General features: G+C 33.9%; 1 protein-coding gene and 2 pseudogenes across 1 annotated transcript; 1 reads left to right on the forward strand and 2 right to left on the reverse strand.

Annotated features, from left to right (window-relative positions):
• Window positions 1-41373: 41373 nt before the first annotated feature.
• Window positions 41374-42681, reverse strand: LOC149181954 (uncharacterized). Its single transcript, XM_089414396.1, has 2 exons — window positions 42025-42681; window positions 41374-41505 (listed from the first exon to the last, which is right to left on the reverse strand). Exons 1-2 carry the CDS (start codon window positions 42679-42681, stop codon window positions 41374-41376), a joined length of 789 nt encoding a protein of 262 aa, XP_089270522.1.
• Window positions 42682-66050: 23369 nt separating this feature from the next.
• LOC149181955 (chlorophyll a-b binding protein 8, chloroplastic pseudogene) lies at window positions 66051-66653 on the reverse strand (annotated as a pseudogene).
• Window positions 66654-68650: 1997 nt separating this feature from the next.
• On the forward strand, window positions 68651-69838 carry LOC149181956 (shaggy-related protein kinase epsilon pseudogene; annotated as a pseudogene).
• Window positions 69839-72089: the final 2251 nt, after the last annotated feature.

A 72089-nucleotide genomic window follows, 5' to 3' on the forward strand; every position in this document is an offset into this window, starting at 1 on the left:
TATATATTTAAATTTTAATACTACTTAATTTAATTTTATATATTAATATTATTAGATTAAATTATATATATATAACTTATTTGTTTATATAATTAAAATTTTAAGTCTATTTTATTATTATGATTATCATATATCACCTAACAATCTTTTTTTTTATTTCTAATTCTATCTCAAATAGATAAATTAAAATTTATTCCAAAATAATTTTGTATTTTTTTCTTTAAATTAATATAATATAATACTATATAATAACATCACTTTATATTTAATTGTCTATACTCTTGTCAAACTAAAATCATCTTAAAAAATTAAATATCTATTTACATTAAAAAATTTAAAATAACATGAAAATAATAAATTTCTCACTATATGAAGCTGAAGAACACGTTGAAGAAAACCTATTAAAAGATATGTTTGCTTCATAATCTAAAAGGGTTATAAATTCTCCAGAACTTGAATATTTTGAGAGTCAACCTGCACCTAAGTGGTGTTTTCCCAGTATCTCCTCATCAGAAGTATATGTTGACCTATCTATGTTTCACCTTAAAGTTGTAACTAGAATCTTTATTAAAGAAAGTATTAGCCAAATACAAGAGAACTTTGATTCTATACAAACAATTTCTCTTCTTGATACTAAGAAACTTCAGGCTGAAGCCAAAAGACTAGGAACCAAATATTTGCATCTGGGATGCATAAGGATAGGGATCAATCCCTTAGTCCACAGACGACTGAATACTTTTGTTCTTGCCACAGTCAGAGATTTGACACATAACAAGTATTCAGATTCATTGATAGGAGGGATGGTTTCTCCATTATCAAATGGACCTGTATATTTTGATTTCTATCCAAACTTTTTTGTATATACATTTGATGAGCACATCAAAGATATCATGCAACTACAGATTCAAACAACAGGGTTTGATATGAAGAAAAAGAGAAATAATATTGCAATTCAAACTCGTGGTTGTTTCAGACACACGAATACCCTCTATCCTTCAGTTCTCCATGCTCCCAACAAAGAATCCAAATCTAGTGTGGTTGTTCTAACAGATACCCAGAATCAAAAGTTAGAACATCAAATTATTACATGTGAACACTTAAGTTTCCCAGAACATTGGGTTGTTGATAACCCAAAACCTCCAACAATGCAAAAGATTACTTCTGTTGATATACAAGAAGGACCATCATCTGTTGTAGTGTCCTTTCCTAGAAGATCTACAATGGATCTCAGAAGAATCAATTTAGCTTGCAAATTATCTCTGCAAGTCATTTGCCCATGCTACAATCAAAAGGTAAATCTCAACAGCCTTTTTGATTCTGTCATACATTAGAACCACCATCCAAGGATAGGATAATCTCCTCCTACAGCTTATGTCACTCTGTGTCCAAATCCTAAGTGTTCTGAAATACCATTCCCTCATGATATTGATCATGTATTAATGATTCATGAGCTTCCATCTTTGGAAAATTAAGATCCTCGTCTGAAAGACATGTTTAGCAAAATGCATCATGCTCATATGCCACGCTATGGTCTAGGGTATCTGGAACAACTTGATGAAATAATCTCTCAATAAAGATTTAACAACTTTGTGCCTTATGATTGTAAGAAGCCTTCAAAACTAGAAATGCACAAGTTATTTTTAGTTATGGAAGGATGTAAGAAGGATACAATTGATCATCAATGGATGAAAAACATGCTTAATTGGGATTTATACACTCATCCTGAGGTTGAAAGTTTTGATCTTAGAATTGCATACCCAAAAGAAATTAGATTATCCCATGAATGGAAAGCATACATGCAAAAGAATAACATTTGGTTGTCTTTTCATGAATGGAAGAAGAATCAAGAAAATATAGATGTACAAATACCAAATGTTGAATCATTTTCAGCAAAACATTCTTGGACTACCACAGATGGAAATAAAATTGAAACTTCTACCACCTTCTCTCCTTACAAAGGCATTGTATTAAGATAAGCACAGAACAATGCTAAAGCCATTCCTTTGGCCTTAAAGGATGATGGTGCCCTTCGCATTGATGGTAGAATACAGAAAGCCAGTGAACAAATAAACTGGACAAATACAACAGTTAAAGGGCTAGAAATGAGTTGTGCAAAGTCTATGGAAGTTAAAGAAGGTTTTGACGGTATACAAGTCTCTGTAGATAATATTAACAAAACTCTAAATGATGTAAATTATTCCACTACGGTACTAAAAGGATTTTTTAAAGAATCCTTAATAAGGATAGAAGATGTTGAAAGAAAAGTAGATCTGGGAAAACAATCTACTCAGGAATCTATTGAAGAACTGTCTGAAAATTTTGATAAACTGCATATAGCTCCCAAAGACAAACCGATTCCTATTTCTTCTCTATTCAAGAGATCTATAAATATTAAACATCATGTTAAGCCTATTGATAGATTTCCTTCTCTCTTTCCTAAAGAAATGGTCGAAGAAAAATCTGAGCCAATGACTATCTCCTCACTGTTTAAAGAAGCAGAGAAACCTGAAAGCTTAGAACCACATATGTTCCCTATCTATGAGCCTCTCCAAAGCCAATATACTAGGTATCCAACACCTGATCTCAATGGAAAAGGGAAACTTCTAGAAACACATAACTTCCATCCTGAATCACACAGAGAATGGAATATTGACAATCTGAGTGTTGCTCAGATTCGGCAAATGATAGATCTTATGTTTATAGAGTACAAGCTTATGTGCCTAAGAGGAAAAAATGAAATAGAAGCTTGTAAATCCATAGTTCAGTGTTTCACTGGAACTTTGTTGAGATGGTGGGAAACAGAGTCATCACCAGCATTAGTGATAAAAATGGAAAATGAGATCCTGAAGGACGAAGCGGGAGATATCATTCATAATTCTAATGGAGCTCCACAAAGCAATATGATTGGCGCACTAACTTAATTTATTTTAGAACATTAGTGTGGAGGATAACTTGAACTTTCCAATAAGCATGAGATAATTCTCATGAATATTAAATGCAATAAAATGTGCCATTATGAAGATTTTCATAGGGACTGGATTCAAATAATATATGAGGTTAAAGATAGAAAACATCTATTGTGGAAGCAAATCTACTTAGCAACATTGCCTTCAAAATTCGTAGATTATCTAAGACAACAAGATGCTTTTCAGTTGCCTTTTGAATCCTTTACTTGGGGGGGAGGGGGGGGGATTTATAGCATCATAACAAAAGTTCTAGTAAATTTATTCACTAGTATGAAAGTTAATAAATCTCTGCAGAAAATGTCAAGACTACCAGACGACAAATCCATCTGTAGCAAGTATGGCCTCGCTATAGATGACCCCATAGTAAAAAGAAGAAAAGCTAAAAAGAAGGCCAAGAAAAAAAGAACAAGAGTACAGAGAATATCAACAGAGGAAAAGAAAAGGGGCCAAGAAATGATACTATAAATATGTGCCAAAAACACATTACTATGAATGCAAGAATATTCATCTTAAGACACAGAAGAAAGATCAGTGGAATAAATTGATTTGTTGGTTCTGTGGACAACCTGGACATACCTCCAATCATTGTCCTTTAGCAGAAGAATCTAAGAGAAACAAAGGAAAGAAATCCTTTGAAGCTGCAAAGAAGAAAAGAACAGTAAAAACAGAAGGTATGGTGTCAATTCTGTGCTATAAATGTGGTTCTAAAAATCACAAATCTGAAAATTGTCCAAACATCTCATTTAAAGAACAGATACACCAACGACAACTCTATTCAACATCCGAACCATCTGAAATTTCTTCTTCAGAATGCTCTGATGAAGAATTAAACATGCACATGAATGAATGTGACTGTACTGATTCAGACAACTGCCAGTGTGAATCAAGCACTAAATCAGAAATCTCATCTGATGAAGACTTTGTTTCTCAGCCAAAGGAGAAAATTCTCATGGCACAAACCATGGACGATGCAGAAACAAAGCTACTGGCCCAGATTAGAACATTAGGAGAAGGGGAGATGAAAGAAAAGTTATTAGAAACTTTCCTAAGCACCATGCACAAAAATCAGGGAAGCAGTAGCAAGACTGCCTCTAAAACTGAACCAAAGGCATTATTCATTGATGCCTCATTTGAAAGAAATACAAGATATTTCCAGAGAAGCCAACAACAATCTAAGACCAGAGCCCTCACATTAGGAGAAGTCAACCAAGAGATTCATCATCTCAAAAAAGAAATTGTCTCCCTAAAAGCACAGGTCTCTGAGTTAGAAAAAGGGAAGAAACCTGAGGATGCATATGATGAATACTTCACTAACCTAAATATTGAAATATTTGAAGGAAAAAAGGATGATACTATAGGTTTCACCGACATGAGAGTAATGGCTATCTAGTATCAGCAACATCATGTTATGCTAGATATCTGTATAAATGGTGAAATGTTTTCCCTAAGAACACTTATTGATTCCAGAGCAGATGTCAATATTCTGAATTCAAAAATAATACCTGCAAAGTACTAGGTAAAATCCTTTAGATAAGTGATTGGGTTAGGAAACAAATATCTACTGTATGAAGTCCCTTAGGCTTCTATTTTCTTTAAAGAACACTGTATCAAATTAAAATTCGTTGTTGCAGACATTCTTATTGACTGCATTTTGGGGAATGTATTTTTAGCTGTTGTAGAGCCACATGGATCAGCTAGATTGAAAAATGGCAACGTTGGTTATTTCATATATGTACAAAGCTCAGATGGGAAATTACAAACAATCAAGTTACCATTTGTCTCTACTCCCAGAGTGTCTACCATGGTACAAGCAATGCAAAATATCGAAAAAGCCAAAAATAAAATTGAAGAGCTCAAAGAGCTAAAGACCACCATAAAGATAGGAGATTATCTACATACTCCTATAATTAAACAAAGGATCTCAAGTCTGAGATCACAGATAGAGAAAGAATGATGTGCTGAAGAACCAAATGTGTTTTGGCATAGAAAACAGCACTTTGTAGAATTTCCCTACAAAGATGAGTATGAAGGGAAACCCTGCAAGAGTATAGCAACCCCTATGAACAAAGGATATATAGATCTTTGTCAAAAAGAGATAGAAATCCTCCTGGAAAGGAGATTGATTAGAGAATCTAGTAGTCCTTGGAACTATTATGGTTTTTATGTTAATAAACATTCAGAATAGTTAAGAGGGATCCCAAGATTGGTCATAAACTATAAACCTCTGAATATTGTCCTCTCAGACGATACTTACCCCATTCCTCATAAAGGAAATCTTCTAGCAAGAATAGCAGGGGCTAAAGTATTTTCTAAATTTGATATGAAATCAGGATTTTGGCAAGTGGCAATCAATGAAGATGACAAATTTAAGACAACTTTCAGTGTCCCAACAGGACACTATGAATGGAACGTCATGCCTTTCAGACTAAAGCATGCCCCCTCCAAATTCCAGAAGGTTATGGATAATATTTTCAAGCCATATTTTGATTGGTTACTAGTATACATTGATGATATACTTATATTTTCTAAAAATGTCCATGATCACTTTAAGCATATCCAGAAATTTGTACAACTTTTCAAAACCAATGGATTGGTTCTTAGCAAGAAAGATATTGAGTTATTTCACACAAGTATCAAGTTTCTTGGCTATACAATTAAAGATGGAAAAATCACTCTGCAAAAACATGCTCTGGAATTTGCTAGTAAATCTCCAGATATTATCACTAACAAAACTCAATTGTAGAGATTCTTGGGATGTTTAAACTATGTGAGAAACTTTTACAAATACTGCACCAAATATAGATCATTACTCAACAGAAGACTGCAAAAACATCCAGAACCCTGGTCTGAGGCCACACCGAAGCTGTTAAAAGAATTAAAATAAAGGTAAAACTCTCCCTATTCTTTATATCGCTGATGAATATTGTTTCAAAATTGTTGAAACAGATGCCAAAAACAAAGGGTGGGGAGGAATCCTGAAGAAAAATAAATAAGGAGAAGAACAAATAGTTTAGTTTGCTTGTGAGAATAATTTCGGCAAAATCTCATAAAAAATCATTTGTCGACGCGTTTCGAACCAACCAGTGTGGTTCATCGTCAGGACAAGTTGAAGATCAAATCTGAGCGATAAGTTAAATAGGGAACGCGGGTCATTCCAACAGCTATATTTGAGAGGGAAACACATAAAAAATACTTCTAACAGCTAGATTTGACCAAGGCCCAGGGGGAGGGGTTAAGGTTGTTAAAAAATATTTTAAATAAATTATTGAAATAAATTTATATTATTAATAATATTATTAATTTAAATTAATATTATTATTCTTATAATATTAACATGTTATGGATCACAGAAGTCTCAACTCTATAATAGTTCAGTTTGTCTCAGGGACTTGTAGCCCACCTGAGAAAAATTATTCTATTATAGAAAAAGAGGTCAAAACAGCATGGAACTGCATTGATAAATTTGATATCCACCTGATACACAAAAAGTTTCTCTTAAGAACTGATGCCTCTGCACTAAAGAGAGTCCTTAGTAAAGCTATAAAGAAAGCTGGAGAAGATAAGTTCGCAAAGTGGCAGGATCTATTTATCAATTTCGACTTTGAAGTCGAACACATCAGAGGTGAAAAGAATTATCTTCCTGACTTCCTAAGCAGAGATATTTAAGTTAGAAAGACATTGCCATGGTGATAGTAACAGAATGGGAACCTTCCCAACATACAGAGACTCTGAGAAATATTTTTGAAACACAGAACTGGGAAGAATTTTGTTCCAAATGGAAACCAACATGGAAGCTAAGAAACACAAAAGTGCTTGATACAAACTTACAACCTCATTCATATATTCAGCACTTTGTACCTGAAAGGAAAGTCTATCCCAAATGGAGCAAATAGATACATGACATGGTGTATCAAACAATTATGTTGGCCGCACATTTGGCTGAAGAATCCCTAAGAAAAGATTTTAGAGATATCAATATGATCTCGACAGAAGGAAGCAACCAGAGGAGAATCTTCAACAAATATATTGCCATAAATCGAACCAGATGGTCGGGATGATACGACATGATAGAAATGTGACCACATGGTGATCCAAGAATTATCTTCCTGAACACCATTTACAACTTTTCAAACTACAAAAAACTGTGGTGGGACATCATGAATGTAGATGGACAAAACGAAACTCACTACACAAGAGTAAAATTCAGGGCCACATGGATCACAAAAAGACAACGACAATGTGAATGGCTTCAACAATGGTGGAACGATTTCGGCATCAATAAGACTGCTATGGACCGTCTCTTCTTCCAGCATGACTTCCAACTAGAATGCAACACTTGTGGATTCCTAATTTAATGTTGGCATTCTTCATGTAAAACTGTTGGAGATATCAATAATTATCGAGACAGTCAAATTCTTGGTTATTTTATGAAAAGACACCGTGAGTGGTTAGTCATGACCAAGATTAAACACCAAATTGTCCTAAGAAAGCCTATGATTGTACGAAGAATTTATACAAAGGCTTGGGATTCTTGTAGATATTCTCAGATAAGATTTCCAGGGGCCACACCCTTGGGGAACTAATGGTTCTCATGGGTTTGTTCTTAAAAGCTTCCACAGTGTAATAATGATGTCTAGTCATAAGATTGAATGTGACCAGTTTTCTAGTGGGCTTTTCTGGTTAAATGTATCCACTATGTAAAAATTAGTTATAGTACAAAAATTTTCCATGGGATTTGTTCAAATCATCCATAGTGTAATCTAGTACGAAAATTCTTCAGTCACTAGACTAGGAACACTTCCCCGACTTTTGGCGAGCTTTGAGCCACATCTCTTCGACTAAGGACAGATAGTACTAAGTCTGTAGGTCCGACTGTCAGATGATTGTCCGCTCATTTTCCTATATATGGAAGGAGTAAGGCTCATTCAGGGCATTCAGAGTGTGCGTGTTATTTTGGTTATGTTTTTTAAGTTTTTGAGTTCGAGAAAGAAGTTATATACAAAAGTACATCTATTTGACATTAAATTTATTAACTCTAAATGTATTAAACATGGAGAGAAATGACATAGATATACTCCATCTATCATAATATAATAAAGAAAAAAATAAAATAGAGTTCTCTATGAGGAAAACACAATGAGTGTGACATCCTTGGATAGGATCTGTTTGAAAATAAAGAAAAAATCCAAGTAGAGCTCTCTTTGAGGAAAATACAATGAGTGTGGCATCCTTGGATAGGATATGTTGCGTTGGTGATTTAGAAATTTTCTTCAAACAATGTTATAATAGGATGGAGAATTGGAGTGTTTGAAGACGAGTAGCAATATAGAAACATTGCGTGGAGGAGTGAAGGAGAGAATGCCCTAAATAGTCTCTGGCAACCCCTACAAAATTGTGTCTAATGCTCGTACCTATGACCTTCTAACAAATGTTTGGTACTCATGTTTAGGGCTCAATCACTGCATCATGGCCCTGACCCAGAACATGAGCACTACACAAATTTGTGGGAGTCACAACTTAAGCTTAGGCACGAGCGTGAAATAAATTTGTTGGAGTTGCCAAAAGACCATGTATCTGCCATTGTCTCACTTACTACATCACACGATGTTTATATATTTTCAATCGTCTCGAAACACTTTTGCAGTCTATGCCAACACTGATTGCAGCAAATTCCTTTCTCAACAATGCCAGCATATCCTACACAAGAATATCACACCCATTGCATTTTGCTCAAAAAGAGAACTCTCATTCATCTCTATGAATCTTCCCACATTTTTTTTTTTCTTAAAGAAGTGGAAGGGACATATTGAAGAAATAATCTCCTCATTGATGATGGTGCGAGCATGGAACACAAAGATTTATTCTGTGCATGAATAGAAATAAGCTAATTTACTGAGTGAAAGATTTTAGACATGTTGTTTAGAAAATTCACAAAGAATATAAAGAACGTTAAATCTCAAAGTTTTATCAGTCTTGCTTGCCTGTAGTCTGGCAATTCATGACGAACACAAAGAACATTTAAAACAAATACTCTTGCCCAATGCCTACCTATATTCTGAACGCAGTTTAATCGATAAAGTAATGAGGCAAAAATATATTACTGAAGTGTCTTAAAATGATTAAAATAAATATATTTCAAGATGTTTAACTTGATTATGCATTAAGCCATTAAGCAGATTTTGTAAACAATCAAGCAAACTTTAAGAATATCATAAAATGTCTGAGCAATTTCATTACAAAATGGGAGCTCCATGCATTTAATTTATCCAAATTGGTTTCATAGCCGTCAATGCTAACTGATTGGCCTACAATTCTTGTCTGCTTGTACATAGTAGCTATTAATATTGAACAATCATATATTATTACCATGCATGAGAATCTGGATTTGCATACCCTCCAGCACAGAAAATTACATAAAACAATATTACTTCGTCACTCCTATCATTTCCTTAAGTCCCCACATACCTCCAGTGTGGAAGGAGGTCACTTATACAACACAAGATGTTAACCATGGGGCGATTTAGCTCAAATCGAGTTATATGCGAAGTTATTCGACCTGAAATCTAGTATCGATACTCAACAATGTTAGTAATCTTAAACTCCAACGATGGTTAGTTAGTAATGTTCAGCCCAAGTCATGTAATCTTAAACTTTGACGATGATTAGCTAGTAATGTTCAACCCAAGTCATATGAAGAAGGATACCTATCATCTTTCAAGATCACATCTAACATCTAACTATATCAAGAATTAATTATTATTTTTTAATTTTGATTTTATTTTTAATAATTTAACATAACATTAGATGATATTTCACATAAATGCAATAAAATATTCTTTTATTTATATATATATTTATATTTTGGACTAATCTAAGGGAGATCTATGATCAACCCTAATACCAAGAGTATATGCAAGTCAAATATACCGAATTCTTATGATTTAGCAAGAGTAGAGACTTAGACGGATCACGGGAGTCTACTCCTTGAGCCAAGGTCATAGCAAGACACTATACTAAATGAGATTTGAATTGCGGTCTATGAACTTCACCAAACAAAACTTACAACTAAACCACACAACACTATATAAATATTTTTTTAAATATTACTCGATAATAATAATTGTGTTAAGAGACATGCCAATTAAGTCAAAAGGCATTCACAATTGAGTAAAAGATAGATGTAATATGTTTAACTTAAAAGAAATGAGATATTTACTTTTAATTTTTTTAAAATATATACCAATTTAAAATAAATAATGTAATAGGTTTGTATTGAAAAATAAGAAATAAATATTTTCTTTTAAGAATATATATAAATTTATTGTAAATCTCAATTTATACTTTTGAAATCAAATTTAAAAACATTATCTATTTTTCCATATCGAAATAATAATAACAAAATTATATTTGAAAATAACATAAAGGATCCACTTTAATAATAGAAACATATAAATTGAATTTTACATAAATTGAATTACAAATAAAAATAAAAAGGTTATTAAAATATGTTAACATAAATTAAATTAAAATAAAAATAAATGGTTGTTAAAAAGGTTATTAAAACACACAAATTAAATTAAAAATAAAAATAAATGGTTGTTAATGATAAGGTAAGAGTGTCTATTTTAAAATAGAGTTTTGAAATCTAAAATTAATCAACCATGATTATTAGGTGGATTAAAGAAATTTGAGCTACATAAACTATTGTAAAATAATTCTAGTAGTATTTGTATTTCAAAGGTTTAGAGTTATTTTAAATGTAATTATGTGTTTTTTCCTTTTTAATTATATTGGGTAATTAAAAAAATATATGAATATGAGTTGCCTTTTGTGATGTTTTTATCAGAAATGTGATGAAGTTGAGTAATGAACACTAATAGCAATATGGTATATAGGACCTTAAGAAGGCAAGAAAATAATTGAAAATCTTTAAAATATTATTTCCATACTTGAAGCGAAATCAACGAAGTGTTCTTAGATCACCATAGTTTTGTCACATTAGTAAATCATGAAGGTTGGTAATGTGACATATATTTTGAAAATTAGGATGGATTTCACTAAAAGTGATGCAATATAAGATACAATTATTTTCATCTTCAAATCCTTTCTTCCTATGGCATTTTGGGGCTAGACCATGGTCAAGTTTCACTATGAAGCTAAAGATATTTTTTCTTATATAGGTAATGTTCATTTTCTTGTTAACACTTGTCAAGACACATAAATAATTACAACTTTCAAGATTGAGATTGATAACCTCCTTGATATCTTAGTTTTTGTTTTCCAGTCTAATTCTTTGGAAGTGAATCTCCATGACCAAAAAACTTGTTATATTTTTTTAAATGTATTTATGTTTAACTCAAATATGAGATATTTTTATTTAATAATAATAATAAAGAAGCAGCTATAATTTAATTATATTTTATGAATTTTCTTAATATTCACAAGTTGAAATATGAGATGAATCAAGTAAGTGTTTTGATGCCTATTTTTATTTCATAACCATTTAATTTATATGGCCATGAAAATTTTATATGTCAATAGTAATAATAAAAATAAAAATTTACTTTTCTTTATGAGTTAATCCTTGAAATAGAAAAAAAATGTCTATTTCATTCATTTATAATACAAAGTAATAAAATTAAAAAATTAATTATTTTTACTCATTAAAAACGAGATTAGATATTACATTTTATTCAAATTCATATGCATCTACAAATACTCTATAACTAAGTATAAATACTAATGTACATATTTATATGATTTTTTTTAATTAAAACATATATATATATACTTACTTCTACCAATAAATTATTATTTCTTAGAAATTAGAGAGATGGGAGAGGGATTGTGCACACAACAAATCACACACTATGTTATTATTGAACACATAACAGATTATATATATAGTTGTAGTCACCAACTTCTATATGATAACATCTCAAGAGAGTGGATCTATGACTCAGACAAATGATACAAATAGGGAAATAACTACTTCTAGAATCACACTAAATGACTCACAATGAAAATTCAAAACAACCTAAAATACATGGAAGCATTACTTCCAAGACACTCATTTAATGATTACATGTAACAAATATAGAAAACAAACATTACAACAATAAATGGATCTCTCTCGTATTTGTCTAATATGGTCATCACTAACACTCATCAATTCTGAAATCTCATGGTTTCTGCTTTTTTCTTTGCCACACTTTTAAGCTTCCCACATGATCCATTTAAGACATAACTACTTCAAACCATCATTGACGTACTTTATAGAATTCAAGCTTCTCAACCTCTTGAAGAACGATGGGTCGGTCTCAATACCGAACCATCCTGTGGAACTGCCACCATTTGTTGAATATATGGGCTTCCGCTATATTCACCATCTATCTAGGATAAAATTATAGGTATATAATATCTTCAACAAATAATTATACAAATTGACCTTGCATAAAAAATTTGTACTAATGCTCTTGGAGCATGACGGGTCACACCAGGTTGACCTTATTAATAAATACCTATGAGAAATTCTCCTGGAGCATGACGGGTCACATTAGTCTGTTAATTAGTTGATCTATTCTTTGTGGTTCTGCATCAATCTTTTTTCATATATGAAAACACAAAGTTGCATTCTATCCCTTTTATCACATATAACAACAAAGATGTAGACATGTGCTTTAACCCACTTTAGAAAATTGGACATTAAACAACAAAACAATCCCATAGCGACTACATATATGCATCTCCATTGTCTTACTATTATTATAATAAATAATTTCAGCCTAAGATTATACACATGTCCATATACTAACAATAATATAGTGTAATATATCTATGGAGAATCTCATTCTAGTCCAACCAACATAGTATTGTTTACATAATATGTATCATACCCAAGAAATTCCTCATGCAACCAAGGTTGCATATTTTTCATCTCCTTAGGGAACAATGTAGGCTCCACATTTGTAACCCACGGGTCTAATCGGGAAGGGAAAGAGTGATGGCTAGATCGATCTTCACTATTTTGGAGAGCAGGATGGAGTAGAGGCGGGTGGGATATGTGTTTTTCATCTCCTTAGGGAACAATGTAGGCTCCTCATTTGTAACCCACGGGTCTAATCGGGAAGGGAAAGAGTGATGGCTAGATCGATCTTCACTATTTTGGAGAGCAGGATGGAGTAGAGGTGGGCAGGATATGTGGATAACTTGTAGAAAATGTTGCAGCAATCGCTTGAGACAAAATATTTTGTGTTCGAAATGACCTTCATGCATAGCGCCAGCGTTAACACCTCCTCATGATCATGAACCCATGCACAATAACCAAACAAATATATTCTGAAAAAAAAAGGTGATAGATACAGAACGTCTCACTTGACATAACATGTGGAGGGAAGTTTTTTGTAAGCATTCAAATGAGTAGACCGAGGCAGTAGTTATACCCTTGGTGCCTCAAATATTTAGCAGACCTTCCAGATCTAGCAGATCATGTTGGATCATTTTCCCTTGGCTAATTTGATCCACACTAAAATAAAATTCTCTCCTGAACTTTGTCAAAAAACAACTAGAACGATTACCTTTGTGGAACTCCTCACCCAAACATTTATGTGCCAAGAAATGAACTTGTTGGCGTATTTTAATAGTAATGAAGAAAATCAGAGCACTCTGCCCCGATTACTGTATTCCTTTGCCAAAAACATGTGGATAATCCTCTTGGACAATGATTTAACACTTCAGTTTCTTCTCACAATCACTACCATTGATTTTGCTTAGACTCCATATCTACACATGAATAAATCTACACACAAAAAATAAATCTACATAGAAAAACACTGAAATCAAACAATCAACTAATCTATTTACATAGGATCTATAAACTCAAGACTATCTCAAATCTTCCTAGACCTACCTTTAAGTAACGAGGCCAAAACTTGGCTCTGATACCATGTTAGAAATTAGAAAGATATCATATTATGATTGTGTACACAAAAAATCACACACTATGTTATTATTGAGCACATAACAAATTACATATATAGTTGTATATCACCAATTTCTAGATGATAATATTCGAAGAAGGTGGATCTATGACTCATTGACAATTCATACACAGAAAAATAACTACTTCTAAAATCACACTCAGGAACTCACAATAACAACTCACAACAACCTAAAGCAAATGGAATAATTACTTCTAACATTTTATATATATATATATATATATATATATATATATATAAAACAAGAATATATAAAAAAAATAGAAAATAGAAAATTATAATTTATTCCCTTATTGAAATGCATTATACTTTTATTTTTATCAATATAATATTTTTTCAAAAAAAATATCTAATTTTATAAATAAATAACCCAACATTTTAGCTTTTGTAAATAAATTTTTGCTAATGTAATTTATTTTTTAATATATGTGGATGTCGATGAGATAACACTAAAATGTAATAATATTATTTACAAATAAATTATATTTTAATAAAATAAAATTTAAGAATTTTAAAAATATTATGGAGTATTGGAAATATGATAATAATAATAATATTATGGAGTATTGGAAATATGATAATAATCGCACATAATAATAATACACATAAATCATATATACTATGATTTAATTTGGAAAAACTGAATTGGTAGAACACAATATTATGGCCTTAAAAGTAGGGGTTATGAATAGTTGGCGTTGTTAAAACCACGAGCCAGGTTAGGGAGCCATCACTTCGAGGTGTGACCTAACAATTATAACTCATTTCATTTAAGGGTTACCAATACCAAGTGTTTAAAACCACCACATTGGAACTCAATTTTGATTCATTTTTTTATAGAAAATTGAGAGAGATTAGAGACCAATTGATTGCACAGAACAAATCAAATTTGATACTCTTATTGATCACCACAGGTACAAATATATAGGGCATAACACACTAACTTCCACACATGACTCCAACTCATTACATAGAAATAAACAACTTTAGACTAATGCCTAGGGACTCACAATTACACCTACACATGACATAGAAGCATCACTTCCAACACCCTCCCTTAATGCTTAAATGGAAAACATTAAAGACATATTATAACAAAAATATGATATTTATCTAATTGGGCTTCATCAACACTCACATCCACTCTGGAATCTCGCAAACACCACCCTTTCTTCATCACCACATCTTCGAGTTGTCACTTGACCTCCATTTAAAACATAATCGCTTCAAACCATTTTTCACGTTCTTTGTAGAATTGACGCTTCTGAACCTTCTGAAGCACTACGAGTCAGTGTCAATATTGAACCATCCTATGGACACTCTTCCACTTTTTGAACACATGGTATTCCGTTGTATTCCTTTGTTATCTAGGAAGGTTGTCTGAGTACTGAATGTATTCAGAAGTCAATTATACAAGGTGACCTCTTAAGCACATAATCAAATTAACCAATAAACTGATGTTCCTAGCTCCACACAATGCCACCAACTTTTAACGGATTATACATAGTCAAATTAATGATATGTTCTTGTGTCACCGTATGCATCAAGAACCAACAATTTTAAAATATATTAATTTGTTCTATAATTGGTTTTTCATTTTATTACACTTGAACAATAACACATTAAAGAACACTTCAACTCACACCACAAACTCAAAAACACTCTCACAACTTTCACCACACAATAATTCTACACCGGGTGAAATTAGAACACCAAAAAACACATAAAAACCAACAAAAACTCACACGCTCTTTTCTCAACAAACGCTGCTATCAAGCGCAACTGCTGAACTGTTTAAAGATTCACTATGTGGCTTATAAAATAGTGAAACTGAGCACTCTGCAATAGGAAGTTTTACCTCTTGCATGTGCATAATATGGTCACATTTGAGACGTTTTACCCATCATGGCACATCATTAATGTGAATAAGAAACATGTGGCAGGCCCCTCCAAGTCCTTGTAGATTATGTACAATGCAACAGCTGGAGAAAGTGTGGAAATTTAATTATACTAAATATTTCGTAGGTCCCTTGCATTCAACAAGAAATTATTGAACCACTCTGTGCAGTTCTTCAAGTGCAAGCTTAAGAATGATATCAGTCTAAATGTCAGGTGGATTTGGAGGCTCGTGATGGCCTTCAAGATGGACAGGATACCTCTATCTTCCACTGCCCAGACCTTGACAGGGATTCATGACAAAAGCAACGGGAAAATCAAGAAAGAAACAAAGAAAAATGATCAACTAAGTCACGACTAGCGATGGCACCAAAGGAAGTCAAATAAGTTCATAGTTAATGGGTGAATCCCGAGCCTCTTCCTCTCTCTCATAGATCCACAATCCACAATCATCTCCGCATACATCATTCTAGATCTTTCTCCCATGACAACAATGACAATGCCGCAACCCTCTAATTCCATTCTAAACAAATGCATAAATATTTATTCATGTAACTCACACAAATATCCACACAAACACATTATATGAAGAAAGAAAAAAATTGCAAATTGATTGATCCAACGTGTTCTCAAATGAAGTTAATGTTTAGCCTCTCTCCTTTAGAAAATCAACTAGATGACTGCAGTGGCTAAATCATAGCGGCGAATCCTCCTTTGATAGTTTGCGGGCAACTTCACTTACGCAGCGGATAAGTAAGAGCTCACAGAAGGAGGTGTAAAAGTGAGGGAATCTCATAAAAATAAATTCCATGATGGCCCAGGATTTGATCACCACTTTGCAAGCACTGTCCAAATCTTGAAATATTTCTGCAAATTTATGATTCACTTATGAAAATTTCCGATTTGCAGTGTTTAGTACAACTGGAAGCGATGATGTTGGCATGCGCATTTGGTGCTTCTTCCCTCACAATAACTTATTTCCAGAATTCACACGGAAAATTTCCAATCTTCTCACAGATCTAATTGATCTCAGCCACCAAGGCACAACGACATTCAATAATAAACCAGGACTGATGAAAACATATGGAACAATCTTGAAGATGCATTACACACAGGAAAACTAAATTCACACACTAAACTAATTTATGTACAAAAACAATAACACTCAAAGATCTCTCATTTTCCTGGCCTTCCCATAAAGGAATCAAGCTAGAATAGGCTCTGATACCATGATAGAAAACTGTGAGAGATCAGAGAGCAATTGATTGCACACAACAAATCAAACTTGATACTCTTATTGATCACCACAGGTACAAATATATAAAACATAACACACTGACTTCGGCACATGACTCCAACTCATTACATAGGAATCAATACCTTTAGACTAACGGCTAGAGACTCATAACATCTACAAATGACATAGAAGCATTACTTCCAACAACTTTATTGATTCAAATTTACTTAACAATAACCCATATCACCTATGTCTATGTCTCTAGGCCCCTAAGTCACAAATATAACGAACAAAGTTGAACCAATATAGAATCATTTTACCCTAAATCTATGTGTGCATGCCTAACTAAATCTTCACATGTATACAAATTTCCACCTTCATTAAGTTCTTTTTATTTCCACATGTTTCTACTTTTCCCTATTGCATTACCTCATATTATTCCATGAAATAAATGTCCTTTATTCACTTTTGAACACCACCATTGGTTCAAACATCTTTGCCCTAGCTCCATGCTTGCATGCGAACTCTACAAGACCACACGTTGTTTCTCTTCCATCATCCACTTACCTTGGCCTTCATAGCCCTAAGAACCACATTGGCATGTTCTTCTCCATGTGTTTTTATCTATGTTACATCTATTACCTTTTCCACAAGAATCTTTGGTCCAAAATCCCTAGCCACCACACATTTGTCGACATTAAACATATCAATGCACCATATTTAATTTCCTCGCACCATCTTTAATTTCCTCTCACGTAAAGTACTTAGTGAATTCCACACTAAGGTGAGCTTTCACATTACTTTGTAGTCATTGTCACCCAACCTTGCACTCCCCTTCATTTACCAACGTGAAGGAGCTCCATAATATTTCCCACACATCATCACAATTGTGGGAATTTATCTATACGGCTTTGATGCACACCCTCCAACGTCTTCTCTACGCAAGTGTTCTATGTGAAAAGCTTGTTCACACCATATCATATGTACATCAATTTTACCCTTGATGATTTGTCATAGTTTCAATTAGTGGTTTTGAGACTTTTACTATATTGTTCTCTTGAAACATTCAGACTCGTATCATTGGTTGTTTTAGTGCATGTTAATCATTATCATCAATATATTGTTGAAATTAATGTTTCTATATATTTTTTGTTGTGAGTTGTCATTGTGACTTCTTAGCATCAATCTAGGAGAAGTTTCATATGTCATGTGCTTTCCTAGATTTATTTTCTTAGGATCTAAATTTATCGAAGTCAGAAATTTGTATTATATATATATAATTGTTTTATGTGATCAATATAAAAGTGATATATGTGTTCTGTGTGAATAGTCTAGGCTATTTATGGCTTTTTATTATGATATCAGAGAGAGTGAGGGTCGCGATCTCGAATTTGTGTGGAGTGATCAATTAAACATCATGTTCATGTTCGATGTGTTGAGACATGCTTTTGGAACCATCATTCATTGTTTAAGCACTACATTTGAACATTGTGAGGAGTTGACATAATGGTGCAGAGATGCCCCTGTTTAAAGCTGTCACCCACATCTAAGCTACCATGGAGAGCTTTGTGTGCCTAAATTCACCATCTTAAATTAAGAGAAGACCAAGATTTGTGCGAGGTTCGAGATACGAGGGTTCCATCATCGGCAAATTCATGGAGCCTAAGGTTGATTGATTTCCATTATTTGGGAATGCGGCTACTGCAAGCTCCCTTTACTTTTATTGTTGCATTCTTCAATTCCTCTCAAACTAGAAACTACGACCAAGCTAGGTCACGTCAACACTGCAACACGTCACTAGCTTCGGAAGGATATACCGAACGAAGAACGAAGGGTTTCATGAGGAGTCATGATTCGAAGTTCCCCCCTCGACTTCCAATTTAAATATGAGGGTCTCCATTAATTTGTTTATTATCATATCTAAGCAAAGCAACATTAATTCGTTTATTATTAGATCTAAGAAAATCAACAAACAAATTGATAAGATGACTATTACAACAACAAATTAATCTCATCCTTCATCATTATCATCTACGACAATGGAAAACATATTTTTTTTTTCACTTCTATTTTATGGAATGATTTTGATTTGCAAGCAAAAAGTTGTGATTGAGATATTTATATTTCATTGTTTAAAAACAATTGGTGATATCGAGTGAAGAGAAGTGTAAGACTGCTAGAATTTAGATTTGCATGTGGAAAACTGTTGACGGAGGTAAACAAGTATAGAAATTGCTATTTTTGCGTGGAAGTACTAGATCTGTACTTTCAGTAAAATCTTCCTTCTCAAATTTGAAAGAGGTAATATGGATTCTCTACCTTTAGATAAATTTAATGGCATCAATTTTCATATATGGAAAGTTAAAGATCAAATACATCTTGTGAATAAAGGTATGTGGAGTATAGTAAAAGAACCAAAAAAAATTTTACTCGTGCGAAGATCTTAGTTGAATTGGAAAATAAGGAAGACAACACTAATTGGATTGGGTCCTTAAAAAATTCAATTACATTTTATTGATATTGCAAAATCAACTAGTGAAATTTTGGAACAATTGAGTAAGTTATTTGGAGAAAATTTTATGATCGCAAAGTTCTCATTAAAATTGAAACTCTTGTTGAAATTAATGGAGAATATGTATTATTGGAGAGATTCTTTTCATTAGTTGTGCGTGTGTCATAGTTTAGAAATTAGTTCCTACTTTCTAGGTGTTAGTTCTAACTCTCCTATTCTTATGTAAACTTATATATTCTTGATGATTAATGATCAATGTGTAGAGTATTCTTTGTGACGCAGTCTCCAAGTCTAGCTTGCTCACCTGAGCGAGGCTATGTTTCAGAATATATTTGGTTTCTTGCATTTTTAACATGGTATCAGATCTGTGAGTGTCTTTGGAGTCGTTGAAGGTTGGTGTTGTCCTGGAAATGATTAAATAGCAACAGATTCTATAACTTCTCATGAAAGAAGTGAAGAAGAGAGTTGCCTGAAAAACCCTAACTACCTCCCCTAACTGGAAAATGCTCCAGAGAAAAGGAGTGTGGGGGAGGAAAAACCGTGCTGAAAGGTCAGACGGTAAGGGAAGGGGCATGCTAAGTCTGGTGAGGACCAGATAGCGTGGGCATGAAGTGCGAAACTTGCGGTAGACTGTGGTCTCGCAAGCAGGCTTGGGGGGAGACTTGGTCGCGAAGACGAGTCTCATGGTCGGGAGGAAGACAAGCAAAAAATAAAAGGTGACAGAGTTCTGAGAACCCTTTGCTCAGGAAATACAGGTATGCAGAAGCTATGACAAATTCATTATGTAAAGAACTTCTGTGTTTGCTAAAACTGAGAATGTTGTAGAGGAAGCGGACTTCCATTTTATAAATTAATTGGTATAACTGGTAGTAGAGTTATGTGAGTTGTTATTTTATGTAAATGGAAAACCTTTATACAGAAGGACTTTACCCTCAAAACCTGTTAAAAATTGTACAATGTAAATAACCCTGTTCGTGTGAACCATATCTCGGTAGAGAAGGATTAACCAGACCAACAAGCTAGCTCTGACTTGATGACCCAAATGAAATAACAGTGTTTGTGCAGATAGAAAAACCATAAGGAAATTTCCTGTGCTTATAAGTTGCATACACATACTTAACTTAAGAGTTCCATGGAAATGGATCAAGTATAAAAACAACTTAAGAGTATTTTGTGTGGAAGCAAACCTTCTAATATAACCAAAGCATTCTAAGATAACCTGAGCATAAACTGAGTGACTGAGAACCACCTAATTAACTTAAGAATAATCTATGGAAAAGAGTGTTGTTAAACTTGGGAGTCCATGTAAAATTGAGACCCTGTGTGGAACGCAACCACATAAAAACCAGAAAAATTATCTAAGAAAATGCAGGAAAACGTTATCTCGGTGAACTGTAATGGTGCATGACTCTGTAACCGCCAGGCCAGTGTTATAGATCCTCTTGGATAAATAACCCCTTAAAAAGAAAAGCATAACCCTAGATAGAACCGTAAAGATAACATTACTACACTTATGACTAGAACCCGGAGGTTCCAGAATCATGGTCATCGCATAATTGACCTGTTATTTTAATTCTTTAATGATTCATGATAATAAAAACAATTCATTCAACCCAAAACCAAGAACAGGATTGCCACAACAAAGATTGTCATGCACATTAAAATAAACATCAATGCAAACAAAACATCTTTTCCCATGAAGTATAGTATAAACATCTGGAAATAAAAGTCTCATTAACAGATAGAAATAGTTTCAGTGCTTTAAAAATAATTTTCCATAAGGTCGGTTCAGACACAAGAAGAATAGCTGAACCATAAACATAATGTAACGGACAACTAGAGATATATCACGAGGTAGGTCGAATGTGTAGACATATTACGAATAAACTGAAAGCCGCAGTGTTTTCGGCATAATAACAACCAGAGACTCCTGCTTTACAAAGGAACATGACATAATCTAAATGATTTGATACAGGGCCAAGGCCTTGCTCGCCCTGGACTGTCTGAGCTAACATCAATTACAGCTACGACATTGAGAAAAGAAAACCCTCCACCAGGCGACAAGAAAGCCGGCAAGAAGCTCCAACAAAGGAATTTGCATGCAGTCCCAGGTCTGAGATAAGAAATTTATTCCTGGAATGATAAAAGAACAAAACCACGACTCAAACTTGAGAACCCTTCTCATCACCGAACAAGATAGCCAGAGATACTAAGGACTTACCCGGGAAAACGTCGAACGCCAAGCCAGGCATGGTGCCATCCCACCTTCATAGCAAATAGTGTTTCGCGGGTTCATCACCACCCAACCTGCAAAGGATTTCGAGAAATAGCATTAGGAAACCTAGAGAGGAACAAATATAAAACTTAACAAAGTGAGAAAGCTACAGAACAATCTTCTCTCACCTGGTAATGGGAAGAAATTCATGAAAATCGTAGGCAGAAACCCCTTGTCCGCCATTGCAATATGTTGTGTGCACCATGCACACAAACCATCAGAACCAGCTACCCAGACGGTACAGGAAGCCGAGCAGAGCGCCAAGGCGTAAGGTAGCAAATGAACACCAAAACCCTACTTGAGAGCCTGAAAAACCTCCCAAATCACCTTTAGCCATGCAATCAGCAACCCATGACTACCACCGTTGATTGAGACGGAGAATCCTGAGGTAAACTGACTCAGCTGCACTGTCATTTAATCCGACACCGCAGAGGGTTTAATTTTCAAAGGACGGGTGGGTGGTAAGCTCGATGCATGAGCTGAGTTGTCCCATTGCGGTGAGAGCAAAACTTATTAGGACTGTAGTGAACTGACAGAGTTCATAAATGTCAACCTTATCAGTACAACCGTAAAACTTGACTCATATGGTATAAACCTTGTTTATGTAAATCGAGAATACGGATAAGGTTAATTATATGTATTTATCATGGACGGATAATGGTACAATTAAATTAAAAAAAAATATTGTTATCTTTTATTTTTATTGCAAATGGAGTTGTGACATGTGGTATCAAAGCCCAGGTTTACAAAGCTAGGGCCTCTGGAAAATGTGGTCAAATCATTATTATATCCTAATGTTTCTTGATTAATGTTAACTCACTTATGTGTGGAGTACAGGAAATAACATGTGATACAAACGGACATTGTTCTAAACAAAAAAATGGCTAGCCTAGGAGCTGTTGCATTCCCTGGAAATAATCCTAAACTATGGATACAGTTAGGAGAAGAGGCACACAGTACTAATCATTAGAGACAATTCAGGAACTAAAGAACGAGATGGCCCGCCTACAGGAGGACAATACAAGGCTAACCATGGAACAGGAGGAAGTTTTGAAACGCTGGTCTGATAAGCAGAATCAGCGCCAGTCGATTCCTAGCCCTGAGCGGGGCCGAATGTCAGAGGAACAGGGCTACAATACGGAACTTGAAGGAATAGGAGGAGGGGAAGAACATCAGGAAGAGAAGTCAGACAATGCTTCAGAGCACCCCACATCAAAAAGGCAGTGAGTGGAATTACAAGGGGAATTCCAGAAAATTAAACTGCCACTCTTCGATGGAGAGCTAGAAGAAGCAGTCGAAGCATGGTTAATTAACATGAATAAATACTTTCAATTATATGAGTATGATCACAATCTAAAGGCTCGATTGGCTATCTTTCAACTGCAAGGGAAGGCCACTTTATGGTGGGAAGAGGTCAAGATTGTACGTGAGGTAAGTGAACAAAATATAACTTGGGAGAAGTTCCAAAAAAATTTCAAGGAAAGATATCTGACGGAACAGTTTTACGATGAGAAAGCAAGGGAATTCCACGATCTGCGGCTTGGACAACAAACCATGGATGAGTTCATCACCCGTTTTACCTCTTTGCTTAAATATGTACCTTACATACGTGAGGAAAAGGCCAAGGTACAACGTTTTGTCAGCAGTTTACCTGTGGCAATGAGGGAGAGAATTGAATTTGATAACCCAAAAACAATGGACGAGGTTATACGAAAAGCTAGGATATGCTATCAGCAAAGCAAGAAGAAGGGTGAAATACTGGGCAGAAAATGGGCTGATAAGAAAAATAATAAAATTGCTATCAGCAACAAAGGAAAGTGAAGTAGTGCTGGTAAAGGATTTTCCAAGGGACAAAACAACAGAAACCAACCCAAAAACCCGCTCAGAATTAAGCCAGCGTCTGAAACAAAATTTAGCAAGCAATCTGGTAGATTTGATAACGAAGGAACAACAAGACCCCCAGTACAATGCTAGGGATGTGGGGGACCACACTATGTTAAAAACTGTCCTCATCGTAAAGGCATCGAACAGGTTTCACAAATCCACGAGGCTTCAACAGTAGGCGATGTGGCCCGGAGCATTCCAAAAATTAATGCTGCTCTCGATGATCATTAGGCAGATTATCAGCCAACTATGGTGGAGTTTGAAGGTAAGATTTTTAATCATACCGTATCTATTTTAATTGATCTTGGTGCTACCTTAAGTTATGTTAGTCCTAAGGTTGTGGAGCATTGTAAATTACAGTCTGTTAAATTTAAAAACCCTTGGCTAGTACAATTGGCAACAGGGGCAAAGAGGTAGGTGTTGGCCAAGGTCAATAACTACCCTTTGGAAATAGCAGGTCAGCCTTTAGTGGTAGACCTAAACATACTTCCCCTTGGATCCTATGACGTGTTGATAGGTATGGACTGGTTGGAGAAATGTTGGTCCATCATAAATTGTAAAACAAAAACTATCTGCTACAAGGATGAGCGGGGAGAAATGCAAGAGATGCAAGGCATTCCAAGGCTCGTGCAGGTACGACTAATAACCGCTTCCCAGCTGGCCAAATGTATCAGGAAAGGGTGTCAGGTATATGCTATTCAAGTCAGGTATGCCAACTCAAAGGACAAGACAACCACCTTGGATAGTATTCCTGTAGTTCAAGAATATGTAGATGTGTTTCTGGAAGAGATACCCGAGCTACCACCTAAGCGAGATATAGACTTCACTATCGATTTGATGCCAGGAGCAGCTCCGGTGTCCCGAGCTCCATATCGTATGAGCATACCAGAACTTACAGAGTTAAAAATGCAATTGCAGGAATTGTTGGATAAAAATTACATCTGCCCCAGTGTGTCGCCTTGGGGAGCCCCCGTGCTGTTTGTCAAAAAGAAGGATGGTACCCTTCGTATGTGCATGGACTATCACTAGTTGAATAAGTTAACAGTTAAGAACAAGTACCCTTTACCTCGAATTGACGAATTATTTGATCAGGTAAAAGGGGAAACTGTTTTTTCAAAGATTGATCTACGATCGGGATATCACCAGATCAAAATCAGAGAGGAGGATATAGCCAAAACTGCTTTTAGAACTCGCTATGGTCACTATGAGTTTGTGGTACTACCCTTTGGGTTAACCAACGCCCCTGCGACCTTTATGTGTTTGATGAATAGCATATTTCATTAGTACTTAGATAAGTTCGTATTAATATTTATTGACGATACACTGATATATTCCCGGAATTTGGAAGAGCAATAATGGCAGAAATGTCCTCAGACACGTAATTTTATTAATCAGAAAAAAAACAATTACATAATTGATTTGCAAGAGCTTACACCCGAACAACCAAACACTCTTGCAATGAGCTATTTATAAGCTCCATGTCCTAACTACCTCTAATTATGGATCACTTACAAGTGTCCATTTACAATAAATGCTATTCAAACCAACTAGCTAACTAATCTCCTATAATAGAGCCTAAGATACGACTCATTTGGAGAGTCATATCTTGTTACAACAATATACTAATTCTAATTGTCTCTAAAATAATTAATCATTCTAGAATAATTATTAATTTAATTTCTTAAATTAATAATTATTTTATTTCAATTTTATAACCTATGATAATAAAGTATTTTTGGATCATCTAACATTCCCCCCTATGATCCAAAGATACATTACAACAGATACCAAGTTCATCCCTGAACTTAGTAAATTTTATTCTGCCAAGCGGTTTGGTGAAAATGTTGGAGATCTAATCTTCGGAAGGACAATAAACTGGTTTGAGGACATCTTTGGCAATGAGCGACCTGATATGATGATACTTGGTGTCCACATGCTTTGTCTTTGAATGAAAAACTGGGTTCTTGGCAAGTTTGATGGCCGACTGGCTGTCAATGAACAATGATGTAGCTTCTCCCTGAGAAATGCCCAAGTCCTGCAAAATTCGGCGCAACCAAACAATTTCACATGCTGCTTCCCATGCTGAAATGTACTCTGCTTCTGCTGAAGAAGTGGCCACAGTAGCTTGTTTCTTACAACTCCAAGATACTGCTGCTGACCCCATGTTCATTAAATAACCTGATGTCGATGCTCGATCATCAATACTCCCAGCAAAGTCGGCATCAGAATATCCACCAAGTACAAAATTTTTAGTCTTTGTGTAAAGAAGACCAAAATCTTTTGTTCCTTGGATATATCGAAGAACTCTTTTGGCTGCATTCCAGTGGCTGTCTCGTGGTTCCTGCATAAAACATGAAAGAATACTGACTGCATAAGATAGATCAGGACGAGTATTGGTCAGATAAATCAAGCTGCCAATCAACTGTCTGTAAGTTGTACTGTCCACCTTTTCCCCCCCTTCAAATTTTGAAAGTTTCAAATTCTGCTCCATGGGGGTGAGAACGAGCTTGCAATCTCGCATGCCAAATCGTTGAATAACATCTGCGGCATACTTACTCTGAGAAATGAAAATATGATGTGGACGTTGGAAGACTTCAACTCCAAGATAGTAGTGAAGTAATCCCAAATCTGTCATCTTAAAACCTGCATGTAACTCCTTTTTTACCTGCGCAATATGATCATCATGATTGCCAGTGATGATCAAATCATCTACATACATAACAAGAAGTACCAAATATTTTCCCTGTTGTCGCACATACAAAGTATCATCAGATTAACTGCGATGAAAACCAACTTTCTTAAGGTAATCATCCATCTTGGCATACCAGGCTCGGGGTGCTTGTTTTAACCCATATAAAGCCTTGATCAATTTGCAGACTTTATGTTCTTGTCCTTCCACTTCAAAACCTGGTGGTTGGGTCATATATATGTCCTCCTGTAAATCCCCGTTGAGAAAAGCACTTTTTACATCCATTTGATGAACTTTCCATCCTTTTTGAGCGGCCAATGCAAGTGTTAATCAGATGGTGTTCCATTTAGCTGTTGGAGCAAAGGTTTCTTCATAATCAATGCCTTCCTGTTGCGCAAAACCTTTTGCGACAAGTCGTGCTTTATACTTTTCAAGTTCACCCTTCTGATTATACTTAATTTTGTAAACCCATTTACAGCCAATGGGTTTAACATTTGCTGGACAATCAACAAGTTTCCAAGTGTTGTTATCAATTACTGCTTTATATTCTTCAACCATAGCCTGTTGCCATTCTTTATGTTTTACTGCCTCTTTGTATGTGGAAGGTTCAGTAAAATCATTTGCTATCAAGGCAAAATTTCCTTCACTTCTATGTGCTCTTCTGGTGCCAGTTTTATTCTGTTCATCAGGCTTTACATCTTTCAAAAGTTGAACTGCCCATTTCGGAAGTTGGTGCTCACTTGTTTGTGCTTCTGTAAAGTCCCCATCATTATAAAGAGGATTAATATAACCTGATGGACGTCGTTCAGGTGAAAAATGTGGAGACTCACTGTCTGAAGAACTGCTGCTGCTTGGAGATGCGGATGAACTGCTAGAAGACCCGGATGATGTTGTTGATGTAGATGGACTGGATGACTCATCTTCAGAGGAAGGAAAATCAAGTTCATACCAATTTGGTGAAGTTGGTTGACTTTGCATTTTGCCATTTCTTTTACTTCCCTTAGTTTCTAATTTGTGAAGAAGATTTTCAATTTCTTCAGCACTCTTACTCTCTGTTTCATCAAAAATGACATCCCTGCTCACAATGAATTTTCCATTGGTCAAAAGACGATACCCTTTCTTCTCATCAGAATAGCCAATCATTGTGCATTTTAAACTTCTTGAGTCAAGCTTACTTCGTTTTTCTTTCGGAACTAAGGCATAACACACTGACCCAAAAACTCTAAGATGTTTAACTCGAGGTTTGAAACCAAACCAAGCTTCATAAGGTGTGATTCCGTCTAAAGAAGCAGTTGGAGATCTGTTTCTTAAGTAGACAGCTGTATGTATTGCTTCCGCCCAATATGTTGGACTTAACCTCTTAAAGGTTAACATGGATCTCGCCATTCCTAACAAAGTGCGATTCATTCTTTCAACTACTCCATTTTGTTGTGGAGTGTAAACATTAGTGAGATGTCGTCTTATGCCATTTTCACTGCAATAAGTTTTGAATTCATTTGAAGTGAATTCTCCCCCATTATCCGTCCTGAGAGTACCTATCTTTTCTTTGACTTCATTTTCAACAAGTTGGCGAAAAAGTTTAAACTTATCAAATGCTTCTGACTTGTTCTTCAAGAAGTAAACCCAAGTCATTCTGCTGAAATCATCAATGAATAGTAAGAAATATTTGCAACCACCAAATGAAGTTTGTAGTGGACCACAAACATCACTGTGAACTAGTTGTAGCCACCTGTTTGCTCGCCATGAACTTGTTGGAAAACTTTCTCGGTTTTGTTTTCCATAAATGCAAGCTTCACATTTTGCATTTTCCCTTTTGAATGTGGGAAGTCCTTTAACCATTCCTTGTTTCTGCAATTGTGAAAAACTCTCAAAATTCAAATGTCCATATCTTACATGCCATAGTCTGATAGGTGAAATAGTTGTAGTCACTGCCCCTGCAAAATCAGAATGCCTTGGAATAACTGTCCCTTTCATCCGTAACAATTTTCCATCTTCATAACATGTCATGACTGTTTTCAAGTTCTGTTTCACTGAATTAATCTTCACTAAACCATCTTCCATAATTACCTGATGTCCTGCTTGTTGAATCGTGACTAAAGAGAGCAATTTTTTCTTGAAACAAGGTACATACCATACATTAGAAATCAATTTTTCTCCAATGTCAGGAAGAAAAACTTTCACTACTCCTTTTCCATAAGGAGTATGTTTTGTATCATCAGCAAGAAAAATTGAATTAAGTTGGCATTCTTGAAAATTCCAGAAAAAATCACGTCGACATGTCATGTGTTGAGTTGCCCCGGAATCCAAGATCCAGGCATCTTCATAGTCACTTCTAAGATGAGATGAAATTTGTGAGGCTGGTGAGGAAGTAAAAACATATTCTGAGCTGTCTTCATCTTGATCATTTGCAAATTGTGCTGAATGCTGCTGAAACTTGGGAATTCTACTAAGTGAAGTTCGACAATCTTCAGCATAATGGCCAACTTTGTTACATCTTCGACATACAATTTGACTTAAGTCTCTTCCTCGTCCTAAAGATTGTCCTCTGCCTCTGCTTTGACCTCTATTTGGAGATTGTCCTCTACCTTGACTATTATATCCTTGTCCTTGAAAATTGCCTCTTCCTTGGTTGTTTCCTCTACCTTGAAAATTATTTCTTCCTCCTCTGTTAAAAGTGTTGCCTCTACTTTGGCTTCGACCTCGATTATGTGTTGCTTGATTCTGATTCCATCGGCCTCTTCCTCGAGAACTATCTGCTGAAGACTTACTTGTGCTGGCTTCTGTGAGAAAAACATCTTCACCAACTTTCTTCTTCTTCCCAAAAGTTTTATCATGTTGGCTTAACATTTCACAAAGTTCATCAAACGTTAGTTTTTCTAATTTCCCAGTTACTTGTAAAGTTTCTAAAAAATGCGTATAGGAAGAAGGAAGCCCAGCAATTACAATTGTGACCATAAAGCTATCATCAATTGCGGGAAAACCAGCATTAATAATTTCCTACTTAATATTCTTAAGTCTGGAGAGATATTCAAGAATATCACCATCTTCAGTGAATTTTTGTTGCAACAATTTTTGTGAGTCTCCACATTCTTCACCATAATTCATTGTAAATGAGTGTGCTTTCAATAAGACGATGCCACGTTTTATAAGATTTAGTGCCCTCAAGTTTGTCGGAATCAGAAAATAAGTTAATCAACTTAGACATTTTTAGCGATGAAGAGACGCACCAAGAAGCAGAACAGAAAGGACAAGATAGTCAACACAACACACCACGCAAAAAAACACGATCTATCGGGGCTTGGCCTTGACCCTCGAATAGTCGTCAAAACAGGAGAATATTGACTGAGCTTTGCACTTGGCTCTAGTCAATTTCTCAAATATTTACAAGGCAACTTTCAAAATTTTATTTTTACAAAGGTGCTTTTGCACAATCTGGTAAAAAAAAAAAAAAAATTACCCCCCCTCAAAGTAAAATTACTTTGAGTTACAAATATGATGATCCCAATTAAAAAATAGCTTCAAATTATCAAACACGCCTTATCTCTCCAAGTTACAAATAAAACTCCTTATTACTCCAAAAATCATAAATTTCAAAACACCATCCTTATTACTCCATGACATGACTTAAAAAAAAATACTTTTAAAAACCTCACTTATCACTCTATTACAAAGCTTTTAAAAAACACTTTTATAAAGCTCCCCTTATTTCTCCACACCTTACATACTCCCCAATTTCTTCCCACCTTATCGCTCCATTAAAAAACCTTTATAATCACTTTTACATACTCCCCATGAAAACAAAATATTTTTTTTTTTATTAAATTACTTTATAAAAGTAATTTAACCAGCGTTAAAAATTTTTAAAACTTGTATTTATGTAAAAGTGACACTTTTACGTTCTCATGGTAGTGCCTGCGACCAGTTCGAAAAATGTGGCCACTACACTCGCATTTTCATTACCTGCAACTATGATCAATAATGGCAGAAGTGTCCATTTACAATAAATTCTATTCAAACCAACTAGCTAACTAATCTCCTATAATAGAGCCTAAGATACGACTCATTTGGAGAGTCATATCTTGTTACAACAATATACTAATTCTAATTGTCTCTAAAATAATTAATCATTCTAGAATAATTATTAATTTAATTTCTTAAATTAATAATTATTTTATTTCAATTTTATAACCTATGATAATAAAGTATTTTTAGATCATCTAACAAGCACAAGGAACATCTTAGACTGGTATTGCAAACCCTCCGGGAACATCAAATGTATCCCAAGTATAGCAAGTGTGATTTCTTTAAAGAACAAATTCAGTACTTGGGACATTATTACGAAGGATGGAATTGCGGTGGATCTCGAGAAGATTAGGACCATAATGGAATGGCCAGTACCAAAGGACGTAGCGGATATAAGATCTTTTATGGGGTTAGCTGGTTACTATAGACGGTTTGTGGAAGGATTATCTAGAGTGGCCTACCCTATCACCTCCTTACAGAAGAAGGGGAAAACTTTTAAATGGACCACAGAATGCCAAAAAAGTTTCGAACAACTCAAGCATCTGCTCACCACAGCGCCTATATTGAGCATAGCAGATCCAGCTAAGGACTACGTGGTGTGTACAGATGCAAGTAAGGAAGGGGTAGGAGGGGTATTGATGCAAGAAGGTAAGGTAATCGCCTATGAGTCTAGGAAATTAAAGGAACATGAGCAGAAATATTCTGCATATGATTTGGAGCTGGCAGCCATTATTCACGCCTTAAAAATGTGGCGCCACTACCTAATGGGAAGAAAATTTATGTTAATGACAGACCATCACAGCTTGACTAACTATTTCAGTCAGCCTACATTAAATGCCAGACAGGCACGGTGGGTAGATTTCCTAAGTGGATTTGATTTCGAAATTAAGCATCTGAAAGGGAAAGAAAACCGGGTAGTGGATGCTTTAAGTCGTAAGGTGCATTGTCTTTATGAAATTGCTTGCAGCAGGGTGCAAACTACCTTTGATGAAATGATTAAAAGGGCAGCAGAACAAGATTTAAAATATCAACAAATAAAACAGCAAATGCAGAATCCAACCAACAAAGAAAATCAGCAAGGATATACTATGGATGTTGATGGCATGCTGAAATATAAAAACAGGTTGTATGTGCCCAACCAAAATGACATTAAAAACCTGATTTTAGATGAATTTCACAAGAGACCTTATGCTGGACACCCGGGATATCAAAATTTGATTACCGCACTCCGGAAGGAGTACTATTGGCTAGGTATGAAAAAAGAAGCATAATATTTGACACGCTGTCAGGAATGTTAACTAGTTAAAGCAAAACATCAACACCCTGCTAGATTATTGCATCCACTACCAATTCCGGAGTGGAAATGGGAAACCATTTCTATGGATTTTATAACAGGATTGCCCAAGTCAAAAAGAAACAACGACTCCATCATGGTGGTAGTCGACAAATTAAGCAAGTCAGCTGATTTTTATACTAGTCCAATCCACTTACAAAGCAGTACAGATTGCCCATATCTTTATGCAAAACATCTTCAGGCTACATGGGCTGCCAAAAACTATAATTTCTGACCGTGATGTGAAATTTACCTCAACCTTTTGGAGAACTCTGTTTGAAGGGTTAGGGACTCAATTAAACTTCAGTATAGCCTATCATCCTTGTTGGGTGTGGAGCATGATTAGTTAGAGGTCTTTGTTTCAGCCGGATGTATATTGCAGCAAGATTGTACACCACTCCACGAGGAGAGGCGCAGGGGGGACTTGTCCCCCTCGTGGGAGTCCGGGGGGGCCGATCCGCCCTAGCTGGGGGGTCTAGGGGCCAGTAGTCCCCTGGCGGGGGATCGAGGGCAGCACCTCCGAAGCTAAAAACAGATGTAAAATTTCCTTGTAAAAGTATAGTAATTTCTAGTCAATCTGGGCCGTTCATTAGGCAGATGATCTGACGATAGAACTTATGTTTAGTTTAGGGTTTTTTTCCCTAGAAGGAAACCCCTCTCTTTGCATGAAGGTATTTTATTAACGCTGTGTGATAGATGTGTATTCTCAGAGTGAGAAATAGAGAGGAGAGACTGTGAGAGAAAATAAAGGATATTATAGCGAATCTGCTGTAGGTTGTGTCTCTTCATTTCGCTAGATAATAGAAAGGAATGACTCGTTGTTCGGGGTGGACGTAGCCCAAACTGGATGAACCACGTATATCTGTGTCTCTCTGGTTTTATGTATTTGTGTTTTTCCACATATTATATATCTTACATTCCTCCGTCATATATAATATTTTTCTAACAATTGGTATTAGAGCCGAAGATCTATTTGGCTGAAAAACTCGCAGGAAAGAAGGGTTTCTCGTTCGAGTGGGAGCAATGGCGGAAGATGGTAAGTTTAGGGTCGAATAATTTAACAGCCAAAACTTTTTGCTGTGGAAGATGCATATGGAAGATTATATGTATCAAAAAGATCTGTACTTACCATTGAGTGGAAAAACAAAGATGCCGACGGGTATGACAAATGAAGAATGGAACCTTCTCAATAGAAAGGCACTCAGAACAATACAGTTGTGCCTCGCAGCGTCGGTCGCCTTCAACATTTTGAAGGAAACAACGACAAAGGGTTTGATTCAGGCATTGGCGAAACTATATGAAAAACCCTTTGCCTCAAACAAGGTATTTCTTATGAAACAATGATTTAATATGAAGATGTCAGAAGGTGGATCTGTTGTCGACCATTTAAATGATTTTAATACAGTTACAAGTCAGTTAAGTTCTGTAGGGGTAAACTTTAATGATGAAGTTAGAGCTCTGTTATTCTTGTGTTCATTGCGAGAAAGTTGAAATGGTTTAGTAATGGCCATTAGTAACTCTGTTTCTGGATCTAGTACTTTAAAGTTTGATGATGTTGTCGGTGCTATCCTTAGCAAGGAAATGCGACGAAAACGCTCCGGTGAGACATCGGATAATGCTTTAAGTGCAGAGTCTAGGGGAAGAAAAATGGAAAAAGGAAAGAGCTCAGGATATCACAGTAAATCAAGGAAAGGTAGATCCAAGTCCAGATCGGGGATAGTGTGCTGGAAATGTGGAAAGAAAGGACACCTAGAGAAACACTGTAGATCTCGGAAGGGAAAAGAAGGAGATCCACAACAAGAAAACAATTGTGAAGCAAATGTGACAGGTAAGGTGTTACAAGATGCTTTGATTCTTTCTTTCGAAAATATTACTGATTCCTGGGTGGTAGATTCTGGGGCCTCATTCCATGACACCCCTGATAAAAAATATTTTCATGACTATGTTCAAGGAGATTTTGGACAAAGTCCGTTTGGGTGATGATAAACCCTGTAAAATTATTGGAATGGGTAAGGTTCTTGTAAAACAGGTGAATGGAAACCAATGGCTACTAAAGGAGGTAAGGCATGTTCTAGATCTGAAGAAATGTATGATTTCAACAGGACAGTTAGGCGGTGAAGGTTGTGTGACAACTTTCACAGATAAATCTTGGAAGGTCACCGAAGGAGCTCTAGTAATAGCAAAAGGCAAAAATGTTGGTACATTGTATATATGCCCAACTACAAAAAGAGTTAATAAGCCATGCTGGAAAATAAATTTGCATCTCTTGAAGACACGATCCAAAAACAAATAGAAACTAAAATAGAACTACTAGAGAATAAAATTGAGGCAATGGAGACTAGATTGCAGGTTATAGAAAAACAAAACCAAGATACTAACCAACCATCCCAACAAGGAGATGTTGATACTTTAGAGAGTCTTAAAATGAAAGACATGATTAAAGAACTAGAAGAGAAATTTAATCGCCACCTCACCCTAAATAATGTGGTAGATAAGTTAGATACCAAACCAATTAAAGATGAAATGAAAAAATTAATAGAAATAGACCACGAACGTAACAAAAGGGCCTTGAACCTTATAATCTTCGGTTTAAAAGAGGAAGTAGATGAGAATACTTTAGCCTTGGCCCAGACAGAATTATATAATAGATTACAAATTGAAACAGTGTGTCTCACATAAGCAACAAGGTTGGGGAAATTCACTGAGAATAAAGGAAGACTAATCCGCATAAAGGTGAGCTCCACTGATCATCAGTACAACATACTTAGTAAAACATCACGTCTAAAAGGAACGGGAATATTCATAAATGAAGATCTCATTCCAGAAGATCAAGCAGAATTAAGAAAGGAGGTTCAAAAGGTAAAAGACGCTATAAAGGAAGGAAAATGAGCAATAATAAGAAATAGAAAAGCCTTTATTCGAAATAGAAACCAAAAAGATAGTAATCAATAACAATTAAACATGCTCCGAATCCTTTCTAAGTACAACATACTTAGTAAAACATCACGTCTAAAAGGAACGGGAATATTCATAAATGAAGATCTCATTCCAGAAGATCAAGCAGAATTAAGAAAGGAGGTTCAAAAGGTAAAAGACGCTATAAAGGAAGGAAAATGAGCAATAATAAGAAATAGAAAAGCCTTTATTCGAAATAGAAACCAAAAAGATAGTAATCAATAACAATTAAACATGCTCCGAATCCTTTCTTGGAACTGTCAGGGCTTCCCATGGAACAAAGGCCCCAAGCTAAGTTGGATTTCAAATGATGTTGATATTATTTTGTTTATTGAAACTTGGGAGCACGAAGAATCTAAGGTCCCTAACATAGATGGCTTTACACTATGGTCTACTTGGAACAAGCGATCCTCCCATAGAGGCATTGGGGGAATAGCTTGTTACATTAAGAAAAACATCTCCCCCCATGCTAGGATCTATAAAAACGACCCTCAAAACCAATATAGTTGGATAGAGATCAAAAACATTAATAATAAAAAGTCTTACATAGCAATATGTTATTTTCCCCCAATCAATTCTAACTTCTATAAGAAGAAGAATCTAGATAAAACTAACCCTTACAATGGTTTAGAAAATGATATTTCTAGCCTAAGGAATGACGGTAATATCCTTTTAATAGGTGACTTAATGCTCGAACTTCAAACAACCAAGCTATTATTTTAAGCAATCATTCCAACCCTAATCCTCTTTGGTTAGACGAAGAACCTACTCTGGCTAGTAGGTTAAAAAAAAGCTCTGAAGAGCTTGGGGAAAATTTGTTTGGGTCGGAGCTAGTCAAGCTCTGTAGTGCTCAGAATCTCATAATTTGCAATGGTCTAAATAAGTGGCCCAATTCCAACAAGATATCTTGCATCCATGGACTTGGTAGCAGCGTGGTAGACTACGTTATTTCCGATCTCCCATTATACAACGAAATAATAAATTTTGACATCTTAAATGGCCATGAACCTGACTCTGATCATAGGCCTTTACTTATAACTCTTAATTTTGTCATGCATAGAGTTCCCACAGAAAATAATACTTACAGCGAAACGAACTTAATATTTGATAGAAATAAAAATGATCTCTTTCTAAATGAATTAAAAACTAATTTGCTTCCTTTATCTAGTATAGACAACATAGAAGACCTCTATCATAATTTTACTACAACCCTCTCATATTCTATTAACAAGTTCTCAATTGAATTTTCAAATAATAAAAGAAATAGCAAAACCAATCCATGGTATGACAAAGATTGTAAAAGTGCGAGGAGAGCAATTAAGCATGCTGTTGATGAATCTCTTAAAATGGACAAGATAAAAATATATAAATCCCTAACTAAAAGGAAAAAGAGGCAGTACATTCGTCTAAGACAGGAGAATTTCTTACACCTCTCTAAGGTAGCTCCTAAGAAATTTTGGAGGCAGATTTTTACTAGGAAGAATAAAGATAATAATAAAATTTCTCTTCACGATTGGAATTCCTATCTTAAAAATCTTTATGAATCTCCAAATGTCATGGATAATTTGGAAACCCTGCTCACAACGAAAGAAGTTTTCTCTTTAGAAGACAGTAAGTTTGGGGTTAATCTCCTCGTTAATGGGAAAGCTATGGACATTGAAGGTTACCAAGCGGAAATCTTAAAAATTGAAGTTCCTTTCCTCATCCCCCACATCCACAAGCTTTTCAATCAAGCACTCAAGCAAGGGTTCCCTAAACCTTGGATTGAGAACTTCATTATCCCTATTTTTAAAGGTGGGGATACAAATAACCCCTCTAATTATCGGACAATTATGATCAGCCCTCTGTTAGCGAAGTTATATGGTAGTATTTTGGAAAGGAAGTTAAGCACATGGATTGAAAGTGAAGGTAAGTGGGCTAAAGGCCAAGCAGGTTTCATAAGGCATCACTCAACAATAGACCACCTCGTTACGCTTAGGATCATTGCGAAGGAATTTCGCAATGATAAATCCAATTTATTTTGTTGCTTTGTGGACTTTAGAAAGGCTTTCGATACGGTTCCTAGATACAACCTTTGGAATAGATTAGAAGAGCTAAAGGTTCCTCTCGAGTTGCGAGTTGCCGCTATAATGTTATACGAGAATGTAATTGTCAAGCTAAAGAGCAATGAGGGGTGGTCGAAAGATATTAAGTGTAACATCAAAGTTAAACAAGGTTTCCCCTTCCCTACCCTATTTGGCATTTACATCGATAAGCTCGAAGGCTATTTAGAGGAAGCAGGATGTGATGGCATGATCTTAGCTGGGATAGTCGTCATCCTTCTTCTCTATGCTGACAATATTGTTCTTTTGGCAAGGTGCCCATCTGATATTGATAAGAAACTCAAGCCTCTTAAGGATTTCTGCTCTACCATGAGTATGACTGTTAACACTGACAAAACAAAGTTATGATTATCAAATCCAAGAAGGACACTTACGCTAATTTTATGTATGACAATAATAACTTGGATGAAGTATATTCTTACAAGTACCTAAGAATTGATATTCATCACAAGCTCCACTGGAACCATATCATTGAGAAAAGGATTAATGGGGGTGAAAAGCTTATTTTACTCTTGAAAATAATTGTAAAACAACAAACCTTGTAATGTGGGATAAAAAGAAGTTCCTCTTTGAAACTTTAGTCACTCCTGTTATCTTATATGGATGTAAGGTTTGGGGTTGCAACATCTCCAGAGAATCATGGAGAAAGATTGAGCAAATCCATAAGCGTTTTATAACTTATAACCTGAAAATTAAAAGTAATACACCATATCCTATTCTCCTTATAGACGCAGGTATTTCCCCTATTGAAAGCCTAGCTATGATTAGGTTTCTGTTGTACAAGCACAAACTCAATAAAATAGAGGATCATAGACTTCTTAAGCTAGCTTTAAATTCCAGCCAAAACCACCAAGGCTCAATTGGGGGTGGCATAAAGACACAAGGGCCTGGTTAAACTATTGGGATTCCAGCCAAAACCACCTAAGGCTCAATTGGGGGTGGCATAAAGACACAAGGGCCTGGTTAAACTATTGGGAGATCAACGATAATGATGCATTGCAAAACATAAATATCATTAAAGATATTGTTACTTCTAAAGTTCAAAGAAAAAATGTGGTGTGAGAAAAATTTAGCGGCTAAAAAAAAATTAAGTTATTATAAGAAGGTCATCAACCCCACCCTAAAAGATCAAAAGTATCTCTCTATTTTAACTAGCTCAAAGAAGAAAATTAATATAGAAAAGATTATAACGAATTCTCATGAGATCCATAGTGAAACAAGTCATTGGACAGTTCCTAAAATGCCATGGATGGAAAGGATCTACCATATGTGAGAATAGGAACATTGAGGATGAAAACCACTTCCTCTTAAAGTGCCCCGCGTACAACCACATTAGATCTCAGTTTCACATATTTTGTTACAACATTGACCTTCCTAGTCTTTTACAATGTCAAAATTATAGTGAGCTCGAGAGGCTTCTCTCCAAGCTTTTTGAGCATAGGAATAAAATCTTAAATCAAAATAAATAATTTGTTTCTTTAGGTCCAATGGACCAATGTTTGGTCTTAGCAGACGTTAACCATCATCATCATCATCATAAAGTTTTACAACATTACTTCCATATCATGTTTTTTCAATTTTTATTTATTTTAAATAATTTAACGAAATAAAATAACAATATATAAAGTTTTATAACATTACTAGCATACTAATTTATAGAACACTTCTCAAATACAATAAAATAATTTTAAAAATATCACTAAATAATCATAAGAGTGTCAAAATTCATTTGCAAAATGAGAAAACTTGTATCTTTACATTAAAAAAAATAATAAATAATTATTTATCTTTAAATATTTGAAATTTTAATGTAATTCAAAAATAGAAATTAAGATTTATTTAGCATAAATAGTTACTTATCTTTAAAAAAATTTAAAATATATATCAAATTAAAATAAATATTAATTTCTCTTTTTGAATTGTAGTAAATAATTTCCCTTTTTGAATTATGGTAAAATGTCAAGAGTTAATTTTTTTTTAATCTCAATAATAAAAATAATAATAATAATTTAAAAAAAAACAAATCTAGTTTAATATTGAAAACAACCCAATTGATTTAAACATCTATTAAATTGAAAAATTGAATAAAAATTACAGTTAATTATAACAATAAGGTGTTTATTTTATAATAGAGTATTTAAAAATTTAGTTTAATTATGAGTAATTATTAGGTGCACAACAATGATTGAACTCTATAAAATATTGTAAAATAATTCTAGTAGTCACATATCAAAGATTAAAATGCATCTTCAATCTATAAAATATTGTAAAATAATTCTAGTAGTCACATATCAAAGATTAAAATGCATCTTCAAAAAAATGACAACGTTTTTCTATTTTAATAAAATTGATTAATTAAAAGAAAATATATAAACGAGTTATTATTTTTTGATGATGATAATGATAATTAAAATCATCTAGTACTAATATGGCATATCATACCTTGAAAACCTATGAAATTAATCAAAATTTTATGACATATTTCTATGATTTAAAAGAAGAGAAATAAACATTACCAAATCACCATATTTTTATAATTTTAATAGATAAAAAAATTGGTATTATCAAAAATATTTTGAAAATTAGAAATTGCACATTACTTTTCATCTTTTTTTCAGAAGAACTTTACTTTTCATCTTCACAACTCTTAATTATAAATTAATACTATATATATTTATTTATTTAATTAATTACTTTTAATATTACAAATTAATCCAATAAACATTTTTTTCCTGGGACCAATTCATAATGAACCTAAAATCTCTATTCAGTCGTGTATTTATAACGAATTATGATTATTAATGTACATATTCAGATGACAAAAGAGCTCCCGGTCCAAGCTCATCCCACACCAGCTCTTCGTGGACATCACGTTTTACCTCGATCATTAGTCTTGGGTTTTTTACGGTGTTGTTCTCTCGGAAACTTTAAATCCACCCTAACGTTTGGTATCATTTCTTATTAAAAAAGACATAAAAATATAACAGTAAACACATGAACCTTTGAAGCTATTTTATTATTTTTTAATAATTAATTAATTATTTTTGTTGATTTTAATATGTTTTATAATAAACCCATCACATCTTTAACTATATTATATTACATAAACATATTTTAAAATACCAAAATCTCCAATAATAAGTTTATTAATAATCACATCAAAATTAATCCTATACTCAAATCGAATCTAACCTAACTTAACATCTCTGAAATAACAATACTTCTACGCTACAATAATCTTACTCTCGCAAATCCAATTTTGATAAAATAAAATTTATAACAATATTAAAACCGCGTTATTAAAATCAAATTTTAATAATATCAAACTTGAAAATTAAAAAATATCATACTATTGGAAAAAAAAATTATAAATCAGAAGTATATCCTTGTAATAGTTTATGCCTCGTGCACAAATATCGAGTATTGGAAAAATGATAACTTGGGATTACGTCCGTCTCAAAGATGACACGCCCAAAATTTTTTAATGGTTAGATACTACATAGGGTCGAGCGATTGCCCTTATATATCTGCAAGTGAAGCTGAGGATACTATACGACCAATATGTCTATGCAGAGCATTCATAACTTCAGTTCAATGTTGTTTATTTATTTTATATGGAATTTATTTTATATGAAGAGTAGGTTTGTTTTTAAAAATTTTAAAGTCCAGTTTTATTTTATTTTTTTGAAGTCTAGTTTAAAACAACGGTATTCATTTCATTTTCTTTTATAATATTATAATTGAAAATATAATTGATTTTACATTCCATACAAATTAAATATGGTATTTTATAAATAATATTAAAATTTATCAGAAAGTTTTAAGTTTATAAATAATATTAAAATTTATTGGAAGTTTTGGAGGCAGTTTAATTAGTGATAAAAATAATGTAAAATATGTAAAAATTGAGAAATTCAAAATTCATTACAAGTGGTGAGCTAGTTTATAGAGAGGAGAAGAAGCTATACACCCCAAACTTAGTTTATGGATACCACAAGAAGCCATAAACTGCAAAAGCTTAAAAAAGCTACAAATTATTAAATTTCTTAAATGATTATATATATATATATATATATATATAACATTATAAAATAAAATAATATTAAGTAATTAAAATTATTATAGAATTAATTTATAATATTTGTTTAACTGAAAATTAACTTATTTATTTTTGTTATTTAATTATATATTAATTTTTAAACCATAAAAATAATACCTTAACAATACATTTATTTACCAACAACCAAATTTTGAAAGAAGTATTAACAAAATACCATTTTTATCCCATAATATATTTTTCCATTAACCTTAACTCACATTAACTTCAACTCCCCTAAAGGATCTACTAGTTCATGACTAAACAAATTTTACGTGAGCGACTTATATTAACCCAATGTTCTTCAAGTTAAGCCCCTCTAAAAATAACGACCTTTCGGCGCCTTGGCGTCGAGCTTTCTGTCCCTTAGCGTTAAACTCTGTGCAAGGTTCAAAACTTTTTGAACTAAGCTGTAGAAATTCTGTCTATGGACGGAGATATGTCAGTAAAAAATAACGACCTTTCGGCGCCTTGGCGTCGAGCTTTCTGTCCCTTAGCGTTAAACTCTGTGCAAGGTTCAAAACTTTTTGAACTAAGCTGTAGAAATTCTATGGACGGAGATATGTCAGTAATTAGCTTAAAATAATTTGAAATACAGCGGCAATGAAAATAAAAAGATCTTAACGCATATATTAAAATTATTAACAAAGTTATATATAAATAATAATATTGATGTTTTAGTTTTACGCCAATCCAATCGTCATTTTACATTTATCAACCCATCAAATATATTTTATATACATACAAGTAATAATATTAATATTTTGAATATACCCCAATTAGTAATGTAAATCCATCGCAAACAAAACAAAACAAAATAAAATTAAGGACAAAATTAGTAATGTAAATCCATCGTTCAAAGGCGTAGTTGAAACCATATAAGCCCATAGCAGCTCCAGCGCCTAATAAATATAAAATTATTATGGTCTTCCCATTAACAGCATTACCAACACAAACTACAAAAAACAAGTCCCATTAATAGCAGCTCCAGTGCCTAATAAGTCCTATTAACAGCATTATGAACCCAAACTATAAACAGCAATAGTATCTCCTTACCTCATTGGGACCGACACTCGCGTTTCGCTCCGCCAAATGCGATAAATCTTTGACATTGAACTTATTGAGCAAGTTAAGGCTGGTGATGGTTGACGAGGGAGATATCTGTAAGTCATCGGTAATTATGAAGGTAACCGTTTCCTTCACATATCCTCCCCCACCGCTTCCACTTCCACTGACTCCTGCGGCATCAGTTCTAACTCCCATGGAAGGGTTATGCAATTGCAACTGATAGCTCATAGTGTTGCCACAGGAACACCTGCCGCCTTTCTCACAGCTAATATGGTGGGTACCGATATCGTACACGTACCCGCAACCGTAATAGACTGTGGGTGGGGGTGCTGATTCTGTCGACTGTATTCGAAGGATGTTGTTGGAAAGGTTAAGTATAACCTTAGGCTCCAGTAAGTCGGATTTCTCGGAAATCATAAACATAGTCTGCATCTTGTCTACGCTGTTGTAAAGATTTGTGAGGCAGCCTATTTTCTTTGCTTTTTTCAACGCTGAGAGCAATTTCAGAACGGAACCCGTTGGTAGCGTGAGAAAGCTGAAGAGAAGATCGACAAAATCCTTTCCTGCCTCCGCATACAATATCTTCCGACTTTGCTTGTTCACCAGAAGCCTTAAACTCATGCAACGAGCAGTTCCGCTTGCCATCTGGATCACTTCACAACTGCAATGGAAAATCTGAGCAGAGTCGAACTATAACGTCACGAAACTCGATTTAAAGAAGGAGTTGTCTATAATGAGACTTTTTGAGATTCCGGTGACGGAATCCGGCGGAAGAAACTTTTTGAGATTCCGGTGACGGAATCCGGCGGAAGAAATTGAGAGGAAATCATGATTTGTTGCAGTTAAAATGGTTTTTTAACTGCATATTCGGATTCAGCACCCTGAAAAACCCCTGGGACGGTTTCATTGTGCAAAAATTAGCTATCAAACATGGATTCCAATAAATTACTGCCGGATTTTCACCGGAAAAAATCGCCGGAAAGGCTTTCAAAAAGTCGCGTTAAAGACTACTGCTTTAAAGAAGGTGGTCGCACACCTCCCAAAATTGACGTTTTACTCGACCGTCAATGTACTGCGTGAATGATGCGAATCTCGATCAACCATCGTCATTCTAGATTTTGCTTACGACCGCAGATTTTCGGATTTAATACCACGTGTGGCGAGCATTCGTTAGCCTTAAACTCATGCAACGAGCCGTTCCGCTTGCCATCTGGATCAGTTCACAACTGCAATGGAAAATCTGAGCAGAGTCGAACTATAACGTCACGAAACTCGATTTAAAGAAGGTGGTCGCACACCTCCCAAAATTGACGTTTTACTCGACCGTCAATGTACTGTGTGAATGATGCGAATCTCGATCAACCATCGTCATTTTAGATTTTGCTTACGACCGCAGATTTTCGGATTTAATACCACATGTGGCGAGCATTCGTTAACGTCCTTTGTTAAAGGCCTCCAGTTATGTGAAAATATAATTGAGAACCCGTTTGATAAATTGCCATTCAATAATAGTCAAGTTTTAGGTACCTAAACTTGCCCTTATTGTATTGTATGACATGTAAACTATATCTGCTTCCCATTATCGTCTAAGTACAATCTTTTGTATGTCTTTTAGTTCTGCAAGATTTTCGGTGCATACATGGTATAGGTATAGTAGAAAATTTAAACAAAAAGTTCAAAATTTTTGGGATAACAAGGACAATGGGAAATTTAGTTGTGTCATATTTCAAATTTTGAATAATATATATTAGTATAGATTAGATTTTGGGATAACAAGCACAATGGGAAATAATGGGAAATTTAGTTGTAGCATATTTTAAATTTTGAATAATATATATTAGTATAGATTTATTTTATTCACAGATTTTTAAGATTTTAGAGGGATAATTTTTTTTTTTTTTAAATATTTTTAGAGTGTAAAATACAATATGTTATTTTCTGTTTTTGAAATTATATTTTTAATTGCTAAATAAAATATATATAAAACTAAATAAAAAATCAACTATCCGTATATATATATATATATATATATATATATATATATATATATATATATATGAAGTTGATATTGATATAAGTTAGGTAACATAGATCTTCAAGTAGTTTACTTGAATTTCTAGCTAAAATATTTTTGAAAAGTATAAGATTTAAACATATAATCAAACTTTTTTTACTTCCAATTAATTTACAACATATTCATTTTTTTTAATTATAACACATATGATTTTTCTATTTAAAATATAGTTATTTTATTTTATTTTTATTTTAAAGAAGCAAAAGCTGATGGGTAAACTTACCCATCCCACCATACTCATATTAAATTATAGAATAAAAATTAATACAGTATTATGTTACCATAGTTTTAAAGTAATAAAAAAACACAAATAAAAATTAATATGGTTTATAATTAAAAAGAAATTAATACCAAAGTGTTGTGGTATATTTTTCTATTTTAAATGGTATATTTATTTATTTATTTTAAATAATACTAAATATGCTATATAGAACTTTCTAAATTAAAACATAGAAAGTATAAATATTGTTATGAACTTCTAATTTCAAAATAACGATGATCCTAAAATAACTTTGCAAGATTATAGTAATGAAGAAGATATTTATTAGTTATAATTTTTATTTTTTAATATAAAATTATATATATGTATGTGGGTGGCTTGGAAAGAGAGTGTGATGGGTGGGGTTAGTAGCTAGGTGTATTATATATACAGCTTGAGTGGGCCTAATGGTTAAGAGTATGTGTTTCCTCGTAAGAGGTCACAGGTTCAAAACCAAAGGGGGGTAGAGTATGTATGCCTTCGTAGACTTAGCAGTCAAATCGCTGCGCGGAGGTGGGTCCCTTCTCCCACAAACAAGGGGTCTCATACACCAATTTGGTGTCTGGCTTGGCTGTGACCTTAAAAATAGATATTATTATTATTATTATTAGATAAAAGCTTGGATCGCAATGTGTTATTGCATACTCTCTCATATAGATTATTTATGAGAAGCATTTAATTGTTTTCGAGTGAGATCTTTCCTTCGTATATGCAAGTTTTTATGAATTTATTGTGTAATAAAAGTGTGTAATTATATCGTGGTTATTATTGGTGACATTATTAGTCTCAAAGCTTATTTCAAAAGTTATATTTTTCAGAGGGGTATGTTCCAATTCTTTTTATTGCTTCATATGGGAGGAAATAATATGTCTTGCATACAGTTAAGGAACTTTCACTATTTTAAGGGAAATTGTCCACCTCCTTGTTGATGTTCAATAAAAATAAGTACCAGGCCCTTCTCACCTCATTTCTTCTTATCTTCATCTATTATCCTTAAGCAAGATAACATTTTTCTCCTTAGTCATCAAAATGCAATACGAACTTGAAGGCTATGGAAAATCTCTAAAGTTGACACCATCATCTCTTTTCCCCAACCACAATTAGATGGCCCTCTTGAAGGTATATTATTTCAGATTGTCATGGTTCTCAGTCATTTTATGTCGATTTATGTTACGCTCTCTTTGGTATATTATTTGTATCCACCTTCATGGTGCATTCTACTTCTTTCTTATCTTAGGCTTTAGACACTAGAGTTCCTTCCTTCATTGAGTTTCCTTGACCTCCTACTCATTATGTTTTCTTTTATATCAACCTCCCCTCTTCCTTATCTTTCTTTTCTTTACCTCTAGTCTCTATTGAGAGCTTCATTGGTTGTTTTTCATGCGTCAACAACAAGCATGTTCTTGGAGGAAAGTTGGGGACCACGACACCCTCAACAACACAAAGACATGGGCTCTAGATCCCAGGCCTCGGTTGATCGATATCACAGACACACTCAAATGGTCAATCAATAGGAAATTAATTCCACTGAAAAGGAAACTGCAAAACACAGGGATGACATTTCTTATTTAGATTTTATGCCATCAATTTTCAATTAGATTTCAAACCTCGATACCAATAGAGGTCAAAAAAGTTAATATCTTCACACCATCAACCCTTATTGGAAAATCATGAATCTTCTAGGAAAAGTATTGTTTACACTGAATAAGAGTAGGGATAATCTTCTCCTAAGCTTCTCCTACACATGGAGGAATTTCACTTACTTTATCATCTTAGGGACAAGTGCATGGAACGCATGGGCACAATCATTATATGCACCAATGAATGGAATCCACCAAAAAACCATTATCACCTTGCACTTGCGAACAAGTCTCATTGTCTTTCATGATATGTTATAAATGTCATCAATGATTTATATTTTCTACCTAATTATTTTTGTGTCTTTTCATTTCTGTTCTTTTTATATCACTCGCATTAATGCCAAGCTTTTGTAAAAAAGCACTATCCACATAAAATTTGTAATACATGTTTTGCAAATTCTATATTCAATTCTCAATTATTTCCTTTAATCCATACTTTCAAAACAAGTCAAATTAAACGAATAATCCAATGTTTGCAATGTAAATGTTACATTGATTAATATATATTTTTAAAGTTCAAAAAAAATCTAACACAAATAATAATAATAACTCTTATAAACTTTTCAAATTATAACACATATTATAAACAAAGTATAAAGATTTACAAAAACTCCCACTTCAAAATAATAAAATAATTTTGCAAAATGATAATAATGACAATGTTATTTATAATTAACTATTTAGAATTAATTAATTATAATTAATTAAAAAGTTTTATAATAATAAATATTATTGTATATTTTTAATCTTATAATTATTATTATTATTTTAACTAAATTATTAGAATATATATATATATATATATATATATATATATAAACTTAATATGTTTAGTAGATTAGTTTTCTATAATTTTATAAAATAAATTAAATATATTTTAAACATATAGTTTATATGAAATAACCATTAAACAAATAGATTTTATGAAATAATTATTAATTAAAATATTGAATAGATAGTTTTCATATTTAATATCTATCAACTATAGTGGTTTAGAAGATAAGTTGATATGAGGCTTTTATATCTTAGTGGAAATGGAACAGATAGTAAAGAAGGTTTGATAGAAATTCAAGGTTGCTCAAGAACGACAAAAAGGATATGTCGACAAGATTTTTTTTCAGAGAATTTAGAGTGGGGGATCACGTATATGTAAGGGTCAAACCCAAGAAGAGACTGTTAAGATGAGGCGGTTAGCCCCCAAATCTGTGGTCCTTTCTAAATACTAGCTAGAATTGGACCTGTAGCATATCAATTAGAACTACCTAGCCACATACAAGTACATAATGTGTTTCATGTTTCTCTATTAAAAAACTATGTGTATTACCCTCAACATATTATTAATTGGCAAGACATACATGTATAATTGAATTTACATATTTACACACAAATGCGAATTATTTTATAAAATGTCATAAACTAATGATAGACTTTAAAATGTGAAACAAGTAGATTCAGATGGAGAATTATTGGTAGAGTCTTTGCATATTCATGATCAGAGAGAAATAATGTTACAGAGGTGAGTTATCACCCAGGTGAAAGTGCAATGGGTACACTTTAGCCCAGAAGAGGCTACCTAGGAGGATGAAGACCTTATAAGGAATGTGTATCCCGGATTGTTTCAAGGACAAGAATAAACACCGAGGATAGTGTTTCATTCAAGGGGGGGAGATGTAACACCTCTTAGACCCTTTAGTTATTGTAAATATTTTTGTTGATTTACTTTTGCTACAGTAGCATGTTAGACTATGGACTACGTAGAAGCCTAAGTGAAACTTAAATGTTAAGTTATTTATTTTATTGTTACTTTTTAACTTAGTTGGCTAGAAAGTCGTGGATATCACAAGAATGACAAAAAATGAACATTTCATCATCGAGATAGTTAGGAGGCAACTATTATGTTCTCTTGAAATAAGTCATCCCAATTTGAGGAGAAAACTTGAGAAGAAGAGAAAGAGAAGAACAAGTGGGAATATCTCATGGGACAGTGTTAAGAGAAGGCAAGACACTAGCATATAGGAAAGTCTTGATTTGGTTAGCCAATGGAATCCCTAGTGTGGACTAGTGAAGTTTACAAAAACTTATGTTGGACTAAGCACAATCTGAGAAGGCTTCAGGAGGATCTTGAACATCCTTGTCTTGACTAATCTGGAAGTGCAATGCTCGGGGGGGCCAAGGCATTGATCACTTGTCTCATTAGTTGGGAGGTGTGCTCAGTTCCCTGTGGATATATTGGTTGTCTAACTTGTGGATATATTGGTTGTCTAACTTGTGGATATATTGGTTGTATAACTTAAAATAGGTAAATATCACAATCGATGATTTTTCTTTGGATGAAATCTATAATTATTCATGGGGAAATTGTAAGTTGGACTCACATTTATTCTTTGTTTCCAAGGAAATGTTTGTACATTAAGTGAGGAATTTTTCCAATGCCTTTTGGTTGTTGTAGATGTAACCTAGATTGTAGAGAGAATATTACTGAATAAACAAGAAAATGCAATGAATATTGTATATAGTTGAAATATGGAATGGTTAGTTCCTGTTAATAAGATTGAAACCGTACACAGGAATAGTCGATGTCCCATTATTAATATATTTATATGTCTCAACAGGTTGATGGCAGGTCCCAAGGGGATATGGGCCCCTCCCACCTACAAAGCTAGATAAGAGTAATATAAGAACAAAAATGCCAAATAAAATGGTTACGGTTATAATGCTAAAGATAAATAAGAAATTGCGAAACTAGATTACAACCTTTCGTTGTTGCTTAAGTATTATTATTTTTATCTAAAAAACACAAGAAGAAATAAAAGGGTCACATACATCAAATTGTAGCATTTACACAATTTTATCATATTACAGAACCAAGGAACTTTCACATATGCCACAGTTAGTGTTTTTAATACATTCACTAATTATGCCATCGCCTTATTAGATTGTTGAATCATGTCATCCTAACAAAAATTATTAAAAACACAGGAGCAACCACAAAGATATTTGCAAAGCCAATACCTGCTAATCGAAGACAAAAGAGTATATAGTGCAATTGATCCAGGTGGCTCTAGGGACACACACAGGACAAAGAGGGCTTATGAAAGCTTAAAAATAAAAATGTTTGGAATGACTTCAAACTAGGACCAAAGCGTAGATCTCATCATCCTAGTCGCGAAGGTGTGAACGGTTTGTCAATCCAAGCTCATATGAGGGAGAACGAGCTAGTCAATATTTTGGTCAAAGTTGGGTTGTGGGCCAGGTTTAAGTGTCCTACAATTTTACCAACCCTGAGGCATGAAACCTAGCTCCTGAAATTGGACGAAATTTTGGCCTCGTTAATTTTCCCAATATCCCTTATTTTCTAAAGATTTGGGGAGCACCTATATTTCAAAAAGAATATAAATAAAATTATAAATGAGGTGGCGAGCCACCACCCCTGCCACTCCCAAACTACATAACAAAATCTTTTTATTAAAAGGGTCAACGGGCCACGACCCCCGCCAACCAAACCGCACCACACTTTTTTTAAAATTCAAAGGTTGGGTTGGCGGCCATGACCCCGCCAAACCCTTCTCCAACTGCATACCATATAACATATAAACCATTAATTATGGGGTGGGCATAGGCCACCTCTGGTGGACCCGGCCCGCACCCCCACACCTTACGATGCCATATACAACTTAGTATGGGACTGACATGGGTCGAAATCGCCTGGCCCACATGGCCAGACCCCAAGCGGGCGGCCCCAAAAACGAACCCACCATGAAGGCAACCATAAACATAAAACCAGTGTGCGCCTTAACGTGCCACCTACCATAATAATGCCACATGCTATGTTCATTTGTTAATGCGTGGGACATTGGGCGGGCCACGCAATGTAGACCTGACCCCCCGATTTCAAATTAATTTCAGTTTTGATAAAATAGGTGTTCATTAAAGTAGAGGGGTCAGGGTTTGACCACCCGACCTCCTCCTTATAATGTGGTCACTTAACCAATCCACTTAACTACCTTATTGATTAATCCGCTAGGAAATATTATATAAATCTAGTATTTTCAATGCACCCAGGGGACAGATGGAAGAACCAGGAGCGGGCATGGTTTTCGAGACAGGAGGACGTTGTGCACGCAGTTCGAGGCAACATTTTGCAGGGGGCTAAAATATCACTTTGTCAAATTTTGATAATTTTTGTATGTTTTCAGCACTTCTCAACGCCACGAACGCAATCGCGTTGTCCGTTGCTCCATCATAGTTATGCATTTTTTGGTAATTTTTCAGTGTGCAAGTGGAACCATGATTGCTACAAAAACAGGGAGCGGAACCATGATCCATGAAATCTTCCTGAGGAGGTAATTTTTCTCCATGTCGGAATATAGTCAAGTTTATAGTCGTTTTTCATGTTTTTCCACAAGGATCGCAATGGAGAGGTCAGATTTGCCTTTAGAGTTGTAGATTTCCAGTCCACCCATGGAGTAGAATATTTGAGGAATCTAAGGGGAATCTAAAAGATTCCTTGAGCCCCAGATTCTCAACTTCTCAGAATTCATATTTTGGACAGTCAATTTTGCACTATTCGATGCCGAAAATCTAATGCTACGTTCAAATTTCTCATTCTCTCATTCTCTTCTTTAGCCACTTTTCTAAGTGGAATGCAGGTGTCAGCATTCATGTGCAAGCAACCATTTCCATGCAATTGATGCCGTGAGATCGATGGTCCAAGCAGCTTCAGCAGTTTGACATCTGCTTCTTCAGATGGCCCTTGGTTATGAGGTATATGTTGTGTTCATGTACTTCTTTTTTATGCATTGTGCTACACAGGTCCCTGCTTGATGTTTGATGTGGGATACTGTTTCATACTCATTTTCGTGATTCCTACTTGATGTGATGCGGAATCATCTATGTGATGTACTTGTTTTCATGATTTGTCATGTTGTGTTTTTAGATCCCTTTGTATGTTGATGGGATACTCATGTGTTGCCATGCATGTTTGCTTTGAGATCCCTTTTATGCCATGTTGGCGGGATGGTCATCATGCATGAGTTTTATGTCATATTGATAGGAGCCTTTTGACTGAGAGTTCCTGTAGTGGAACATTTCTTAGAGCCACTCCTGCGTGAGGGCATTTTCCTTGTATGATCTCGATAACATCTCTTGTGTACATCATCACTATTGACAACACTTAATGCAGCGGCCTACACCATCTTCACAACGGGGCCTGGAGACATAGTACCTCCTCGACGAACTCCGTTATCAACGACTTATGTTTTTATGTTGTTGATGATTGTCATGTTCCTCTTCTTTACAACATGCACATGTATACATTTATGTTCTTTTAAAGATGCAATTTAACACATCAATAAAGTAAAAGGTCTTGGAAGGGTCCTTTGTCACACCCAGACCTCGATCAGTAATAAATGAACAACCTCACAGACTTGAACTGTCAATAATCAAATAAGTAATAAATGAATTTGGTCATCAATAAATAATTTCCAAAGAAAACATACTCCGAAGGAACTTGTACGAACTCACAACTTGTTATTTCATGAAAGAAAGATACTATGTACATCGTTTTTCAAAACTTCAGGTCTCGTCCCAACCCTTATGGGTGCTACATGTCATTTTGTCACCAATAGGAAAATGATCACCAAGCTGGACCTCTCGCTATCTAATGAGGTGTTTCCAAGCAATCCCCTATAATTTTGGAAGTAAAACTATCACAAATACAACAAAAATCCCAATTTATATTGCTTAAAAACGTATTTTCAAGGAGTGTCGCACTTTTCGTAGCAACTGTCTGCACAACCTCATTTCTAACCATTGTACCCAGAACAATTTGTCACTTTGTTCTCCATTAAAAAGCGTGGTGTCCTTTTAGTCTAGGTAAAAATAAAAAGAAATTTCTAGAAACCTTGTAGGGGTATAATATACCAACAAGAAGGACTGGAACCCCTACCTAGTTGGGCCTTATCCCTTGGTTTATCGATCTACTTCTTCTCTTTTTGGATCCCTAATCCCTCTCTTTATGGATCTAATCCTTAGAAAGAGGATCTCAAACCTCCTCCTCTTGGCATCTAAATTCAGCACACACTAGAGGGGAAGGAGTTCACTTTTGAACTAATCTTATATTGTCAATTTGAGGCTGGAATCTTGTCACGTAAGGGAATATTGGAGACTATTGGAAGGAGGTTTACAACATCAAGGCTAGTTTATATCGAGTCTCCTTTTTATTCAATTATAATAAAAAAGAGTGTTTCTTTCTCACTATATTGTCCAATGGATCTCATGTATTTCTTTTTTACTTTCAATTTTCCATTGGTAATGATGTTAGGTACTTGTCTCGTTCATCACTAATATAGACTTTACTTAATCATTTATATATCATATGCCTTTGATCCTTTGTTTGTTATTGCGGTTGTAGAATTGGATTCTGAGCATTAAGAAGTTTCATTAAACTACAGTAAGGGTCTTCATTAGGCATTTTGACTAAAAGGTATGGATTCTATATTTTGTTATCTTTATTTCTCATTCAATAAAGACAAGAATTTTCCACCTAACAGTGGGTAGGCTCCATATCAAACAATAGAAGAACAAGAGAACTTGAAACCCTAGATTAGCAATTTTGTTATTTCGAGTGTCGACCTAGCCATAGTTAAAATGATATAACAAAATTAAGTTCCATGACTGGCAGCAGTATGCTTGTAGACTCACAACAACTAAAATACAATAAGGGAAATTACACTGAGTAGGGTTTTTGGAGAACCTAGAAAAAAGGAAAACATTAGTGAGGCAGGAACGTTATAAGGACGAGACCCCAAAACTCCAAAGGTAAGAAAATCTAGTTCAAGAGTGTGAGTAGTACAAACCCAAACTTGCACAGAGAGCATGCATAGGATTGGTAAAAGTATAGAATTATAATTTTGGAACTAATAAAATTGGCCAAGGAACAAGTACTTGAGGTCATATGCATACCCTCATCCCTGCAAATGAAAGAGAGACCTTAGCTTGCAGTTGAGGAAAAGAAAAGGAAGGTTTAACTTTTGGAAATACCAGTAGCATCCTCTCTTACCTAGGCATCTCAGGCTCATATAGGAGAACCCGCCACTGGACCCTTTCAGCTACAAAATGCCAACTTGAGCTAAGATCTATAAAGAGATGGGAATTTTAAACTCAGTTCAATGTAAAAACATAACGAGCTGAAGAGAAAAAATGGTTTATGCAATTAACTCTGGAAAATGATCATAACTGTAGAGAAGCGGGGATTTGTAACTAGGAATTAATCAAACCCTAGTTGAAAGTCACAATAGAGAGGTTCTCTTAGTGATGGTGTGCAAATGACCAGTAATAAGAGTGAGAAAAGTGATTGGTTACCATTATTAAACCCCAATTTCCTAAACCCTTTGATCTGAGTCCGAGCTGATCGATGTTCGGTCATCTCCCAAATGTCTAAAGCATGAGACCTAGCAAAGTGTAGTGATAGGACAAAGTTGGGATCCAGAGGATTCGACATGTGCCTCATTAAAATCTTATAACCTTATGAAATATTAACCGAGAAGTTGAGCTAAAATTCAACTCTTATAAGCTTGTAAAATATTAACCCAAAAGTCAAGCTAAAATTTAGGGGAAACCAAAACCCTCTTAATTCGTAAACTCCTCCACGGACCACTTACACCTATAGTTGTGATTTATTAACTTAAGGAAAAATATATAAATCATTCCCTAAGGAGGTGTGATGATGAACGTGGTCAAGCCCCAAACATAACATTTAATTAGTTGTTCATTCGAGATAGTGGGTTTCTCATGATACGTAGCATAGTATAAATAAAGGTAAACGTTGAACTATGACGACTATAGTAATTTTTTTGATCAAGTACTTTAATGGTTCCTTATGGTGTTGTTATTAGCATGGTAATAGTAAATTTTTTGATCAAGTACTTTAATGGTTCCTTATGGTGTTGTTATTAGCATGGTAATAATCTTCAGTAAATATAAATTAAAAAAATTATTTTAATGGGATAGATGTGTGGCGTATATTTATTTTATATATTCTCAATATCATTGAAATTTTTTAGGATGGTAATTTTATTTATGTATTTAAAAATATAATTATAATAAAAAAAATTATTATTCGAAAATGAATAATATTTTTAAGTTAAAAAATTAGAATAATTAAATTATATTGGTATTTAGATTTTTTAATATAAAATATTTTTCACAATTTAATTAAAAAATAAATCTGAAATTATATATAAAATAATAAAATATTGTACTTAATTATAATATTAAAATATAAAAAAAATTTAACTAATAAAAAAATTATTTATATATATATATATATTTGATAAATGGAAATTCAAATGGAACAATATAATAAATATATAACAATAGGGAATCAATCAGAATTAAAATTTTAATAAAATCTAAATTTATATATAAAATATTATACTTAATTATAATATTAAAATATAAAGATGATTTTGGCTAATAAACAAATTCTATATAGATATATTTATAATACAAAGTATAAATATTCAACTTCAACAATGTAACAAGTATATAACAATGGGAATCAATGAGAACTAAAGTTATTTTAAACTAAATTTATAAATGGAAGTGTTACACGTATATTCTAAATTTATTAAATTTCCTTAAAAAGCGATCTAGATTTATTTTGGATATTTTAATTTTGATAAGAAACGTATTTTTATATATTCAAATTTTAATAATATATATATATATATATATATATATATATATATATATATATAAAAATAAAAGAAAGAATATAATTTGTCAAATTTAAATTTAAAATAAAATTATATTTTAAGTAAAATTTTTCGATATAAATTACATAAAATAAATTTTGGCCGATGTTTTTAGAACCAATAAGTGTGGTTCATTATGAGGATTATTATTATTATCTAATTTTAAGGTTAAGGTCAATCCATACACCAAATTGGAGTATGAGACCCTCTTGTTTGTGGGACAAGGGACTCACCTTTGTGCATCTATTTGATTGCTAAGTGTACTAAGGCATACATACTCTACACCCTCTCGTTTTGAACCCGTGACATTTTAAGAAGAAACACATGCTTTTAATCATTAGGCCCACGCATACATACTCTACCCCCTATTTGACTGTTAAGTGTACCAAGACATACATAAGTCATACATATTCTACCCTCTGGTTTTGAACCTGTGACCTTAAGAAGAAACACATGCTTTTAATCATTTGGCCCATGCATACATACTCTACCCCCTCTGTTTTTGAACCTGTGATCTTTTAAGAAGAAACACATGCTTTAGGCCCAAGAAACACATACTTTTAATCATTAGGCCCATGCATACATACTCTACCCCCTCTGGTTTCGAACCTGTGACCTTTTAATAAGAAATACATGCTTTTAATCATAGGCCCAGGCATACATACTCTATCCCTTACATACTCTACCCCTCTGGTTTTGAACTTGTGACCTTTTAAGAAGAAACACATGCTTTAGGCCCAAGAAACACATGCTTAGAAGAAACACATGCTTTAGGCCCAAGAAACACATGATTTTTTTCATTAGGCCTAGGCATACATACTCTACATACTCTACCCCCTCTGGTTTTGAACTTGTGACTTTTTAAGAAGAAACACATGCTTTAGGCCCAAGAAACACATGCTTGTGACCTTATAAGACTAAACACATGCTTTAGGCCCAAGAAACACATGCTTGTGACCTTTTAGGAAGAAACACATGCTTTAGGCCCAAGAAACGCATGCTTTTAATCATTAGGCCCAGGCATACACACTCTATCCCCTACATATAAGAAGAAACACATGATTTTAATCATTAGGCCTAGGCATACATACTCTACATACTCTACCCCCTCTGGTTTTGAACCTCCGACCTTTTAAGAAGAAATACATGCTTTTAATCATTAGGCCTAGGCATACATACTCTACATACTCTACCCCTTCTGGTTTTGAACCTGCGACCTTTTAAGAAGAAATACATGCTTTTAATCATTAGGCCTAGGCATACATACTCTACCCCCTCTGGTTTTGAACCCATGATCTTTTAAGAAGAAATACATGCTTTTAATCATTATGCCCACTCCTCAAGCTATAACCTTTATTTTATTATTATTATTATCATATAGTGATTAACAATCTTTTATATTTCTATTTTTTTCCTTTTAAGAGGAAATACATGCTTTTAATCATTAGGCCCCCTCTTCAAGCTATAACATTTATTTTATTATTATTATTATTATCATATATCAATTAACAATCTTTTCTATTTCTAAATTTTTTTGTGACCTTTTAAGAAGAAATACATGCTTTTAATTATTAGGCCCACTCCTCAAGCTATTTATTATTATTATTATATAGCAATTAACAATCTTTTATATTTCTAATTTTTTTCCTTTTAAGAAGAAATACATTCTTTTAATCATTAGGCCCACTCCTCAAGCTATAACGTTTATTTTATTATTATTATTATCATATATCAATTAACAATCTTTTCTATTTCTAAAGTTTTTTATGACCTTTTAAGAAGAAATACATGCTTTTAATCATTAGGCCCACTCCTCAAGCTATAACGTTTATTATTATTATTATTATTATTATTATTATCCTATAGCAATTAACAATCTTTTATATTTCTAATTTTTTCCCTTTTAAGAAGAAATACATTGTTTTAATCATTAGGCGCACTCTTCAAGCTATAGCGTTTATTTTATTATTATTATTATTATTATTATTATCATATAGCAATTAACAATCTTTTCTATTTCTAAATTTCTTTCTTCTTATTTTCTAGTTTACATGTGGGTAGCACAAGATTTCAACCCAAGGCCTTAGTTCCGTGAGACTTCATTCCACGGCCATGACCACTTACCCCACACGGAATTCTATTTCTAACTTTAACTCAATTAGATAAATCAAAATTTATTCCTAAATAAATTTATAATTTTTACTTATTTTTTGTTTTTTCTTTAATTTAATATGACATATTACTATATAATAACATCTCCTTTGTGTAGTAAAAAGAAATATCTATTAACTTTAAATATTTTAAAATAACATAAAAATAATAAATTTCTCACTATATATCAATCAATCAAGAGAGTGAATGCTTACCTTCTATATATACAAACCTACATCTATTTAACTCTCAATTTATAAGTGAATGCTACCTTCTATGTATACAAACCTACATCTATTTAACTCTGAATTTATAGCTCCAAATGTATTAATCTAATACATTTAGAGGGATGAAATAGGTATACTCCATCTATCAGAATCTAATAAAGGAAAAAATAAAGTAGATTTCTCTTTGAGTAAAATACAATGAGTGTCACATCCTTGGCTAGGATCTGCTTGCGTTGGTGATGTAGATGTTTTTTTTCAAACAATGTTGGAATAGGATGCAGATTTGGAGTGTTTGAAGACGAGTCACAATATCAAATCATTGCGTGGATAAGTGAAGGAGAGAATTCCCTATATAGTCTCGCGCAACTAATACAAATTTGTTTCATGCTTGCGTCTATGACTTTCTAACAAATGTCTGGTACTTATGTTTAACAAATGCCTGTTACTTATGTTTAACAAATGCCTGTTACTCATGTTCAGGGCTTGATCAATGTATCATGATTAGGGTTGGAATTTGGATTTATGGTTAGTTATTATATGTCAAATTCAAATTTAAAATGTTTGGTACTTATGTTTAACAAAGGTCTGTTACTCATGTTTATGAGTAGGGTTGGAATTTGGACTTATGGTTTTTATTAGGTGTGAAATTCAAAATTTAAAATGTCTGTTACTCATGTTTAACCATGTTCAGGGCTTGACCAATGTATCGTGCCTAGGGTTGGAATTTGGATTTATGGTTAAGAAAGGTCTGTTACATGTGAAATTCAAATTTAATTTAGTATGAGCATATTGATATATGATAGCAAAGAGCATATTGATATATGATAGCAAAAAATAAATTAACGGTTGGAGGGAGTCTAATCAGTCTCGACTTTTCAAGTTTCTACTATTCGGAGGGCCATAAAATCCCATATTCATGGTAGATTCACAACCTCAGGGTGGAGTCCACAGCCTAATCATTCTCTCTAAGTCTACTCAACTACTTCAGCATCCAAACTTCATTTCACATTATTTGTTTTTTTGTACGACACTATATACTATATTATAAGATTTTGTCATTAAAGGAACATTCTGTACACATTTAATGACACTGAACGAGTGAATATATACCTCAGATCAACTCTGCTCTGGGCAGGTCAAGGTGAGTTGGACAATTGTCAGTGTCGAGCTTCATCAGATAATGGTCATGGTGAGTGGTAGGTACACATTAAAGTGAAGAGAAAGAAGCATTAATAACGTTTTAAAATAGTTATTGCCCGTCCAAAAAACCGTTTTCTCCAATTTCAAACACATCCAAAAAACAGACCTACATTTTTTTGCGCCATGACGGGCAAAAATTCCCGTCAGATCCCTGATCATGACCCTGACCATGAGCCCTACACAAATTTGTCGGCGTTGCCAAAAGACCATATATCTGCCATTCTCTCCCTTAATACATCACACGATGTTTGTATATTTTCAACCGTTTCGAAACACTTTTCCCGTCTATCCTAACACTGACTACAGCAAATTCCTTTCTCAACAATGCCAGCAGATCCTACGCAAGACTGCCACACCCGTTGCATTTTGCTCAAAAAGAGAACTCTCATTCGTCTCTATGACTCTTCCCACATTTAATTGTTTCTTAAAGAAGTGGAAAGGACATATTGATGAAATAATCTCCTCATTGATGATGGTGCGAGCATGGAACACAAAGCCTCCTCGTAGACTTTATTTTGTGCATGAATAGAAATAAGCTAATTTACTGAGTGAAAGATTTCAGACAGGTTGTGCAGAAAATTCACAAAGAATATAAATAACGTTAAATCTCAAAGTTTTATCTGTCTTGCTTGACTGTAGTCTGGTAATTCATGACGAACATTTGAAGCAAATAATCTTGCCTGCCTGTAGTCTGAACGCAGCTTAATCGATAAAGAAATGAGGCATATATATATTACTGAAGTATTTTAAAATGGTTAAAATAAATCTATTTCAAGATGTTTAACTTGAGTATGCATTAGCCATTAAGCAGATTTCGTAAACAATCAAGCAAACTTTAAGCATATCATAAAATGTCTGAGCAATTTCGTTACAAAATGGGAGCTCCATGCATTCAGTTTATCCAAATTGGTTTCGTAGCCGTCAATGTTAACTGAGAATCCAATTCTTGTATGATTGTACATAGTAGATACTAAGATTCACCAATGATATATTATAACCATGCATGAGAATCTGGATTTGCATACCCTCCAACACAGAAAATTACTAAAAGCAATATCAAATGTTGACTTCATCGCCCCTATGCTTTCCTTAAGTCCCCACACACCTCCAGTGTGGAAGGAGGTCACTTATACGACACAAGATGTTAACCATGGGGCGATTTAGCTCAAACAGAGTTATATGCGAAGGTATTCGACCTGAAATCTAATATAGATACTCAACAATGTTAGTAATCTTAAACTCCAACGAGGGTTGGTCAGGAATGTTCATCCCAAGTCATGTGAGGAAGGCTATCTATATCTTTCAAGATCATATCTCACTATATCAAGAAATAATTATTATTTTTGGATTTTAATTTTATTTTTATTAATTTAACACAACATTACATAATATGTAAAATATTTTTTTTAAATATTACTGGATATTAGTAATCTTGTTAAGATGCATTCCAATTAAGTAAAAAGGCGTTAACAATTTAGTAAAGGAGAGATGTAACATCTTTAAATTAAAAAAATGAGATCTTTATGTTTAAAGATTTTAAAAATATATACCAATTTATAATAAATAATGTAATAGGTTTACATTGAAAAATAAGAAATAAATCTCAATTTATATTTTTGAATTAGAAAGTAAATCTCAATTTATACTTTTGAATTAGAATTAAATTTAAAAATATTATCTATTTTCCCGTATCTCGATAATAATAACAACAAACAAGATTATATTTTAAAAGAATATATAGGAATCCATTTAATATTGAAAACATATAAGTTGAATTTAACCTAAATTAAATTAAGAATAGAAATGGAAAGGTTATTAAAACATATAAATTGAATTGAACATAAATTAAATTAAATATAAAATTAAAAGGTGGTTAATTATAAAGTAAGAGTGTTTGTTTTAAAACAGAGTTTTCAAATTTAAATTTAATTAACCATAATTATTAGGTTGGCATAGACAAAATATAGTAAAATAATTCTAGTAGTAGTTGTATTTCAAAAGTTCAGAATTATTTTAAAAATAATCATATATTTTTTTTCCTTTTAATTAAATTGGTTAATTAAAAAGATATATAAATATGAATTATGTTTTTGTGATGCTTTAATGAGAAAAAAAGATATATAAATATGAATTATGTTTTTGTGATGCTTTAATGAGAAATATGATGATGTTGATGACTACGACTAATGACCACTAATACCAATATGGTATATAAGAGATTAAGAAGGTAAGAAATGAATTGAAATCCTTTAACATATTGTTTCCATACTTAAAGAGAAATGAGCCAAGTGTTCTGAGATCATCATACCTTTGCACATTAGTAATTCATGAAGGTTGGTAGTGTGACATATTTTTTGAAAATTAGGATGGATTTGACTAAAAATTATGCAATATAAGATATAGTTCTTTTCATCTTCAATCCTATTAGTATTGCACAAGTGACAAATGCTTTCTTCCTATGGTATTTTGGGAGTAGACCAATGCCCAGTTTCACTATGAAGCTCAACATAATTTTTTCTTATCTTAGTAATGTTCATTTTCTCGTTAATACTCTTCAAGGCACATAAATAATTAAAGTTTTCAAGATTGAGATTGATACCCTCCTTGATATCTTAGTTTTTTGTCCCTCTAACTCTTTGGAAGTGAATCTCCATGATTAGAAAACTTGTTTTATATATATATATATATATATATATATATATATATATATTCCTGTTTAACACAAATGCGAGTTTTATTTATTTAATAATTATAATAAAGAAGCTTATGTAATTTAATTATTTTTTTGAATTTTCTTAATATTCACAAGTTGAAATGTAAGATGAATCAAGTAAGTGTTTTGATGCTTATTTTCATTTTCCTAACCATTTAATTTATATGACTATGACAAGCTTATATGTCAATAATTGTAATTTAATTTTCTTTATGAGTTAGTCCTTGTAATGGAAAGAAAAATATATTATTCATTAATTAAAAATGAAAGTAATTATTACTTTTTATTCAATGTCTTATGCATCTACAAAATATTCTATAACTAAGTATAATTACTAATGTGTGTGTGTATATATATATATATATATATATATTATTTCTTAGAAATTAGAGAGGTATCAGATAGGGATTTTGCACACAAAAAATCACACACTATGTTATTATGGACCACAAAAAATTACAGATATAGTTGTAGTCACCAATGTCTAGATGATAAAATCTCGAGAAAGTGGATCTATGATTCATAGACAACTGATACACATTGGGAAATAACTGCTTCTAGAATCACATTAAGGGACTCACAATGAAAACTCACAACAACCTAAACCACATGGAAGCATTACTTCCAACATACTCCCTTAATGCTTACATGTAACAAATATAGAAAACACAAATTACAACAATAAATGAATCTCTGTCATATTTTTCCGATATGGTCATCACTAGGACTCATATCCACTCTGAAATCTCATAGTTTCTACTCTTTTCTTTACCACACTTTCAAGCTTCCCACTTGGTCCATCTAAGACATAATCGCTTCAAACCATTGTTGACATACTTTGTAGAATTCACACTTTTGATCCTCTGGAAGCATGATAGGTGAGTCTCAACCACCTTGTGAAACATCCACCATTTGTTGAATATATGGCCTATCCACCATTTTTTGAATATATGGCCTTTTGCCATATTCACTAGTTATCTAGGATATCATTATAGGTATACAATATCTTCAAGAGACAAATATACAACTTGAACTTGTATAAAATAACCTGTACTAACGCTCTCAGAGCGTAACGGATAACACCAACTTGACCTTATTAAGAACTATTTGTGACAAGTGCTCCTGCAGCTCAGAGCACGATAGATCACACCAACTTGACCTTATTAAGAAATACCTATGACAGATACCCCTGGAGCACGGATAACACCAAGTTGACCTTATTAAGAACTATCTGTGACAAGTGCTCTTGCAGCTCAGAGCACGATAGTACATATAATACCAAACATGTAGAAATACGCTTTAACTCACTTTTAAAAGTTGGGAATTAAACCACACAACAATCCCATAGTGATTAGATATATTCAACTCCATTGTCTTACTATTATTATAATAAATAATTTCAGCCTAAGTCCATGCACACATCCATACATTGACAATAATATAGTGTAATATATATATGGAGAATCTCAGTCCAGTCCAGCCAACATAGTCTTGTTTACATAATATGTATCATACATAGGAACTTCCTCATGCAACTAGGGTTACATCTTGTTCATCTCTTTAGGGGATAGTGTAGGGTTGATATTTGTAACCTTCGGGTATAATTTGCAAGGGAGTGGGTGATGGCTAATTGATCTTCACTGTTTTGGAGAGAAGGATGAAGTAGAGGCAGGTGGGATATGTGGATAACTTGTGGACAACGTTGCAGCAGTCGCCTGAGAAAATAATGTTTTTGTTCTGAGCAACGTCATGCACTATGCTAACGTCAAGACCTTCGTCAACACCTTTTGATGATCAAGAACCCATGCAAAATAACCAAACAAATCTACTCTGAAAAAAATGGTGATAGATACACAACGTCTGACTTGACATAACGCGTGGAGGGAAGTTTTCAGTAAGCATTGCAAGGAGCAGATCCAGGCAGTGGTTATACACTCGGTGCCTCCTTTAATATTCAACAAACCTTCCATATGTAGCAGATCATGTTGGAGAAATTTCCCTTGGACAATTTGACCCACACTAAAATAAATTTCTCTTCTCAATTTTTTTCACCAAACAAGCAGAACGATTACCTTTGTGGAACTCCTCACGCAGGCATTTATGTGCCGAGAAATCTTTTTATTTGCATATTTTTAATAGCCATGAACAAAATCACAACACTCTGCACCGATTATTGTATTCCTTTGACAAAGGCATGTGAACAATACTCTTGGACAGCGATTTAACAATTTTCCTTCTCACGATCACGCCCATCAATCTTGCTTGGACTCCAAATATACACATGAATAAATCTACACACACAAACGCTAAAATAAAACACTCAACTAATCTATTTACATAGGATCTATAAACTCAAGACTTTCTCACATCTTTATAAACTCAAGACTTTCTCACATCTTTCTATTCAAGGGAGGGAATAAGTTAGATATTCGAGAGGTATCAAATTAAGATTGTGCACATAAGACATCATACATTATGTTATTATTGAGTACATAAAAAATTACATATATAATTGTAGATCACCAACTTCTAGATGATAATATTCGAACAAGGTGGATCTATGACTCATAGGCAACTCATACACATAAGAAAATAACTACTTCTAGAATCAGACCGAGAGACTCACAATGACAACTCACAAAAACCTGAAACACATGGAAACATTACTTCCAATATTATTATGTATAAGTAAAAATATATATAAAATATTATATTTTAATTAAATATATAAAATAATTTTTAAATAAAAAATAAAAGTTTTTCCATAGTTGAAATGCATTCTATTTTTACTTTTATTAATATAATAATTTTGCAAAAAAAATATATCTAATGTTATAAATAAATAAACAACACTAAAATGTAATAATATTATTTAGAAATAAATTATATTTTCTTAAAATAAAATTTTAAATTTTAAAAATATTATAGAGTATTGGAAATATGATAATAATCACACATACTAATAATATATATAAATCATATATAGTATGATTTACTTAGGAAAATCTTTATTGGTAAAACACAATATTATGGCCTTAAAAGTAGGGGTTATGAATAATCCGTGTTGTTAAAACCAAGACCCATTAGTACGAGGTGTGACCTAACAATTTTAACTCATTTCATTTAAGGGTTCCCAATACTATGGGTTCAAAACCACCACATTTGAACTCATAACCTTGATTCATTTTATTGAGTCAAATTTACTCTACAATAGCCTATATCACCTATGTCTCTCTACTTTTACCTATTGCATTACCTCATCTTATTCCATGAAATCAATGTCCTTTATTCAATTTTGAACACCAACTTTAGTTCAAATATCTTTTCCCTAGCTCCATGCTTGCATGCGAACCCTACAGGGCCCCAAGTTGTTGTTCTTCCATCATCCCCTTACCTTGGATTTTAGATCCGTAAGCACCACATTGACATGTTCTTCTCCATGTCACAGATCCATAGGTATATCTATTACCTTTTCCACAAGAATCTTTGGTTACAAATCCCTAGCCACCACACATTCGTCAACGTCAAACATATCAACACGCCATCCTTAATTTCCTCTCACCTGAAGTCCTCATTGAATGCCACACTAACATCAACTTCCACATTAATTTGTAGTCGTTGTCACCCAACCTTGCACTCCACATAATTTCTCTTCAAAAAATTCCCTTCAGTTACCGATATGAAGGAGATCCATAATATTTCCTACACATCATGATAATTGTGGGAATTTACCTCTATGGCTTTAATGCACACCATCAGTCTTCTTCTCTAGACAAGTGTTCTCTGTGACAAGCTTCTTCGCACCATCTCCTATGGACATCAATTTTTCCCTCGATGATTTTTCATAGCTTCAATTAGTGATCTTGAGACTTTTACTTTATCGTTCTCTTGAAATATTCAATTCACTATAAAAGTCTCATATCATTTAATGTTTTAATGGATGTTAGAAGTAATGCTTCCATGTGTTTTAGGTTGTGAGTTGTCATTAAGAGTTCCTAATTTCAATCTAGAAAATAGTGTTTCCTATGTCATGTCCCATCTTAGATTTACTTTTTTACTATCTAAATTTATTGAATTCAGAAATTTATGTCTTATATATATGTAATTGTTTTATGTCATCAATAATAGAAGTGATTTATGTGTTGTGTGTGAATAATCCACACTCTCTATGGTTTTTTATTATGATATCAGAGCAAGTGAGGGCTGAGATCTTGAATTTGTGTGGAGTGATCAATTAAAGAACATGTGCATGGTTCACTGTGTTGAGACCTGATTTTGGAACAATCATTCATTGGATAAGCGCTAAATATGAACGTTGTGAGGAGTTGATGTAATGGTGTAGAGATGTCACTGTTTAAAGTCATCACCAACGTCTAAGCTACCATGGAGAGAACTGGGTGCCTAGAGTCGTCATCTTAAAATAAACTACCAATTGCACCGAAACGTATAAAGAAACGCCGAAAGAAGATGCGAATGTGGAAAATTGCATACTATTAAAACTTTGATATTGTTCATCTTATCAAGCTCTTGTAATAAGGAAATTATCCCATAGTCCATTATGGTCAACTCTGTCAACCGATTCAACAATTTATAGGAACCATATTTCTACAGTACAGAGGCCCCTTTTCACTTATAGTAATGAATGGATGTTTGACTAGAAATAGAAACTTCTCATTACCCTCCATTTCCCTGTGCTCATCTTTACGAGAAGAGTACCATGCGACCATCATCTATTAACACAAGATAAAAGAGTTACATGGTCACTAAAGAATCCAGACTACAGTGAGCAGACCGAGGTGTTCCTATGCATATGATGCAACATCTCAAGAGAATTACATCGGGTTGATCCTCCATATCACATCTGGGAGGAAATGGTGACATAAAAAGAGCTAAGTTTGAATAAAATACATGAATGTGACCCTTAGACACACAGTTAAGGTATTAAAAAAAAAAAAAAACTAGCCAACTTAAATATACTTAACAAATATTTTCGCCTATTTATGGATCTTCGGGTTGGTGAGAACGTTGTTGTTTACTAGATCAACCAAATGATCCAAGAGGTACCGAAATGGCCCAACTTCGGTAACGAGGCACTGAATGAAATAACTCAAGATAACCAACATTGCAAGCCTTCCATTCTTGACCTCTTTCAGCTTCAAATATTTCATGGACTTCTCGTCCTTAAATAATCCCAGAGGATTGAATAAGGGACCTCTGGGGTAAGCGAGATTACCTGAATCTCCCAATTACTTCTCAAATCCGAACAAATAGTGTTTTGCGATCGATTGGGGGTTTTTATAATCTTTTAATATTCTCTGTTCTACAAATCCCATCAGGGCCATATCTAGCACAAAAAGAGTGAAAGAGTCAGCCAGTAGTTATATGTCCTTGCTGGAAGAATGACTCTAGTTCGGAACCATGGAAGTGCGGTCTCTTGTGGGATTAGGCCAAGATTACCTAATATTTCAAGAGAAATGGTTCGAACTGCACCCATGATTATGAATCACCTGTTGATGATTTCTCCATAAGTGAGCCAACCTAGTTCGATAAAACCTCCAGGTCCTTTAGAATCCCAATGGATCAAATCCAAAGTCACTAGGTAGGATGAAATTACCCAAAAATATTCAAATAATTGGAAGAAGAATCACCATTCCATATAACTCTTTGAGAATTTCATTGGTGTCCTACTTCTATAACTTTTAAGTTTTTATGGATAATAAGGTGAAGAAGAGGACATTAAACAAATTGTGTGAATTTTCTAACCTTAACCCTTATAGGTAGCATGGGATCTCCATCATGAATATATAAATTAGTTAAAATCATGGGTAAACAACAACAAAAGCTATCAAATTTGGCATCCTATTCAGATTACAAATTAGTTAAAAGCATTGGTAAACAACAATAAAAGTTATCGAAATTGGCATCCTTTTCAGATAAGATACATTCACTACAGTATATTAGTAAATAGTGATCCACAACCATTACAAAAATTATCCCATACCAAGCCAAGCTGGTCACCAAATACCCCAAAATCAACCCATCCTGAATTAAACAAGCAATCAAGACCTTACCTTCACTATATCATTTAAGTGAATTTATGACATTCACTTTTTATGAGGTAGGTTGTCCTACCTAAGGGAAAATTCATAGAAAGGGATGGAAAGAAAATCAACCCTTTTGTCCCCACCCTAGTAAGCTTCAACCAAGTTTAAGATAAACAACATGAACATGGGAAATCCATTAGTGGCATGGTAACCAAATAAGAAAAATCATATTTGTAGGTAAACAAAGGAAGAAGCAATGGATATGTTGAAGTGGAAACAAAAGGGTTGGTAAAATCCATGATTAGGTAAGGATGAGAAGTCCATGAAAGATTTGAAGTTGAAAGAGGTCAAGAATGGAAGGCTTGCAATGTTGGCTATCTTGGTTTATTTCATTTAGGGCCTTGTTACTAGAGTTGGGCCATTTCAGAACCTATTGTATCATTTGGCTGATCCAGTAAATAACAACGTTCTCACCAACCTGAAGATCCACAACTAGGCGAAAAATGTAGAAGGAATTACACTCTAAAATTTACATTGGCTTTGATTGGTTCATGTTTTGAATATATTGTATGATGAACCTTCTGTATCTGTAAAATTGCAATGTAAAAATGGAAGGATATGCATGGATATTTTTCAAGTACATTTAAGTTGGCTACTTTGTTTTGTTTATTTGAATACCTTTACTCTATGTCTAAGGGTCATATTCATGTTGAAAAATCTCACTTTTGAAGATTTCTATGAATATATGATCCTGAAAAAACTTTTAAAGCTCATGATGATCCTACTGAAAATTGATGATAATCTGATAATGTATCAAGCATTCAATGGGGTTACAACCAAATTAATTATGAATATGTTTTTGAATGCAAAGAGTTATCTTTTTTTTTTAAATAATGTTGGAAATTTTAAAAAAGATTGTTCTTCAACAACCCCACAAGCAGAAAATTTGTTGAGCCTATTCGAAGAAAATCAAAAGAGCATTGAGTGAAGAAAAAGGAGAGATCATTAAGCTACAAAAATTTCCTTGAAGATATTATCTTGTTGAATTTGATAGTCTCCTATTTATGATTTATATGATTAAGGTGAAGATTCATCGACAACCGCCCAAGAAAAGAAACTTGATAATAAAGTTGATGAAGAGACTCCAAACTATGACTCATATTTAGAATAGGATTCCATCTATGACTCATGTGATCTAGATGAGGATTTTATGGAATTTCTTGAAATAGCCTCACTCACGAAAGAAATAGAAGTGGAGGTCATTGGGTTATCTAAGGATAAGAATGTGGCATGTACAAGTGAGACCTCGAAGAAGCATATGGTTGTTGTTTCTGTAAATTCCTCTATGGTTGGACATGGCACTTCAGACATGGCAGTAGTTCCAAAAACTAGAAATTTTGGTATTAACCAACTTCCAAAGGAAATGCATGACATGAAAATAAAAGACAATAAAGGAAATAATCCAAATGACAAGGAAATAGAGGCTATAGTTGTCAATGGCAATGGCACAAAGACTGGCCACATAATTTCAACAAAAATAGGTGGTCAAAATGGGCAGCCAAACTAGACCATCAGATACAGGGAAAACCATATTGTGGGCACTGGGTCATCTGGTATTGTCTTCCAATGCCAATGGCACAAAGACTGGCCACATTATTTCAACAACAATAGGTGGTCAAAATGGGCAGCCAAAACATACCATCAGATATAGGGTAGAAAATATTGTGGGAAGTGGGTCATTTGGTATTATCTTCGAGGCCACATGCTTAGAAACTGGAGAGGTCGTTGCCATAAAAATGTTGCTGCAACATAAGATATAAAAAAATAGAGAACTTCAAATTATGCGCATGTTTGGCCATCCTAATATTGTTCAACACAAACATTGTTTCTTTTCAACTACCGACAAAGATGAATTATACCTCAACCTTGTATTGGAGTATGTACCTGAAACAATGTATCAAGTTACAATACATTATAGTAGGATGAACCAACGAATGCCATTGATATATATCATATTCTACACCTAAAAAATAAATTTCATTATTTGGCTTACATTCATGGTGTTGTTGGTGTTTGTCATCGTTATATAAAACCTCAAAATTTATTGGTTGACCCTATACTCATGAGCTTAAGCTTTATCACTTTGTCACTGTCAAGAACTTGGTGAAAGGGGAGCCCAATATATCATATATATGTTCACATTATTACAAAGCTCTAGAACTTATTTTGGGAGATACATAGTATACTACGACAATAGATATATGGTCATTAGATTGCGTCTTATCATAATTTCTCCTTGCACTGCCCTTGTTACGACAATAGATATATTGTCATTGGATTGCATCTTAACATAATTTCTCCTTGGACTGCCCTTGTTTCCTAGAGAAATTGGCATTGACCAGTTGGTGGAGATCATCAAGGTTCCAGGGACTCCAAATCGAGAGGAGATTAAGTGCATGAATCCAAATTATAGAGACTTTAAATTCCCTCAAATTAAATCACATCCATGACAGAAGGTATTTCACAAACACACACCTCCAGAAACGGTGGATCTTGTATCAAGACTTATCTAGTATTCTCAAAACCTACATTGTACTTCTTTGGAGGCTTGTGAACACCCTTTCTTTGATGCACTGTGTGATCCTAATACACAATTACAAAATGTTCATCCTTTGTCACTTCTCTTTGTCTTTACACCCCAAGAGTTGCACGGAGCCTCACCAAAATTATTTGAGTGACTTGTACCTGAGAAATATGCCAAAACAACTTTAAGAAATGATTTATCTACTCTATAAACATTGAGACCACTACCACACCATAAAAAATAAAACATAACAAAAGGCCAGGCAAACCTCGTACTTTTGAAAATATGGTTCTCCAAAATTCCTCTGGGCATAAAGGCATAAACCAACACTCTTCCCTCATCCTCACTACAATAACCAACAAACATTTCATATCCTTTCAATATATGGTTTATGGAGTTAAAAAAGTATGAAACTCACTTAATCTCTGCCTACGTCTACAAGAGGGCCTACACTCTCTGTAGGATGCAGAGATAAAATGATGAGGTTTTCCAGTTTTCTCTCCCCCAACCCTTACCCTTTATTTTGAATAATCAGTTTTGATTGTTAAAAACTTTTCCTTTTGCTCTCCTCTCTGAGGTATTCAAAGTGAAAGTGAAGTAAATTGTGAAAATTCACTGCTGGTTGGAACATTAGTGATGTGTATTCTTAAGCGCTAATGGTGGCTGGAACTGTGCCATGGTACACCTAATCTCAAAGAAATTGTGCCACAATCTACCTAGTTTCCTCACATCCTAGCGGGCAACCAAGAAATTTACATTCTATTTCATAAGATACTTCCAACAAGAATTTAGATTAAGTGGCTTGTTAATCAAGAATGATTTACAATATCTAAACCTTCAAACATATTGGAGAATTTTATCTCCCTATAGAATATTCTTTAGTCTGTAACTTCATATTATAGTTGATATCATGTCATCCTTTCAAAAAAAATCTAACCAAAATAAATTTTTAGAGAATTATATTGAACATACCCAAGATTAAGAAAATCTTGGAGTGATAGTTCTTCACATTGTTTACTATATGTTTGACTTTTCTCTGAGAAAAATGTTGAATTATGACTTACTAGTTAAATAAGATTTCATTGTTTGACTCGGATATTGGCTTCTAGTGATTTTGTTTCATCAATTTTATAGATGGAAAAAGCTAGCAAGATGAACACAAGTCGCTACAAGAATTCTTTTATCGTTTGATTAAAGGCACCTGTCACACGGAATAAGTTGATCTTGCGGACAAGATAGACCTTCCTAGAATCTAAAGAAGACCTAATGACAAGCAAACCAACCCGACACTATCTTTCTCTAAATATGCTTTTATAAACAAAGGAAAACAAGTGTTTTTAGGGCCTACCTTAGGTCCAACGCAAGTTCGTGGATACCCTCGCTCCTTCGATCCAAATGAGCTCCTTTGTCGCGAATCTGCAAACACAAACAAGCAAACAAATTAAATAGCACCTGAAAAGCCAATATCATAAAACATATTTAACATGAAATTCAAGGAGTTCATGAAACAAATAACATGAGATACTTGATGAGAAAAATGAGTTTGATTGTATTAATTCAAAAGAAGAAGAACTTTACAACCTGTGCCTTGACGTTGTACAAGCTCCTCCCAGGGTCCAGCAAGAAGTCTCCTCTACTTTGACAAGTTTCACTCACTTCCCAATGAAACCAAAAAGGTATGTGATCTCTCCTCTTAAGCTCAACTAGGAAGTCTTAATTTCACCAGCATTTACCCTCAAAATGTTCAGCTTCTAACCTCTCCAACAACCAGCCAAATGCCTGAATTTATAGTGAAATGGTCCTCCTTCAAAGGGATAAAGCCCTCCTTCAAAGGGATAAAGCCCTCCTTCAAAGGGATAGCTCCTCTCATCAAGGGATTAGCTCCTTCGCTTTTGGGATGCATGAACCACCTAAGAGCGGCCGATCCACGTCAAAATTCCTTCTAGAATCATCTAGAATTAAACCAAAGTGAGTTTTTTATAATAAACTTGCGCCTTTTTGACTTTCACAGGGGTCCGCACCCACACCTTTAGGGACAGAGCGGGCAGGTCCGCAGTTTTTGTAAACAGAAGGTGCGGGACCACAGGTAATAGTGAGAGAAAGTGCGGAACCAGAGTTTCATTGATTTTCAATGTCTTTCTCCCATTTTCAAAGCTTGACTTGAAGAGCTGAGGTCTGAGACTTGCTTAGGAGGACAGTACAAGTGATGATAGACCCATACTGACTGCAAATAATCATGGTGACGATATTTTTGTGTAACAGATTGCCCCCTAAAGTGCGAAGTCTGTAGTAGATGAGGATTTCATTTATCATTTAGGAAGAGTGAAGTACTTTATCATTTCGAGGATCACCTTGTGGAGAGCCCGGTTGGAACCTGTAAAAACATTAAATGCAAGATATATATA

The sequence above is a fragment of the Pinus tabuliformis genome, chromosome 3_2 (genome assembly GCF_031772625.1).
Source record: "Pinus tabuliformis cultivar Carrire ecotype Pingquan chromosome 3_2, CPIR1, whole genome shotgun sequence".
NCBI classification, from domain to species: Eukaryota; Viridiplantae; Streptophyta; class Pinopsida; order Pinales; family Pinaceae; genus Pinus; species Pinus tabuliformis.

What these genes read in the sequence shown, in the direction of transcription:
- LOC149181954 (XM_089414396.1), bottom strand. Translation starts at nt 42,681, where the DNA reads ATGGCAAGCGGAACTGCTCGTTGCATGAGTTTAAGGCTTCTGGTGAAC. An exon ending in CGAGTGTCGGTCCCAATGAG is followed by an intron (nt 41,506 to 42,024) that starts GTAAGGAGATAC and finishes GAATTTCTACAG; the next exon opens with CTTAGTTCAAAAAGTTTTGA.